A 72,089-nucleotide genomic window follows, 5' to 3' on the forward strand; every position below is an offset into this window, starting at 1 on the left:
ATTATTTTTTATTCACTAATAACAATCTACTACATAAATATTATTGTGTAGCTCCGTGCATATACACAAATACAATTAAAAATAATCACAATTATACAATTCAAATTATATATATATATATTTTAGAAAACATTAAAATTATATACATGATATTAGCTTACACATTTTTTAAATCATAGATTTTTAAAACATGTAATGGTTTCTCATTATATATATACTAGCTTGTAACCCTATGCATATGCATAGATACATTAAAAGATATACGATAAGATATATAGTATAAGTCTTATATATATAATTTAAATATTATTGATTGTCATTTTTATATTTTGTTAACTCTTTAAAAAAATTTGTAAGTATTAGATATAAAATGTAAATTGTCCATTTTTTTAAAATTATTGTGAAACACTTTTTTTTTTTTTCTTATGATTCATTTATTTTAGACTTTTTGAGTTTTGTACTTAATAGCTCACTTGAATGAATATTTATGATGTGGTTCCACATTTAATTCTAAAATTAGAAAATAAAATTATTTAGGAATAAATAATTTAGGACACATGTCGCAAAATTAGAACTTTAATTTTGAATTCTAATTTAAATTTCTCTCAGTTTTACCTATTATTATATATATAGATATATAGATGTGTGTGTGTGTGTGTAATTTAATTGGATTCAGACTTTTCGATTTTTGCACCCAATAATTCATTTGCCATAAAAATTAAAAAATTAGATAGATATGTGGTGCAAAATTAGATTCTAATTAAAACCCAATTTAGAATTTAATTGGATTTGAACTTTTTAATTTTTACACTCAATAATTCACTTGAAACAAAAATTAAAAAATTAATTGAGATTTAATTTAGATTCTAATTTGATTTTCTCTACCCTTTGGCTTATAATATATATATATATATATAGAGAGAGAGAGAGAGAGAGAGAGAGAGAGAGAGAGAGAGAGAGAGAGAGATTTGTTGTAAAAATATTGTGAACACCGATTTTTTCTATTAAAAAAAAAAAACTATCACTGATTCTATTATCTATTTTTTTCTTTTCCTTTTACCAAAACCCACATATTTAAATTGAAAAAAATGCATGACTCGAAGAAGATTAAAACCTCAATCTCAAAGGGTAGATCAATTTTGTTTTCAAGATGAGATTTACCTCTTTTTCTTTTTTTTTTTCCTTTTTTTAAATCTGTGGGGGATCACTCTTTAATTTATGAGAAAAGCAAGCTGCAAGCAGATGGGCTTTATAGTGCGTGGCACTATCCTTTGCCGCAAATATGAGCTGAGTTCACATGAACTCCATCGTGGCAAAACGAGTCATGGAGAAAAAGAAAAAAATGAAAAGGCAAAAGACAAAAGAGAGGTAGGTAAAATTCAAGGTACAATTTACAAAGTCATTTACACCGTGGACGTTTTGTAAGCTGCAACGTGTCGAGTTGCCATGTGCCATCACGTGACAATCATTGGACAGAGTCCCAGGAATCACCGCCATTTTCCAACTGTGTTATTTACTTATTTATGACTTCCGCGCTGACACTTGGATCCAATGGCAACTTTGTTGAAAAAAAAAAAAAAATTACTAAATTAATAGCGCAAATATAGGTGGAATATTCTTTGTCAAATAATGTCACTATCTAGACATAGGAACATAGATGCGTTCACATCATGTGTGTTTTGGGTACAAATTATTTGTTATCATAGGGATTATAAAATTATTATTATAGGTCGAAGCTAAAATTAATGTGTTGGGGAAACAACATTATTTGTATAAAATTATCAAGATGTTTGTCTAGACTCTAGAGGTTTGTATTTTGATTATTGGACTACTTGAATAGTTTCTTTCTCTGCCAGAAAGAACATGGATTTGAATTGTCCATCAATTTACTATTAAGGAAAAAAAATTACAAAAAGTTGAGTTTGAAATAATAGGAAATAATTTTTTATGTTGAAAGCAGTAGATAGCGAAGTATATACTTTTGTACACAAAAAGATCATAAAATTAATATTATATTTTGAATATGAGCCTAGAGTTACACCCTTACTCAATAAAATAAATATTATATTTTGAAAATTTAACCATTGAATTGTATGCTCTTCATGCTTTTAATATACATGTCAAATTTTGTATTAATTGAATTTTATTTACTATATAATTTATAAACTTAGATTTTATGCATAATTTTAAACTACAAAAACTTGCAATTTAAACAATTTATTGATGACATAACTATTTATCTTTAATTTTCTAGTAATTTTGCAAGCGTTAAGGATAGATGCAATCCAATTATAGATTTGTCAAAATTCACCTCCAATAAAAAGATATTGTAGTAAGGTTACAACCAATTTTGTACTTTAAAATTACAACTAATTTTGTAACTAAATTTTGTCTATATATATATATATATATATAAATAAAGAATAAAAATCTTTTATATCACACATTATGTTCTACTTTAAAGACTGACACATCTCACAATCGGCACTAAATCTACAGTACTTTTTTTCCACACTCTCAAAGAGGATAGCTTGATTCAAAGTTTCAAACTCGAGCTCACCTCTACACCTAGGGGTGTTTGCGATGCGGTGCGGTACGGTTTTGGGTCATTTTTAGTACCGCACTTTGCGATGCGGTTTAACTAAAACCATAACTGCACTACACCTTTTTTTGCGGTCACATGTGCGGTGTGGTGCGGTTTAGAGTTTAGCCAAAACCATAACCGCACCTTACCTTATTTTTGCAATCACATATGCGATTATTTTTGCAATCACATATGCGATACTATGTATAAGATGCGGTTTGAAGTCAGTATATTATTCAAATTTTGGGTTTTTCTTACTCAGCCCAAAACTAATTTTTCTCTTTTTTTGGGCTAAGTTTTAAATTATTGAGCGAGTTTTTCTTTATTTTAGGTTGGCTTTTCTAGTTAACATTTGCTAGGGTTATTAAATTTTTTTTTTTTTTTTGGGAAAACTAAGGTTATTAAATTATTAATAATATATTTAATATTAAAAATAAATAAATATATTAATATATAGAGAAGGTGCCGTCTGTTCCGGTTTGTGCGATTTTCTTATTATAAAATCGCAAACTACATTGCACCATGGGTGTGGTGCGGTTAGGTTATGCCATTTTGCAAACGATTTAAGTACATTTTTTACAGTTTGTACGATTTATGTGGTTTGGTAAACACCCTTGGCTACACCACTTGGTCAAAAGACTTTTGAGATGCCACTTGACCGAAAGAGGAGGTGAGAAAATGGGCCCAATCAATTACAAAAAAGATGCCTAGGAGGCTACAGAATGGGCTACCATTAGTTGCAAGTTTTGAACTTTTTGATTACATGAGGGAAAAAAAGAGTTTGCAAGAAGAGTCAATCTCTTGGTTACTATAATGTTTTTTAAATTTACTATCTAGTCTTTTAGTTCTATATTCTAATTGAAGAGTCGTGTCCAACGTTTCAGGAGTCTCACAATTTTATTATTGATTTGAATTTATAATTTAATAAAATGTGTGATTATGTAAAAGACTAAATGCAAAATTAACTGTCTCAGTTTTTTCAAATTTCATTTTAGTTCTTTAACTTTACTTTTGTTCATTTTAATCCTCAAACTTTCAAGTTTATTCAATTAAGAATTTTATATCAACTTTTGTTATATATTGTGATTAATTTTTCAAATTTTTAAATTTTTCTTCAAATTTTTTAAATTAAAAAAAAAACAATTAATGATTAAAAAATACAGATTTTTTTTTTTTTTTTTGCAAAAAAATTTAACAAAAGTTAATAGAAAGACCTTAATTGAATAAATCTGAAAGTTAGATGACTAAATAAAGAAAAGAAAGTTAGAGAATTGAAATAATACCTGAAGAATTTTAAAAAATCAGTTTGCATTTTTAGCTTATATAAAACAAAGCTTATAAATTGAGTGGCTGGGTTTCGTGGTCATGATCTGCTTTTGCACCATTACTTAATCTAACCCAATTAGCACATCTTGAGCCTACAGAGTGGTGGCCGAGAACAATCTCCCCAGGCCCAATGATTGGTACCTAATTCCTACACCTTCATCTAGCATTTTCTGAAGTCTAAACAAACTCAAAATGAGCGTGGAGATCAAATAATAATAATAATAATAATAATAAGAAGGTAAAATTTCCCAAGAACCAAACCAAAATAAATAAAAAATAAAAAAAAATAAAATAAAATAAAAAAGAAAGAGATTTCATACATCTGAATGTATGTATGAAAAGTCTTTATCATCTTTGTAACAAAAACCCATTCTATAGGGCCAGGAATTTTCCCACCCATTCTGCAAATCCCTTGTAACTGCACTTTTGTATGACAACTAAATGCTTCTCTACCTAATCAATGTTTCATCTAACTCTACGCTACTCCCTTCACTCCTCTTCTCCCCCCCCCCCCCCCCACCCCTCAATCCAAACAGGCCCTAAATGATGGCTAGAGACTATATGTGGGGCTAAACCAAAATGTATCTCTTTGCTGAGACTTTGCTTTAGTCCGAATAATCTGTATTTTTTTTTTTTAATCAGAATGATCTGTATTTCAATTGTACTCTTAAGATAAATGACACTATCACTCTGAACTATGTACAAGTATTTTACAATTAGCTCTCTTGCTTAAGGACCGGCTTCTTTCTTGTCTCCCTAAACTGTATGTCCCCATTAAGAACAGAGCCGATAAACCTCTCTACTTCTTCTGTTGTCATTTCACCAACAAACGATGCAAACTTCGTCTTCCGTGGTTTGTAGGCCACTAAGAGCTTATCTACTGATTTAAATCCTGCTTTGCAAATGCATTTAAGAATGCTGACTGCTTGGTGGCATCTAAGAGTGTGTAGGAAATAGAATCCCTAGAGCCGAAGGCTGAACTCTGTCGCCTTGTGAGTGATTTCTGAGAAACCTGAAAGCGCAATTATTCATCAGACCCCAAAAAAAAAATAATAATAACGATCATGGAGAAGGTACTTCAAATATTCAAAACCTTGACTTATTGACTTTGGACGGCTTTCATGTTCACTCTCCAGTTAAGATGTAAAAACTTACTATATGTTCGAATCCCCCCCACCCAATCTGATGAAATAAAAAATATTACGCATTTTTTTAATTGGCAACTTACACACCCAGTGGTCTTTGAATCACAAGCTTACCCAGTTGAGCTATATAGCTTATTGACACAGATTACTGCACAATTTTAACCTACCCACTCAACCAAGAAAAAAAACCCTACGCAAGAAAATTAGACTCACCATGGATAGGATTGATTCCAGCTTCTCCCTTGCTCTGGAAGATCTGAAAGCACCAATAATGCAAACGGGAGTTGATTCTCCACATAGAGCATCAAAATTAGAACCCGTCAGCAGAGGTATCTGCTTCTCCTCTGTACTAGTTTTTGCCTTTCTGGTTCTTCCTTCTTGTTCTTTTTCTCAAAACCATCAAGTAAGATGCTAAGATCATTAACTGCAGATTTGATGTCTTTCACAGAGATCCCTGTTTTTAGGACATGCTTCTCCCCATTTGATAGCCAACCAACTATGGCCGGAAGTGCATCAACTCCTAACCTTCTGACAGTCGGATCAGTAACATCTTGAACCTAGAGCAATGTAATAAATGAATGAATTACTACATCTTTTATTAGATTATCTACTTCGAGTATGCAAACAACCTAGAAGTACCCTCTACCCAAGTGAGATGTTGCAGGTTTAAGTCTGGAAATGACAAAATTTTCCACCAAACTGGTTTGGAGGAATCTCATCCAATCCATTACGTGGCAACTCAAAACCATCTACATGTATTATTTAAAAAATTCTATGACTCCATTATATAGATCATGTCACTAAAAGTACACATGGATAGTTTTATTAATGTCATGTAGTGGCATGGAGGAATTTTCCTCCAAACCAGTTTGTAGGTTAACTTTCCCGTCTGGAAATCAACCTCCCCAAAAATTGTAAGGCTGTCTACCAACCACCACTTTCAAACTCCACAAAAGCAACATATTTTTTTGGTATGTAAACAGCCTAAGTATCTTTTTCATCATAAGAAAAAAAGTTTGATTCAATTTGCTGAGAAAGCTAACCTGGCAAGCCTAATCAATGATTTTAATACAAAAGCATTCCATTTAAGTATATGCAAGTAAAGAAAGTGTCATCATTTTATAAACTCCTTATTCTTTCCACTAGATTCTGCCACTGTACACCCTATCAAACCATTAATGATTTCAGGCCAGACTGAATCAACAGTATCTTCTTTTCACTGAAGAAAGGTCTATAAAGGAAAACAAGTGAATCAAACTAATGGGCAGAGATAACATACCTGTGCATCATATAGAATGAAGCGCTTGTGATACAACCCACTGAGGACACGCCAGATAACAGGTGTATCCTTTCTGGTGGAAAGAAGTATGACCCTAGGTAATTTTTCACTGGTCACAGAAGGAAACTCAAAATGCCTCAGGTCAACTCGTTTTGAAAATCTTGGCAAGTGTTCTTGGCAGAATGATTTCAAATCCTGCACAGCCAACTCACCATTGTACTCCACCAAAGAACCCTTGTCACTTGATATGTATGAATAAATAAATACCCTGGGTGCTCTACGGGGATATATGCCAAGGTCCTTACAGAAAGACACTTCTGTTTCACAGTTTATGCTTCCAACCTGTCAGAGGGAAAAAAAAAATAAGCATACACTGATCAAAGGAATGTCAAATGCTAGAGAACACAAAGAAAAACACAGGAGTACCTGTAAAGCTCCCTGCAGTGTACTGGCTACCTCCTCTAAGATTGACTCAATATGTTGATTCCCCTTCAATGAGGGTGTGTACGAGAACAAAAGCCAAGTCATCCCTTGTTCAGTTATTTCTTTCTGAAAGACCTGTGAATTTATGGTCCTGATGTTCTTTGAGGAACTCCTAGGGCCAGATTGAGACCTGGTTGAACCACCAAAACCACCAAACTGACCCCAACCTTTTGTATCACCGCCAAAAAAGTTGGAAAAAATATCATTCAAGCCAAAACCAAATGAGCCTGGACCACCAGAGCCACCAAAGGAAAACGAAAATGACTTGAAGCCTCCGCTCCCACCCATACTCTGCCATTCACCAGGTCTGAAAGTATTCTGACCGTGTCCTGGTCCACCACCACCACTTGTGAAGTAAGTATATCCATCATTGTCCTGTGAATAGCCAGCATCAAATCTAGGACTAGCCTTCTCATCCCCATACATATCATAATTCTTTCTCTTTTCTTCATCAGATAAAATATCATACGCTGATGAAAACAAGAAGGTAAAGTCAACATTCCAACAAAAATGAATGCCAAAAAGAAATACCCAAAAGCAAAATAAAAAGAACTGAATCATTTTTCATCTAATAATTACAAGAGATGTAGATCAGACCATACAGACTTCACATTGTAGTCACTTGCATTTGATCATTATTTAAACATTAATAATTAATGGAATTGTTCTCATGATGACAACACGGGTACTCATTTCCACATCCAGATATTCTATATGCCAATTGGATATGTAAGTAGACCCTTTTTATATTTATATATATAAAAAATAAATAAATAAATAAAAATATATCATACCATTATTAATTTCAGCAAACTTCTCCTGAGCACCCTTATTTTTGTTCTTGTCTGGGTGATATTGAAGAGAGAGCCTAAAAGAAATATTAGAAACAGCTATGAGTAATTAAATGGAAACAATATAAAATATAGGGAAAAACTTAGGTACTGTTTCTTAGGTTCCCTTTTAAGATTTTGCCATATGGATTTTTCCTCATAGATGGAAGTATATTTTTTTAGTTAAGTAGCAACATAAATGAATCTTAAGAGAACCTAAAGAACAGCACTTAAGATACTATACTTAAATTTTGTCCTAAAATATATATCTGTGCACAATTGCACATACATGCATGCCTCAATGAATGTGTGTTTTTGTGCATTTGCTATAATTTAGTAAACTTATACACAAATGTAATGAAGCTAATGCATTTATACTAAACAGATACATTCTTAGTTACAAACCTTTCCTAACATTGTAATCGAAAGTGGAATAATTGAAGCCAAACACAATTTTCAGGGTTTTAAATAACCCATGCTTTTCCCAAAACTCATAAACCAATAAATCAGGATGATGTGTAGCTCAGTGTTGTTAAAAGTGCGCTTAAGCACAATGCGCAGAGCCCTTGGGGCTTTTTCCCTCTAAAGCAAAGCGCCCTCATAAAAGCGCGCTTTAAGCATGGTTTTTTGAGCTTTTATATTAAGCACAAAGCACACTTTTTTGAGCTTTTTGTAAATTTTTTTTGTTTAAAATCCTGATTTGATTTTTAGCCATTAGATCTAAATATGTTTGATATAAGCCATTGATTTAATATATAAAAACTAATAGTGTGGTATGCTACCATACACCTTAGCGGCTAAGCTTATCTCTTTAGATATTTTTAAACTTTTAACCACAACCACACAAACAAACACTAAATCAAACACTCACAAAGATAATATTACTTAACATTCTAGTACTTTTTAGCCTTTGCCTTCTTGGTTCTATTCTTCTATTTTGATTCAATCATGTTTTGTAATCATGGCCATCAAATATCATGGTTGCATATATTTTGTAAAGCACAATAGAATTATATAAATTATATAAAATGTTTTATTGTAAATTATATGATTAATTGATCACTTGATTGTTGTATTGATCATTAATATTTTTTTTTTAAATGTGCGCTTCACATCAATCAAGCATGCGCTTGCGCTTTGCGCCTAGGCTCCAGGAGGCTGTGCTTAAGTGCACTCAGCGCTTTTAACAACCCTGGTGTAGCTACTTGATAAAAAAAGGAAAAACATAACATATAAAAAATAAAAAAATAAAAATAAAAAAGGGAAAAACATGACAATGCTTATCCTGTTCTATACTGCCTTATCAAAGTAAAAAAAAAAAAAAAAAATTTCTGCAAAATACTGTTCAAGATCTTCAAAAAAACCCTTGTCCACAGAAGCGTTCAAAATGATACTAACACCAAATTTTCACTACCCCACATCACCATTAACTGCTAGGACCACCATTATTGATAAAACTAACACTTAAACCGACTTTATCCATTCAAAGCAAATTACAACTCAAAAAATACCCTTTAGACATATATTTCCATCTATAGCCCAGACTCAGGCTGGATCAAGCCAGGGCCATATTAGTAACAAAAAAGTGAACAATTTAATGTGTTTTTGCAATTCATAATTACATCAAAGAAGACATTTCTCGTTTGGCACAACTTTTTATTTTTTTTCATTTTATTTCAGCTTTTTGAAACTGGGGTTGAATAGGCTGTATTCAGGAGATGGGGGTGGGGGGGAAGAGGGGAAGGAGTGAAGCTGTAAAAAGTTGTGCACTTTGAAACTGAACCTTGTTACCAAACGGGTAATAGTGAACCATGGATCAGGTAGTTTGATGTAGGAAGGACATGAATTTAGAGGTTACACAATAACATAACAGAGATGGAAATTTAAAGAAAACTTACTTGTGGAAAGCTTTCTGAATTTCCCGTTGACTTGCAGTTTTCTCGACCCCAAGAACCTAACAACAATTTTAATCATCCACAAAAAAGAGATAGATAAATACTCGGTAATTAATAAAAAAATGCAAAGAAACGAAGAAGTAGGGACGATACTTAAAAGATTATATTATATAAAGAAAAGGATTATTGATATTTTCTAATTGAGCAAACCAGAACCCACGAAAGGATTAAAGATTCAAATTTGAAATTTCTTTTTTGTTTCTGTGAAATATAAATTACCTAAAGCACACAGAACTCCACAATTATCGAAAGCTACAGTATTTTTCCACCAAAAAATCTCCATATAATATGAAGTATGAGCTATTTCAACCCACATTACAAAATTCATAGCATGAGAATTTCCCATCATCAACCTAATCAAGTAATCAACTTTAAAGCAAATAACCACAAAGAAACAAGTTAAAAATTGACATTATTGTAACAAAAATAATTAGCAATGATGTCAATTAAGATTTCCCATTATCAATTTAATCAAGATATCAATTTGAAATCAGATAATCACCAAAAAAAAAAAAAAAAAAAAAGCAATCTACAAAGAAACAAATAAAAATAAAAATAAAAATAAACTTTTTTGTTTTCTAAAGCCACAATTAGCCAAAAACAAGTTCAAATTGACATTATTGTAAACAAAATTAGACAAAGCAAATTTATCAAGAATGAATTGACATGCTTTGCTTACCTTGTAGAGGTCCTTGGTTTTCGCTTCTAATGTTAAAACGAAAAGCGAAACCAAGAGGAGGGTCAGGAATGGTAATCGGGTCATCGTATTTGGATCCGGGTTTCGCCGGAGAGTTGGAGATTATTTAGGTTTTTTATGAGAGTGAGTTTTGGAAAGCTACAGCTTGAAACACACAAGGGAGATTGAAATTTGGGGCTATTAAATAGGTTTCCGCGGCGTAAAGAGAAATCCAGATCCTTCGGGGTTAAGGTCCGTTAGGTACACGTGGCGGTGAGAGGGAGTTCCACGCGAGTTAGCCAATGAGATTTCGAGTTAGAGGATGTTGTGAGGAAAGAAGAATGGGGGTGGGCCTGGTCCAATCCATGAGGTTGAAATTGTGGCCCAACATTTGAGATAAAACAAAAACGTGTACAGAACTCAAGTAGGGGTGTGTATGGTTGGGTTAATTCGGGAGGTTTTTTCTACCTTAGGTTAAAAAAAAGGTTTAATTCAAACCAATTTATCACAAAGTTCCCATTCAACTCAACCCATGTAAATCGGGTTAGACCCATGAGTTAGACCGTTTGTTTTTTAAAATTAAGTATTAGAACAATACTACCACAAATAAAAGCAAATTTATAATAAAATAATCTCGAAAATAATACCAAACTATATGAGGAGAATTTAGAATTTGGATTTTATTTAAAAAGAGGGTAAAAAATTAAATAACAAAATTGTATCATATATATATTAATGTATTTTTTTAATTTTTAAATATATATTAAATATAGGTGGGTTAAGTCGAATTAGGCGAATTTGTGAATCTTATGACTTGAAATGACCTGAACCCAAAATTGCCCATTATAAAAAAAAATTTCTCCAACCTACCAACTCAAAAACCTATGACCACTGTAAAAAAAAAATAATAATAATAAATAAATAAATAAAATTTTAAAAAAAATCACAATCCAACCCAACCCAACCCAAAAAACTGACCCAACTGGGCAGATTAGGTTGGATTATGGCCAGTTGGTTACACACCCAGAAGAGAGGGATAGAAATGTTTTAAGTGGGCCTATTTTTTGGCCCAAAGAATAAAAGTACGGGCTGATGTTCCAGCCCTGTGTCAAACCCGAACCTTGTACCCGGCCCATACATTCATCTCCACCCATTATTATTCAAAAACAGAGCTCTCTGTGTCACTGTTTTGCTACCGGAGATGGAAAAAACAGAGCATCAACGCAGAGATGCTCAGCACTATTTTGAGCAAATTTTTTTCAAAAAAAAACTGTACCTAATATATGAGCTCACCTCTCTGTTCTCTTTTAACTCTCACGCTTTACTCTTTTTTTTTTCTTTCATTCTATAACACTAGCTAGTCTCTGGTCTTGTTATCAAAAACTAAAATGTCTCTTTTTTTGGGTTTGTGTGAGTGTTTCTAGCTCACAGTTTGAAACTTAGATTTTTCACTGCCCTTTTGAAAAAAAAAAAAAAGAAGAAGAAGAAGACAACACTTTCTATAGTTTGCAAAAGGTATATCTTTCATTTCCTTTCCTTTGTTCCTTTTTATCTTCCGTTTGGATCTTGGTGTGTATAAATTTTTATTTCTTTGTTACCAAAAAGTCTCTTTTTTGGCTTGTGTGAGTGTTTCTAGCCCACAGTTTGAAACTTAGATTTTTCACAACCCTTTTGAAAAAAAGGACAACACTTTCTATAGTTTGCAAAAGGTATATCTTTCATTTCCTTTTCCCTTGTTCCTTTTTATCTTCCGTTTGGATCTTGGTGTATACAACTTTTTATTTCTTAGCTAGGTGTGTAAAAGCCAAAAAGTTCTCTTTTTCTGATTTGTGTGAGTGTTTCTAGCTCAGTTGAAACTTAGGGGGTGTTTGATAAGATATTTTAAACAACGATTTTCAGTATTTAAACAATATGACATGTATTTTTATATACTTTTTCACTTACAAATATTTTCAAAAAATACAAACGACGTTACCGCCCCTAAGTTTTTTCACAAGCTTTTTGGGGAAAAAATTCTAGTTTTTACTTAATAAAAAAGTTTATCTTGCATTTAGATCTGGATCTTTCTTCCTGCATTGCTTGCAAAGATTTCTTTTTTGGCCTAGGAAACTAAATATATCTTTTTCACATCCTTACTTTTACTATATCTTTTCAGATCCTTACTTTTATTATAATAATAATAAAAAAATCAGATATTACTATATATACGAAGTATACTAAATTAATAACTAATAAGTGTCTTTGGAGACTAGAAAAAATGGATGGCAAATTTCTGCATAATGAAGTCACTGTATCTGCATAAACTACAGTAGTTTTGATATTGTGCTATACTGCCTGTCGTGTGTTGTGGTCATCTGATTTTATGTTTGATAGAGCATGTGATATGCACGTGCATTTTTAGTACAGGTGGCTTTGTGTAATTGGTCAAATGTAAGATAACTTAGTTTTTGTTATGATATCTATATAGTAAAATAACTTAGCTTGTTTGTAAGAATCACCGTTCAACAGCTAATGCACAGTGATTGATTCTGTATTCATTTAGTTATTAGTATATAATGCAGAGATCAGGTTTTTTTTTTTTTTTTTTTTTTTTGGGATATATTTTTACTCATCTTACTCCCTTTATTAATTATAAGAGTTTTATACATTTACCCCTCTCCCAAATTGTATACCTTGTTTTAAGTTTTGACAAATAACCTCTGGCTAATACAGTAAAATTTACATATTATTTATCTCTCTCAACAATCCCAATAAATTATTATGTTACACTCTTATATTTTTTAGAATTCAACTCATGGACACTAAAAAAAGAAACCATTTTGCACATCTATTTCTTTTTCCCAATTTTTTTTTTAAAGGTTATACATTTCTCATTTATAGTGGAACATCCGTTCATTTTTAAAAAGAACAAAGTGGTACACTATATGGGTGGGAGAACTATCAATTGTTAAAAGATGTATATCTTAATTTACTTTGTTCTTTAATTTATTTTTTTAGAAATTCTTTTTACAATACTGTAACATCCTTTTTAGTGTTTTCATACACAAATTTGTAATAATTAAAAATAAAAGTTAGGGACATAAGGTATGTTTGGATGGATCCTCTACTCTCCCTCCCACTTCCTAGTATTGAAAAAAGAAAGCTTAAGTATTGTGCAAATTCCAAAATAAATCAAAATGCATATAGAATTTTTTGGAAGGTTATAGGTATATCTCAATTTACTCTTAAGTAGTTAAATTATGTATTTGTTTACATTTTTTTAATTTGAACTGTTTATTTAAGGTATTCTATTGATAAATGCATATTGACTCTTTGTGTTAGTATCTTTTTATTGATACTATGTTTTAGAAATAAATTACATTTTATACCTATATTTTAGGTTAAAATTAAAATGATCTTATTACTTATAATAATTAGCATTTATTAAATCAAATTTATTTTAACTTTTTCTTTCAACCTTGCCCTCAACTTGAATCATAGCTACACCACTGGAGTTGTTGTGTTTGAGCTCCCTTTCCATTGACAATTGAGTTGACTTCGTGCATAGTCTGATTATTTTTGTGAAAATCAAGTTATTTAACTCAATGGCATTTTCATCTTTCATAGAAACTTAGAAAGTCTTTTTTTTTTTTGGGGAAGTAAGCAATGGAGATCAAAACGTTCAACTTCCATTTGTTTCTTTGGAGCAAGCCAATTCAAGTTTATTGTGGGCATGGTTTAGTCAAGGCATGCCCTTTATAAATAAATAAATAAAAGAACCATTTTTTTTCTTTTTTCCTCATCATGATTTTATTCTTTCAGTATCATTGCTTGAATTGCATCACTCTGGTACCATATGTATGCTGTTGATTTTTAAAAACAATAAATGTAAGGATAAAATGAAGTCTCCCAACTTCACTTGGGTTGGAGAGGATTTTATTTGACCCATACATCAAGTCTTTTTGGCCATGCATGCATGCATATAGCCTTACGTAGACATGATACTTTTCCTTTGTAGAATATGTACACTTGATTTTACTGTTTGCCATAGCAGGAAAATCGTTTTCGAGAGTTAGAGGAAAATATTTGATTACGTTAAAATGAAGATTGATTGTTTCTTTTTCTTTTTAACAGGAATGATGAATCATGATCAGCGTTGTGTTCAATGTAACGAAGTTCCTCATCAAGCACTTAACGCTAATATGCAGTAATCCAAATTGTAGGAATCTTGTCTGTGGCACGAATAGTCAACGAAGTCACTGTGCTTATAATGTAGAAGTGGCTGCGGTGCTCAGGCCAATTTATAATGTTCTTGACCGTAAATGCGACCATTATATGCATGGAGCCACATGTTCTTATCGGGGTCACCATCTAGATATAGAAAGTCATGTTCATCGGCGTCATACTTTTTCTGGTATGTTTGACCAGAATCGTGATGGTGGACTTGAGTATCAAACCCCAGATGATGACCGTGATTTTATGGATGTTAGTGGTATGCGTTGTTTTTTCTGTAAGGATATCCCTCACCAACCCTTGAAGCTCAAATGTAATGGTATAGCTAAATGCGCACATTGGATATGTGGCACTAGCAGATTTAGATGAAACTGCATCGATAAATTCCTTCGAGGTGGTGCAGTTGTGAAATGGGATATGATAAATGAATCATTGTTGCTTTCTCGTTGTCCAAGCCGGGATGGTGGTGTAACTTTAATAGAGATGCAATCACCTGAGGTTACTGAATATTACAACGGTAAACAACGAAAATGTGATTGGAAAGGAGAAAATGGTAAGCAATGTGATGATAGAAATTTTGTAGAGGGAAATCATTATGAGATTGAAGAACATATAAGATCATACCATCTTCACATTGAAGCAAATGAGGATGATAATGTCAATGATTATGGTGAAGGCAGAGGAGAAGGGAGTGGTCATGAGTTTGATGATGATGATCCTGATAACAACGAGGATGCTGCTATGGAAAGTGATGATCAAGAACAAAGCACTGTTAGTAGTGTCGCAAGTTGTTCGAGGCACAAGTTTCAGCAAAAATTGGCGTTTTTGTTTGGTATGTCCTATTTGATGAGTCTAGTATAAATGCTATATCTACAACATTTTCGCAACAAATCTTAATTGTTAAGATGTTGCTAGTTCAAATATAAGCTTGATACTTTTTATCAACTACTATTTGCTACTTAAAATACTTAAAATTCATTGTGAATTATGAATGTAGCATTTGTTTTTTGGTAAACTGAATGTAGCATTTCTCTCTCTCTCTCTCTCTCTCTCTCTCTCTCTCTCTCTCTCTCTCTCTCTCTCTTTTATGGTTTCCTCAATTAATTGATCACATTCAACTTTTTAAAGCATTCTTCCATGTTGGAATGTATAGGAAATGCTACTTCAAATATGCATTAATTTTTGTTGTCTTTAAACTGAAGGTATTGCAGATTTTAGTGACTTACTTGCAGGAATTAACAAGCTCGGTGTGTTTGATGTTTCATCTCCCATTTCCTTAATGTCTTTTGGGCATCAACACATGACAGTACCCAAAAAGTTGCAGGTAAGATGTAATTTAGACTTGGTGACCTGTATGGTCAAATTCAAGTACTCAACATGTTCTTGCATCGCACTTGTCCACTTTCCTATTATTTTGATGATTAACAGGTTTAATTTTCTGGCCAGTCAATGGTTAAGTTGTGTTCTCCATATAGATTTATAAAGTCTTGATAATCGTCATGACGATTTATTATTTTGTGTAACATGTTGCACTCTCAATATCCTCTCTCATGCGGTGGGGGATGTGAGACCCACCCTCATGTGATAGGGATATTACATCCAACGGTTACACATAATATATCACCTCTTGTGGCACCTAATGTATTTAGAAGCCAGCTTGATAAATGACTTTTGTTTTGGCTGGGTGATGTTAAACAAATTGGGAAAAGCGTTATACCTTAGGTAGAGACTAAAAGTATTGGAACTTCAGGTTATTAGACTAATTATGATCAGAAGATAGAGAGGGGAGTAGGAGAAAACAAGATGGGAAAAGAACCCACTGTAACTATCGAATTATCCTAAAAAAAGAAAGAAAAAGAAAAAGACGCAGATTCACTTTAGTGTTCTAGGATTCACTCCTAGGGCTTAATGCTTCACACACTAGATAACACTGGTAGAAGAATTCTAGAAACTGTCTCTATTTCTTAAGAGCATCAGCAATGAGCTCACCACTACTCAAAATTTCCAAATTTTGGTGAGTAAATCTCATGTATTTAGTATCTTCTCTCAATTATTTGTTTTTTTATAAGTTTATAAACAAACTAAAGGCTGAGGAAACTACATCAGTTAGCATCTTTACAAAGCCCATACTAGCCTCGTATCCTATGAGATCCTTTGTAGTCTTTGGACAACTAGAAGATGAAATTACTTGGCATGTGAAATTTGTAGAGGTGTTCATCTCATATATTATAGACACGTTCAGACGATTTTTTTTTATGAGGATGCTGCATGTGTACTAATGAAGGAAATCAAACTTCCAGTATTGTTTGGTTTAACTATTTTTAAAATTCATTAAGATTGAATTGAAGTCATAAAAATGATATTTTCGAATCTTTTAATTCTTTCTTGATGCCAGCCAATGATATATTATTGATACATCAATTGAAGTAATGATTCCTTTTTATACATTTCGTCTCCAGTTTTGTGAGATTACACAGCATAATTAAATGTCACTTTTTCTGCTTTGGCACCTGAGAGTGCTCCTATTGTGTCCTAATGGCTAATCCTGACTTTTCTTTTGGTCCCCTTATTTTGATATTTTTATCAAATGTCCTTTGTTAATTGTTAAATATTTTCTTTCTTTCTTTCTCTTTTCATGAAAATGGTCATTGCCTTCATGGGTGATCGAAGAACCTCAGTTGCTCTTTATATATGTGCATATTCTTCAAGAATGAACTTCTTCCTGATTTTATCTCTATGTTTGCTAAGGCATGTATGAACTTACCTATTATGTATCTGTGTTGCACTGACCTCTATGTTGGAAACATGATCAGAAGCTCAATCAAGCTTGTGCTTCTCTTTTTATTAATTAATGTCATTTATGTTGTTCCACATACATGTCCCAGTTTGAGTTGTACGTCCTTTCACAACTATTATTTTTTCGAACTACTTCATCTTAGTGGGTTTTTTTTTTCCCAATAGGTGCTTATAACAAAGATAGCTGGCAACGGTAAAGGGACAGCAAAGAACTTAAAGAAAGCACTGAAGCCCATTGATGACAGGTTTTTTAGTTTTTGTATTCGGTGGTTTCAGATAACTTTGTAAGAGGTTGTTCCTTGATGTGACCATGTTAGTTTCATGGCCATTGCCAAGTTTTTCAGGATAGTTAGTGATATGACACTCGATACTCATTAAATTAAATATATTACATAATGGATGGTGTGTAGTGTATGTAGCAGTTATAGAAGGCCAAGAAAGATACTAACTTACCTAAGAGGCCTCCTAGTGCTTTCTCTGTGTTTCTGTTGCTATTTTCTTTTTAGTTGTTTTTGGTAGTTGAAGTCATTTGATGATTGTACCTTCGAAGCTTTAATTGATTTATGTCCTGTTAATGTAATAGTGTCAGGAAGGATTTTGAAGATTTAACTGTTCGTCGTGTTCTGCAATCGAAGGCTGGGGAAGCTGGACAAGGAAAGTGGAAATCCACATCTAATGCTGTAAGTGTAAGCATTCTAATATTTCCATAAGCATATCAAATAATACTCTTACACAATGCACTTGATAAAGACAATGCAAGGTGTGGAAACTTTAAACTTGCTGCTTTGGCTTAAGTTCTTTGGATCAATTCTGTCTCTAATATTGGTGCACTGCTGCAGGATATAGTGTTTTGAAAAACTATTTGATTTAAAATCTTTACTCAAAAAACAATTTTGGCTTGGTTGAATACTTGTCAACGTAGCCTCGGGTTGCATTTTATGGATGGTTTTCATGTTATTGCATTCTACTGGCTGTAGGCAAAAATAAGTATTTTACTCAGAACACTGATGTTTTGAGGAAGCTGTTTGGTGTTCTTGAACTTGTTAAAAATGGTTCCATGAGTGAAGAGGATAAGTGTGACATTTATTGTTGACATGACAGGGTATCTAGCCATGATGTTGATATCCAATTTGCTTGCACCATTCTATTTTTTGTGAAAGTTTTCTTTTGTAGTTAAGTACCGGAATTCTTATAAGATGTTTATTTCCATGCAGGAGGAACAACAGCCAGAAGATAATGACTGAAATTGAATGCATTTTGACTTCTACGTGGGTCGTTCAATTGGAATGGAATGTGGATTGTCTGTGTCCGTACTCTTACAAGTGGTGTTTTTTGAAACAGCGAAAACATTTGGCTTTGTTGCTGCTATGATATCTTATTACTTTCTTAGTTACTTGAAGACTTCAGTAGAAGCTTCATGTTTAGTTATAGTTTTTTTAGCTATGTTGGTGTGCATGTTAGCATTATCCATCAGAACTTGTTCTTACACTAAAGATCTGAAGACCATCTCATCAATGGTGCTATTGAGGAGAAAGTATTATCACACCTTCCTTTTCTTTCTTTCTTATTCTGCTCATTTACTTCATACAATCAAGGTAGTCCTCTCCATACTGAAACCATTCTCAGTTCTCAGTTATAAACCGTTCTTGCCTAGAATCGAATGCAGGACCAGAACGTTGAAACTCCCCATTGTTTTTCACAAGGGGTGGTGCCAGACTGCCAGTAGATCAAGCAGGTCCTTGGCACATATAGATTCTCTTAATTGACCATTGCAAACTTGATAACCACCTTATGTCAAAAAATTTACTACATTGATAATTGCATGTTTAATCATGCATCATGCTTATCTAATAGAAAAGTCATTTAGTCCATGTTCCAAGACCTAGAGAAGAAGCTTTGTTATTATTATTATTATTTTTTTTCCTTTTTTTGAGTGGGAATTTCAGGATCTTTTTCATCTTTGACCTCGATGACAACCCCAAAGCAAGTTAAAGATTTTACAAAATCAAACCATTGCCATGAGGCACTCATCTTCACTTTGAAGAAAACAACTGATTGAGTTTTCATCTCTTTGGACCATCCACAGATCCACTCCCTATCTTCTTCCCTCAGTCAATCTGCAATCCTATCCTTAACTTGATTTCTTTCATATTATTTTTCCCGCGATGATGACCATAGCATTAAGGCTATATTATCAGTTTTCAGACGCTCAGAGTTTACTAGATCAGTTGTGCTTTCACACGTGTGTACATGCCAGGCTTCAGACAACATATTTTGACAACAGCCTTAAAAAAGGACCTAAAAAGGAAAATGTAAGCACCAGAGTCTGATCCACTACATGTAGGTACCCATAAAAATTAAGTAAAATTTATGAAATACTACAAGTAAAGAATTTTACCATTTAACTTTTGCATCTAAACTGTCTACTGTAAGATCCAGTTTGAGAAAAGCCATGATCTTCCGCAGCAGACCTTGGCTGAAGTTGACGCCTGATTTCTATACATAGTCTTAATTACAGTCCTCATCATAATCAGAAGCTGACTCATCGCTCTTTGGTTCCATTAGTGTATTCTTGTCAAATGATGGCTATGTTTCCGTCTCCTCTATGTCAATAGTATCAGAGAACACTTTTAACCCCTTCTTTGCAACCATCCTATGTCACAGTTTTATTGTAGACTCCAGACCATAAGTAAAGAACGCAGGGAAAAAAAATACAGCCTACGACCATCTTCCTCACTTGTTGCAAGGAGAATCCCCAGTTCTTTAGTAAAATCCAACGCATTATCACAGGTTCTTTACTGAGGCTAATTACCTGTGGCATCTTCTCAACAACTTTGCCGAAACCTGGACCAATATCAATAATTGAACTAAGAAAACTCTCTTGACTGAGAAGCTTTGACTTCAAGTCGAGTCCTATAATCTCAGGATACTGTGCTACTACATATGGAAGTAATGTTTTTCTAAAATTGAGCCCCAAAAGGGATAATGAACATCAGGTTTTACCCTCTCATCTAATCCAAAGCCCAGGATGTGAGGCTACTTCTCTATCAGTCTAGCCACAGCCTATCATGGAATGCTCAAGCTCTCCAGGTACTCCACAAATGGTTTGATCACCCTGCCTACCCGCATGCCTAAAATCTCAGGGTATCTAGTTAAAACCCCCTCCAATTTCTCTTCTTACCACCCCAATTCCAACCAAATATGCCACCGATGTGCTCAAGGTCACCTCAAGCTTGAATCCAAAGGAATATCATTGGGTTTGATATCCAGGAAGATACTTGGCCATTAGAGCAAGGTCAATAACAACACTAGCATGTAGAACTAGTAGATATCTTCTCAAGAACTCAGTGAAAGTGGATTTCCTAACACCCCATTTTCCAAGAAAATCGAGGGGAATCATATTTTTTTTTACACTACAGCCAAGAACAAGCAGATAGTTTTTAAGATCATCAATTGTAAGTGTTCATGTGTGGTGAAAATCCACTCTCCCTCATAGACTCAGTTGTCACAGGAATCTCCAAACCATCAAGCTCATCAGGAACAATGCCAATTCCCCACAAGAACTTATAAAACCTGACACGAGTTGCTGCCTTCTCATTCTTCATTTCCAATAACCTAGGACGACTTTATAGGGATGAGGATTGAGGATTTAGACAATACATAGGGACGACTATATCAATTCTTCATTTCCAGATGCTGTTCGTTTCCAACCCAAACGAACTGCAACTGGCTTGTGCATTGATGAACCCATAGAACCCAATGCAAATGTTCACATTTTGTAATCAATTCTATCCTTCTCTCATGGTCAGTTGGTCACCCAGCTCCTTCAGAATTGATAAGCAAATCAACTTGGGTGCAAGTAAGAATAGGTAACTCTGAATGTACAAGCAAAATACCAGGCTTTAAAATGCCTGCATAGCCTCTGATCATCATATTTTAGTATCAGGGCATCTGAAAGAGACAATACATAAATCAAAGGTTAAAGGTTATGCTCTCCACACACTAAATAAGTTATACAAACCGAGTATGCTTATTACTCTGATCAGAAAAACCACCAAAAAAAAAAAAGGATAGCAAAGTTACCTTTTAAAAAAATGGTAAGCAAATAAACCTTGCAGTATATGATGGTACAAAATAGTATTGAGGGAAGTTGTGTGAAATGCCCGCAATCTTCTAATTTCCTAAACAATGACTTCCAAAGCTCAAAACCACTTTCTATTATACGTGACCATTCTTTGAGTCATTAGACCACAATATCAATCTGGCTTAGCTCCTTACCCAGTTGAGATTCCAGAAGACAAAAGCTCAAAACCAATCCAATTGCTCTTCTTGCTACCCCAAACCTACACACGTTTGACTAAGGCTTCATGCTTCCCTTTTTCATTGGTGTGTGTCTTAAACCAACACCCTCACACTCCACTTTGCTCTTACAAGGGGAGGATGTGCCACTTGAGCAAAAGCTCTATGACACTCTTCCTTAATTCTTGTTTTCTACAATGAAATAAAAACCAAACACACAATAAACATTTGGGTTCAGTTCAGTGGAGCCTTTTTAGTTTTCTCTACGCCTCAGCACATACATTTTCTCCAGAACCAAACAGATCACTGCTACTCACTTCTAAGTTCTAACCCTTCTTTCTTTCTGTTTTAAGCTAAAAACTCTAATTCCAATTAGTTATATGAATCCAAACTTTCATTTAATTCGTTTATAACAGAATATGATATAGACCAAGCAGAAAATCAACCTAAAAGAGTTCACAAACTTCAAAAAAAAAAATACAAAAATCAATCCTTTAAAGTGACAATGTATGCAAAAACATCAATGCAAGAACTTCCAACGGCAGCTAAGATAACTTTTTTTTGTTGTGAAAATTCACTTCCTGCTCCCAATCACATGCGATAATTAAGGCCTTTATGCATTCTAAATTTACCCATACTATATAAACAGATTAACAACCCAAAGATTTGAAAAGTCACCAACAAGGTTTGAACTCATAAGAGGATAAAAGTAAGAAACAAACTTTTATAGTAGGAATTTTAGTAAAACTTTTCATCTTTGTCCACGATAACATTCCCAAATTAGTTGCCGTAAGTAAACTCTTCACGTTATTGTTGTCCACTATTTATCATTCCCACGAGATAACAAGCATGTATCCTTCAATCAAAAAAAAAAAAAATCTATCTTTTTATGCATTCTAAATTTACCCATACTATACAGTTCCAAACAAAGGACACCACAACCAAAAAAAAAAAAATTTAATGGACAGAAATTTACAGAAACCGGCTCATTAGGCACGGAATGTCGATGTGAAGCATATTTTCCAGAAAGCCAACTTTTGTTCTGACCAACTAGCAACTTATGCGAGACATCCTTACAATCGACCAACTTTAAGTCACCCACCTTTGTTGTGTCACGTTCATGCCTTCCGTATTTATCAAAAGAAAAATGTTCATTCTATTTGTGTGAGTTTATGTACCAGATATCCTTACGATCGACCAAGTACAGTAGGTAAATAGAACCCATATTGGATAATACAAGCTTCGTTCTTACAAGGGGGAAAAAAGGATATATATAAAAAGCCGATCAACCAACTACAGTAGGTAAATAGAACCTATATTGGATAATACAAGCTTCGTTCTTACAAGGGGAAAAAGAGGATAAATAAAAAGCCAATAACATTTGGCAATAAGAGACTCTATTTGCTAGGTCCTATACTGCTATGTTTACAAACCAAGCTTCTTTGGTCTCAGATTCGAGAAAGAGCCATGCCGCAAGCCTGGCATCGACACATGTTGTTGCTGCTTGGCCCTCCTTTCTCTGTCTATTTTCTTGCTGTTTCTTTCAGCATCTGCCTGCACTTTCCTCAAATTCTCCATCTCCTCCTCCATTGTTGTTTTCTCCTTCTCCTCTCTCTTCTTATGCTCCAGGAATGACGTATTTGACTCCTTAATTGAAAAATACATTGGCCCCGCTTCCATCAGCCACTGGGGCTCTACACACGTAACACACTGCATGTACTCCTTTTTTGTCAAAAGGAGTTCATGATAAACCACATACTCTGGCGTACAGCCCATACCATACAGAGCACTGCTTGGGTGTAAATGACATGGAATTCCATTCCTGCAATCAACATATTGCCCCACTCCCTTTAACCTTGCTGCATTATTGAAAAATGCAGAGCAGACAGCTTTTCTAACCAGGTCAGAATCAGGCCAGCAAGATGATGATGGAATTTTCAGTTTCCGAAGAATTTTCTGCAGCTGATGTCTTACCTCTCTAGCCTTCTGTAACGCTTTAACATGCAAAAAATGGACATTACACCAGTCTTCCTTGAAGTTGTGTTTTTCCCATTGCTGGTAAATATTATATAATGTTAAGTGATCAGATTCGGGGATAAAGAATTTTTCCCGGGCAGCGTCACTCTCTACTGCTCGATCTTTTGGCCGGAAGAATACCGATGGCACCGAGAGCATTGACACAATTGTCACAACCTCTTCCAGACATCCGAGCTGTTCACCCATCAAGACCATCTTAGCAAGTGGGGGATCCAAAGGGAAATCCGCCATTTTCCGGCCAAGATCAGTTAAGCTCCCAACATTGTTCAGAGCACCCAAGACCCATAACTGGTACATAGAATTGAGTATATTATCCTGCGGAGGAGGGTCCATGAAATCAAAATCTAGCAAGTTCTCAACGTTAAGAGATTTGAGCAACAAGATCACATAGCTAAGATTGGTCCTTTGGATCTCCGGAACGGGACTTGGAAGCATTTCATTTATGTATGCATTTTCTGTATACAATCGATAACATGTGCCAGGCCCAGTTCTCCCTGCACGTCCAGAACGCTGGTCAGCAGAAGCACGACTGACAGGGAATACTTGAAGAGCATCCATTCCCATCCTAGAATTGTACACTTTCATTTTCCCATACCCTGTGTCAATTACATAATAAATTCCATCCACTGTCAAAGATGTCTCCGCAATATTGGTCGCAATAATGCATTTTCGGGTGCCAGCTTCAGCTTTCTGGAATATCAATGCTTGCAACTTTGACGGTAGTTCTGAATATAAAGGGAGTATCAGAAGTTTAGGAACCACTTTCTTTGTGGACGATATTAGCTGTTCCATGCGCTCTGCAAGGGAGAAACAGGCAGCCTCAATCTCTTCTTGGCCGGTCATGAAGATGAGGATGTCCCCTGGAGGGCTAGTGATGTGAATTGTTATTGCCTGCTTCACTGCAGCTTCAACATAATCTTCACATGGAGTTCTATTGTACAATATGTTCACAGGAAATGTTCTTCCAGGGATGTTGAAAACTGGTACACTGAAACAAACTCAAAGAAATTAATTAAGCACAATCAATTAGTACATACAAAATCCTCCACCTGCCCCCCCAAAAAAAAGAGAGAGAGAAAGGCTAGGCTAAGAAAGTAGATGCAGTATGGTCACTAATAAAATGAAAAAGGTTACCTTCCAAAAAAATTTGAAAACTTTTGTGAATTTAGGGTTGCAGATGTCACAATGAGCTTAAAATCACGGCGTCTGGCAACCACTCTTTTGAGTATCCCAAACAACACATCAGTGTTTAGAGACCTTTCATGCGCTTCATCCATCACAATGACACTACCACAGTAACAACAACGAAGGTAAATGATTTTGGTTTTAAATGCGAACAAATTACAGGTAAATGTAGACATGTATGAAATTTCAAACTTTCCATACCGATACTTTTCAAGATCACCATCACTCCGTGTTTCATGCAGAAGTATTCCATCGGTCATGTACTGTAGAGTTGCAAACAAAAAGATTTAGCATGTAACATTATCAAGGTCAAGACACACATCTTAGTTAAATAATAGTCTCCATAAATAACCTTTTGTGCCTGGTGAAAAATTTAAAGGGGACATACAGCATCAAATGGTGATTTCAACCATTATGAACAATAACACATAAAATAATATTAATTCAAATAATAATACTCACATAAAGGAATCATGAATCGTGAATAATAAAGGCATATAAGGAAAGTTTCATAAGTTTAGTTTCCCTTAAAAGATAAAAGAACCACCCACCTTAATTATGGTGTTTGGCCCAATCTCATCCTCAAAACGAATAGCATAGCCAACTTTATCACCTAGCTCAGTCTCCATCTCTTCACTGACTCTATTTGCAACACTCACAGCCGCCACTCGCCTTGGTTGGGTGCAACCAACTATACCATTCACCGTGTACCCATCTTCATGCAGATACTGTCAATAAAATCAGATATCAATTGATGCCTTACAAACAATGCAGTCTAAACTCTAATTTGTGTGGGAAAAAAAAAAACCAAAGCATTAAAGAACCTGTGTCAATTGAGTTGTCTTTCCTGAACCTGTTTCTCCAACAACCACCACCACCTGATTTTCACGAATTACCTATCCAATGTAAAACAGAATAAAAAGAACAGATCAAAAAAAGGTTTAGACATTTCAAAGGATACAGCCATGGCAACAAAATAAAATTGAAGTGCTGTAAAAACCATTTCCATTTCAGGCAATCAGTGGGACATAGAACAGAAGAAGCACTGAAATATCTATTAGGGTTAATTTTGAGATGTTAATCATGTCATTGGTCTGTCAATGTAATTTTTCTGTGCAAAAGAATATGCAGACCACAACACCAAAGAAGTACAAAAATATAGCTTGATATTGAGTCTTTCCAAAATATTCCTTTAAGATGGGTTCTCATGATGAATGTAAATTACTTCCAAAATTTAATTCCAACCTACGAATCATTAAAATCTAGAGACCCAGCCTAAAAAAAATAGGAGTTAATATTGAATGATCCAAATAATCCAGTCAAAATTTACTCGAATATTCAAACAGTTATGAAGTTAGATAAGAAAATTTGATTGTAACGATCAATTTAGTGGTTGATGGTTACAATCGATTCCAAAAGCAGTGCTCTAAGAAGGGACAATTTAGTGGAATGTCAGGGAGCAGTTATTTGATCACTATCACATGTCACTTATAACACAAGTAAACAAACATGTACCAAAGGAGAAAATAAAACCTGCAATAACTCATCTCGCACTGAATATATGGGGAGATACTGCCGTTGCTGTTGTATGGTTTTGGACTTTGCAAAGTCACTCACAGCATCCCCCTTCTTCAAAAGCTCAGAAAACTTGGAATCTTCCTTGAAATCAACTTCACCATGTTCTCCAACTACAGCAGAATCTGCATCAGTCTTGAGTGAAAAATAAAAGGAGTTTAGACATGTTAGCCATATTAGCAGAAAAGTGTAAAAATATCAGTGTTAAATATAATATATAAATAATAGGCACAAGGGAAAATATATATTATATCTTTATTCAAATACCTGTTCTGCAGCTTTCGGAACACCAAGGATATCACCTAGTTTTGAGCCTGCAAGCTCCCAAAAGCGTTCACGTGATCTGTTCATACTTTGTTTTTCACGAATTTCCTTAACCAAAGCAGATCCTATACGTGAAATTTTAGCCATATCTGATGTGGGATCCTTGATTGGCATTATCAGCTCGGCTTGTTTAGTAAAAACAACTCTCCCATCCAGGAAAGGAGGTTTTATATCTGGACAAGAATAATATACAGTAGAATATTTAGTTAGAGCGGTCATGTATGCATGCAAATCCACACATTGCATCTAATTATTGTAAAGGCCTATCACACAATTACTTACCATGTACAAGAAGAGTAACCTTGTGTTCTTCCTCATCATCAAATTCAGTCTTTACCTCAGTGCCTCTCACAGCACCAGATCTCAGAAGTTGACGGTCTTCCCAAAGAACATTATCAGCAATTCGTTGAGCCAACCTTTTGCTCTTAGCAACTGTCATCCTAATCCCATCTTTTTGAACCTGTATTAAAAATAACATCTTTTTGAGAACCTTAAACTTGCTTGTCCAAAATCAGAAACCATATGACTCCATCATATAGAACATCAATAAAGTAAAATATAGTAAACATCAATTATTTATAATATAGTAGCTAGATTAAAGTAACATGGAGAAGAAATCTATATTTTATTTCCTCAATAAATTCAGAAAATTTCAAACTAAATTATTTTGTTCCCCCAGCTGGGCAGTGGGGGTGGAGGGAGGTCTTCAAGAAACCAAGTTCACATATGCATGTTTAGTTAATGGTTGTATGGCCCCATATTATCACCTTCTTTATGTACTTCTAAATATAAGCTTTGTAAAATAGACTTTACAGCATTCATGAAATCCATAGCAAAACATGGTATTCACATTAGGATTTGACAAAAAAAGAAAAAACAACAACAACAACAACTTATAAAAATAATTGAAACCACCCCCCCCCAAAAAAAATATATATATAAGCAACAGAAGTGGCTTTACACGATTGCGCACCACCAGGCTTTCCATAAAAAACAGCAATGGTATAATACTTAAAACACCCAAAACAATATGGTTCAAGCATGTTTTCAACCAAATAAAAAAACACTACAGACGATTACAACATACCATTTTTTTGGCCAGCTCTGCTTCTTTCTTCTGGAAGGAAGCCTCGTCCCCCGAAAATAATGAAGAGGTATCCGCATCAGACATTGTATTACTTTCTTCTCTGTCATACCTACATGACAAAATAATATAGTTAAAAACAATTTTGACAACAAAAAAAGCAAATATAAACTTTATAATAATGATTCTCATTTTTTTTGATAGGTAAGAAAAAGTTTTATTCAAAAATGATAAGCTTGGAAAATACACAAGGTTCACGATAGTGAACAAGTAGAAAAAAGAGGTAAAAAATAAGCAAACACTAAGCTATACTAAGAGACAAAAGAAAATCCATGATAGTAGAACAAGGTTCACAATAGTGGATCATTTTTTTTTTTTTGATAAATAATACTCATGAGTGTATCATATAACCAAGGCAGGATAAACCACCACTTAAAAGCTCTTTCCTTAAAAAAAGCAACTGCCCAGGGATTAAGGACAATATCTAGGAGTATATTCCAGTGTAATAAATACAATTAAAATGTGTTACCCTTAATGCTTAGGAGAAGATCTCCAAAAAATTGTATAGATGAAATGCTAATTGGGCAGAGCGGACACAACCAACTGAAAGTTTAAAAAATTCATGATGTCCACAGATAACAAAGAAAAACATTCATGCAGTCTGGGCTGGTCTTAACCACAGATGATGCACTAAATTCAGCCATTGTACAGAAGGTGAAATTATTCACTCCTACAGGAGGAGTCCTCCCTCCTCTCAAAACAAGTGTGGGCCCCGGTGTGGGACCCATGGTGGGGTCCACATTAGAGGAGGGAGGACTCCTACCATAGAAGTAAATCATTTCTCATACAGAAGATCCCATAGATATCATGAACCTAAAGCTCTCAAAAAAATAATAAATAAAACTAGTCCATTACTAAACTTACCATGCATGATCAAAATTATACTCCATCTTTGCACGCATATCAGTTATCTCGTGGGTGAGTTCTTTGGGCAAAGAATCCTCATCTGCTTCTCCATCCTAGATGAAGTCAACATATGATAAAATTAGCAGTGAGCGGTGACATAGCAGCAAGATTACAAGAAAACTATTTCAATAACAAATGATAACAACGCACAATCGTCACCAACATTAAATGTGAAAAATATACTTCATTTCTCAAAAGCAAAATATGTACATGTGTGTGTGTGTGTGTGTGTGTGCAGGCATGTGTGTTAGTATTAGGTATGCATATGTATTATCTATGTAATTATAAATTTATAATATAGACATATATTCTGTACGTGTAATAATAAAAACAGATACACATTCCTGACCATTCAAAAAGACAAAAATTCCTGCATAGAGAGTGAGAGGGGGTGTGGGAGGAATTCTGTCTCTCAGACATTAACCATATGAATAATATACCTCATGTCTCGATCTTGAGGATTTAATTGAGGAACCAGCAGCACGTATTGGAACTGGAGAGGGAAGAATGTGGTCCCAGGCAGAAATAGAACAACCTGTCCAAACCCAGGCATTAAATTAATTTATGTTTCCAAGAACAGCAGCTACAATAGCCATTTCAGGTATTCAAAAAAAAAAAAAAAACAGATTTGAAATTCACAAAACAGAAAATACACTATGATTAGCATACCAGCAGAACGAGGTGTATAGCCATCCAACCATGGAGAAACTAATTGTTTATCAGGTGATGCCTCGGCTAACATCAGGGGCGGTGAAGGCTGATGGTACCTACTGGTAGTGGAGCGATTATTCTGGTTTGGCATATCTTCCCATTCCCATCTCCCATGATCCCAGTCAGACCAGCCTGCAAGATCAATGGAATGTTCAATATTGTTGCAATTTCTTTTATAAAATATAAATGCAGCTTGTTGTAAAAATATTGAGAATACAAGTGGTATCAAAAATTGCAACAAAATAATCAATAACATGTTTATTAGGAACTTGTTATTTAATATTTTGATAGATCTTGTTATGTTATATTAGTCCATGTTTGATACTAAAATGGGGAAGATAAAAGGAGGAACAAATCTGCAGCAATCACGAAAATGTGTCATATTATATTTTTTAAAAAGATTAAAAAATGAATATTATGAACGTAACCAGCTTCAATCACATTCCATTAATTTCTTTTAATGGTAATGAGAAAATTTTAATTATAAAAAGACAAACCTAAGTATACAAGTTGAACGCAACGGAATCCCCAATTACAATTAAATATTATCAGCAAAACTTGTCCAATTAATTTTTTCTTTTCTTTGAAACTATGAGTATTTTTTTTTCCTAGAAACAAAGGAAATACACTATAATGGAAAGAAAATAAAAAATTACATACCAACTTTCCTGCTTGAACCTTCATTTCTACTTCGCTTTCTTCCAAATTCTCCACTGTACTCATCTCTACTTCGCTTTCCTCCATAATCTCCAGTATACTCATGTCGATATGGACCACATGCATCACTTCCCTTAAAGTAGTGTTTAGTCTCCTTGACACAGTCTCTCAACCTCCTGCTTTCATCTCTAGTATCCACCTTCAACTTTCTTCGTTCATCCTTGTAATACCCAGGACTCCTAGACCAATCATGCCCAGAACTTTGGGGTCGACTAGCAGTAGCAGGAACCTTCAATTCAAAAGGTGAAATTTGGAACATGTTAAATAATTAATTGAATAAATTTTACATTAGCACTATCAAAGGCCTTCTTGCATACATAAATACTGAGAACAAATTGAACAACAATCAACAGTGGAAAGCAACAAAATGATCAAAGCATCAAAATAAAATAAGAGTGACCAAACACAAACATCAGGTAAAGGTTGGTCAATTCAAAGTGAGCCAATCAAGTCATAAATCAAAACATGTTAGCCACTTCTTGAAAACCCACCAAACCATCAGAATTGTAGTCATGAACCACATAGGCACCCACATTTGTCATGCCAGCCAGAATAAAAATGTACCAGCATTCCCAGAAACTCATTTCAATCATGCACCAAAAGTTGACCAACAAACAAGACCAACCAAATTGAATTGCAGAAGTTTCCAAACTACAAGAAATAATACCGCACATGTACATGCTAAGCTAGTGTGAGAGAGAAGTGTGTATGTACTATGTAGTACACCAAGTATTATGAATAATTTCACACAAACCACAAACGCTTGTTTAATGCAAAACCAAAAAGGCAAAGACCATGTGAGTTATATTTGCTGTGGATTAAAGTTTGAGTGGTTAATATAATGGGATTTGGCCAAAGTAGAATCATATGTTACATGTACACAAATATGTATGCATAACAATAACATTCATCTAGCTAATCTTAAATAGCACTACAACTTGGTACCCAAGATGAAAACAATATAAATAAATAAAAATAAACACTAACCTCCATATCAATACGATGAGCTCCAATGCCGAAAGACTCGAGACCTCACAACAATAACACTGTACCTGCATATATCAACGATATAAGTAATAATTTTCCAATTGTAAAATACATTAAAGAGGGGGGCTTCGAACGTAAGGTTTGTTTGGAAGTTCGGAAAATTCTTAAGAACCCAAACCCTAAGGAAAAAAAAAAAAGAAAAGAAAATCCAATTTGTGCAACATAATCCATGTTTGGCAGTCGAGAAAAAACAATTTATAGGAAAGATTAAAACATCTACATGCCCTAAGTAAGCATTTAGGCTAAAAACTTCTATAAACCCTAACTAAAGTAGCTATACATATGACAGTATTTGGATGGAGAGAAAAGATGAATAATGCGGTGAGATTTGAGGGTTGTAGTTGAAAATCGCGAAGGAAAATAAAAAAGGAGAGTGTGAAAGGCTTCGTCTCTAACCTTTGGTCTGTGGTTGATGAGTTCTTCACGATTTCCTAGCCTCGTTCGGATTTTCTTACTGAACAAGCAAGGTCAACTTTGTAAGAGTATTGTTGGAGGGAGAGTGGTCCGAAAATATAAATATAGAAAATCCAGAACCCACGCCCTTTTATACTTGTTGATATGTCGGTTTGCGACTTCGCATGGTAGAGCAGTATTAAATATGGGCCTGTCAAAATAATAATCTCACAAGGCCCAAGTTTAAAATCCACTGTGGCAAGCCATGATTCAAACAAGAGCTACCCCACAACACTAATCAACTTGGGCCCACAAAAACAAACAGCAAAAAGGTAAAATAATGGTTGGGTAGGGTTATTACTGCACACTCGTGACACGATTGTTACTCTACAAGTATTAAGTGTTTGTGAGGTGTGGGGATAAGAGTCAGGATTCAAGTTTTCATGAGAGAACTTCACACTTAAATTAAGCTAAACTAGAATTTCTAACTATTTTAAAAATAAAAAAAACATGGGTAAGATTTATTGGAGGGCAAAAGAGTTATTTTACATCGATATCTGCTGATTAAAGTGTTTCCAAATGGGCTTGGAACACCAATGAGACCATTGAGCCCAGGATGCAATGTGCAATTAATGGTTGCTCATGAGTTCCATTCCAATCTCTAGAGTCTAGACTAACAACAAAAGTGAAAGTTCAATCCATTAGGTACTTCGATTTGTGATATCAAAGTGAGATATTGATTACGTGTTGGCTTGGTCTTTGCCTCTCATTATTCATTCGTTTCAAGGTTGCTAATTACACTATACCAAAATAACTACAAACCCATACAAACTTGCCTAAGCACTCACACTAAAGATGCTAAAATAACTTAAAACTTATTTTAGCAACCAAAACACAAAAAAGCAAGCTACATCAAGGTTGCTAAATTTTTGTAACCAAGCTACAGTAAAGTGTCATATTTGACACTACTGTAGCTCCAAAGCTATTAAAAAAAAGTATAAAATTTCATTCTCTCTCCTTTTTATTTTATTGTGATGGTTTATTGTATTGGAAATATTATTTTATTATATTGTTTATATTATTAAAATCTTTGATGTTTGATGCATTATAAAGTGGAGTGCTAAAATAAATAAAATAGTGCTTTAAGTTACTAAAAGCTATATTTTTTAGCAACTTTACTGTGAAGATAGAAGATATATAGTCTTGTGACTTGATTTTACAAACACTTCTACAAAGGTTTATGGACTCTCTATTTCCAAGGTAGTACTGGTATTGTGGACACTTTTATTTTTACAATAATTATGGGCTTAGGGTCTGCTGATGCCCAAAATTTAGTAACATAACCCGCTTTTATTTTTAGAATAAACGGTTTTATTTTTATTTTTTGGTAAAAGTTTTAAGGAAAAAATGTTAAAAATAAAAATAAAAATAAAAAATCACGAGTTTCTGTTGAAATGATTTTTTTTTTTTTTTTTTTGAAGAGTACATTATTGTTACCCTTAAAGTGATAAAAATTATATGAAATTCCTAATGCAACAATTAATTGTACACAATGAAAATTTGTGTATAAGACTACAAGTGCATTCATTAAAAATATTACAAGTTTATCATTTAAGGAGTGTGTGTTAACTAAAATATCAGTATTCACGAAAATTGTATTTGAATTTTGTCTAGCTACTAAAATTTTCTTCGCAAGAATCACAAATGGAATTTTAAAGTAAAGAATACAAAATTCCTTATTCTATTGTAACAAAACCGTAACAGATAAACACAATATAACAAAATTTTTTTTTTTTTTTTTTAATTCTTGTATTAAAATATCCCTCAGTATTCGCATGAACAAATTTTTACCATTCAAATTGGTCCCAAGTACTTTTATGCACATGTGTGCATGTGTAGTTCACTAATAACTTTTACTCCCCTTAAAATCAAATCTTGGCTCCACTTCTAAACTTAATATATTAGATATTGATAATGCTGAAGAATGATATCAATTTATTTATTTATTTTTATGATAAATATGATAGAAATTTCAATCTATAGCGTTCACTTTATGATGATTACTCTTTATTATTAAACTAAAACACCAATCAATTTTTGGTGTTGATAGAGTTTGAACACCAAAAATGGCATCAACTTAACTCATGGGCAAATCTCAATTATTTATCTCTTTGCCATTAAGTTGGAAGTTTTTATTTTTGAGAACGTTCTTTGCCATTAAGTTGGAACTTGGAATAACGAATAACAAAATTGAAAACAATAAACACAATTTGCGTTTAAAAGATATGCATAATGGCCAAGTATGGAGAGACTATAAAATGGCCTAAAACATTAGTGCCAGCCAGCAATAGAATGACATCAATTAATTGTTAATACTAACTTATGTAATGTATTTGTCCATGATTTGACGTAATGCAAAAAATCCAGTGGTCAAGAACTTTGTAGTTCAATTAGTTGACACATCCTAGTGTTTTAGGATCTAGTTCAACTTTCTACAAAATTGAACCATTGCCATGTAGCATTCATCTTCACTTTGAAGAAAACAACTTACTGCGTTTTCAACTTTGGACCATCCACAGACCCTCCTCTGTCAATCTGCAAGCCTATCCTTAACTTGATTTCATTTTTATTTATTTTACAGCAATGTTGACCAAAGCATTAAGGCTATATTATCAGTTTTCAAGCACTGAGAGTTAACTAAATCAGTTATGCTTTACCAAGTGTCTATATGCCAGGCCTCAGACAGCATATTTAGACAACAGCCTTAAAAAAGGACCTAAGAAGAAAATGTAAGCACCAGACTGATCCATTACATCTAAGTACACAGATAAAATTTAAAAAAACTTTCTGAAATACTATAAGTAAAGAATTTTACCATTTAACTATTGCATCTAAACTGTCTACCCGAAGATCCAGAATGAGAAAAGCCAAGATATTCCACTGCAGACCATTGGCTGAAGCTGACTCCTGATTTTTATACATAATCATCATCACTGTCATCATCATAATCAGAAGCTGACTCATTGTTCCTTGGTTCCATTAGTGTATTCATGTCAAATGATGGCTCCGTTTCCATCTCCTCCATGTCAATAGTATCATAGCTCAACCGCTCCTCAAACTTGTTATCAGAGCAATTAAGAAGCCATGCAAGAGAACACTTTAAGCCCTTCTTGGCAATTATCCTATGCCTTGGTTTTATGGTAGACTCCAGGCCATAAGTAAAGAATGCAGGGAAAATAACCAAGTCATCCAAAGGCCTTTTCATCACCATTTGGAAGTAATCAAAGTTAAGTTTCATAATGTCAAGATTCAAAGCAAGCAATTGGGGACACCCCACGACCATCTTCCTAACTTGTTGCAAGGAGAATCCACAATTCTTTAGAAAATCCACATGCTTTATCACAGGTGCTTTACTGAGGCTAATAACCTGTGGCATCTTCTCAACAACTCTGCCAAAATCCTCAGGACCAATATCAATAATTGAATTGAGCAAACTCTGTTGACTGAGAAGCTTTGGCTTCAAGTCAAGTCCTATAATCTCAGGATACTGTGCTACTACAGAAGGAAGTAATGTTTTTCTAACATGAAACTCCAAAAGAAATTCAACATTGGGTTTTACCCTCTCCTTCAATCCAAAGCCCAGGATGTGAGGCCGCTTCTCTATCAGTCTAGCCACAGCCAATCTTGGAATGCCCAAGCTCTCCAGGTACTCCACAAAAGGTTTGATCACCCTGCCTACACGCATGCCTAAAATCTCAGGGTATCTAGTTAATACCCCTCCAATTTCTCTTCTTGCCACCCCAATTCCAACCAAATATGCCACTGATGTACTCATGGTCCCCTCAAGCTTGAATCCCAACACTTCTGGATATCTCTCAAGAACCCGAGGAATATCAGTGGGCTTGATATCCATTCCTTGAAGATACTTGACCACTGGAGCAAGGTCAACAACAACACTAGCATGGAGAACTTGTGGATATCTTCTCAAGAACTCAGTGAAAGTGGATTTCCTAACTCCCAATTTTCCAAGATAATCAAGAACAGGAATCATATTTTTCTTTACACTACAGCCAAGAACAAGTGGATAGTTGTTAATGTCTTCAATTGTAAGCCCTAATGTGTGAAGAAAATCCACACGCTCCCTCATAACCTCAGCTGTCACAGGAAGCTCCAAACCATCAAGCTCATCAGGAACGATGCCAATTTCCCTCAAGAACTCATAAACCCTGGCACGATTTGCTGCTTTCTCATTCCTCATTTCTGATAAACTAGGACGACTATATAGGGATGAGGAACCTCCTTGTTTCCGACCCAAACGAACAGCATCTGGCTTGGACTTTGATGAACCCACAGAACCCGATGCAAATGTTCTATCAGCTACAGAGTACTGACATTTTGTAATTAACCCTATTCCTCTCTTGTGGTCACCCAGTACCTTTAGAATTGATAAGGAAGTCAACTTGGGTTTAAGGAGAGTAAGAACAGGTAACTCTGAATGTACAAGCCAAAAACCAGGTTTTGTGATGCCAGCATAGCTTCTAACCGTCATACTTCAAAAGTTTGAAGTATCAGTGCATCTGAAAAGAGACAATACATAAATCAATGGTTAAAGCTGATGCTCTTGACACACTAAATAAGTTATTTTAACAAACCAAGTATGCTAATTACTATGATCAGAAAAACCACACACTCACACACACACACACACACACACAAAAAGGCAAGGGAATAAAATCTTGCAGTATAACGGTACAAACAATATTAGGGAAGTTGTGTGAAATGCTCGCGATATGCTAATTTCCTAAACGATGGCATCAGAATAAACAATAAAGCTCAAAACCACTTTCTATCATAAGTTCCATTCCCTGTGTCATTAAACCAAAAAATCAATCTGGCTTAGCTCCTTACCCAGTTGAGGTTCAAGAAGACAAAACCTACACATGTTTGACTAAAGCTTCATGCTTCATTTTTTTTTTTATTGGTGTGTGAGTCTTAAAAGTCAAAGCCAACAACCTCACCCTCAACTTTGCTCTTACAAGGGGAGAAGGTGCCACTTGAGCTAAAGCTTGATGGAACTATTCCTTAATTTCTGATTTCTACAATGGAATCAAAGCCAAACACACAACAAGCAAAAGTCTAAAAAACAAAACCAATATATGAACCAAAACTGTCATTTTATAACATGAACATAATATAGACCAAGTACACAATCAATTCACAAACTTTTACAAAGAATACAAAAATCAATCATTTAGAGAGGCAATGTATGCAAAAAAAACATTGATGAGAGAACTTCCCACGGCAGCTAAGGTCACATTTAAAAAAAAAAAAAAAAAATTCACTGCCGGCTCCCAATCACAACATAATTAATGGCTGTTATGCAATTTAAATTTACCCATATCATATTAAATTTACCAATAAGGTTTGAACTCATAAGAGGATGCAACAATTGATAACTAGGGAGGGCTAATGGCATGTATCGAATGCATATTTTACATGTATGCTTTAAAACAACTAACGGTATCTTAGGATATTGGGTACTATAGGTGGGTATTTTATAGAGTACCGTTTATGAAAGACTCAGCATCTATTAAAGTAACCAAACATGTGCAAATTTCCTCCACTTTCAAACAGCAAGATCCAAATTTCTTCCATGTTTGTACTTCAAATTTAAATTGTATACACTTAACCCCCCAAAAAAAATTCTATATAATTTATTATTCCAATTCATTGAATCCAGTTAATTATTACTTAGAAGTTAGTCATCGTCCTTCAAAACAATTTTAGCTACAGCAGAATGCTATGAAGTTAAAACATGATCATTCTAGACAACAGAAATATGAGAAAAGAGACAGTGTGTTGTTATTGTTCCACAGATAAATTCCATTCAACCAATTTAAACCCCAAGAGTCAGAGAAAAAATTTTTGTATATTTATTGACAAGAATCTATTCAAGACCCAAGAAAGCATTTCAACGAACAGATTGTAGGCAATAACAAAACTCCACAATAGCATACAACTGGGGTTTTGCATAGCTCAAAAGCAAGGGCAACACTCAATTACCAGCCAAACTACAAATACCCAGTTGAGAAAAGTCGGTAAGAATTCAGATAATGTTCAAAATTTTACAAAGCAAAAGTGATAAGTGAGAGATAGTGACAAAAATTAAGCAAAGTAAAATACTGACCTGTGACTCTGTGAATGCTTGGAACAGAGAAGAGAAGGCCGAGAAAGCTGAAGATGACGCAGAGGAAGCCACAATCTCAAGCTCTGATATACATGTTACACACAGTAAGAACTAAGAAGGCACCATATAAGCCTAGGAAATGACAGCTTTCCAAAAAAACCAATGCCTTACTTTTTGGTGAGAGAGAGGCTGTTGAATGAGGTTGTTTTTGCGCGAAGGTAGACTTACTAGTCACTAGTTAGCTTTATCCATTCCTTTTGAAACGAATGACACCCCAACTCATTGGATTCCACCAAGTAATAATTTGGTGCGCGTTGGAACTAACTTCACATATTTAAAGGAATAGTCAGATACTAAAAAATGTCTGAATATTTTTGTTCATCAACATAGAATTACATATATTTTGCAAGTCATCAAATGATAAATGCTTTCTTAAATATTCGGCTTGGTAAAATTTAATACACAGGTTTCAAAATGAATCCAAGTATAATTATCTTAATAATTCTAAATAGGGATGACAATTAGGTAAGATGAGGTCACATGTCTTAGAGCATCCGCAGTAGATTTGTTAAATGTGCCAAATACTAAATATTTGGCACACCAAACACCAAAAACTCACTTTTATTAGATGTTCCAAATCTTATAAAATTTGCAACATTCTACAGTATCCTCACAAATTTGCCACAGTACGGACATATGCGGCATATGCTTTTATTATTTTTTTTATTCCTCTTTCTCTCTCATCCATGCCAACGCCAACGCTGATGATCACTTCCACACCGATCTCTCTCGAGCAATGGTTTTTTTTTTTTTTTTTTAAACGCCAACGCTGATGATCACTTCCACACCGATCTCTCTCGAGCAATGGTTTTTTTTTTTTTTTTTTTGGCTGTGGTTTGATGGATAGGTTGGGCAATGGGTGGGTTTAGATGGTGATGTGTGGGTTCAAATTGTGTTGGCTGGGTTCAGTTTCGATGGAAGTGGGTGGGTTCGGAGGGGCTAGGCTATGGGTTTGGATGGATGGGTCGGCAGTGGGTGGGTATGGGTCTGTTGTGTTGGTCGTTGAAGCTTTTGTGGTTGGAAGTAATGTTGGTGTCGATGACGGCGATGACGAGGTCAGAGTCTAGGTTAATGGCGATGAAGATGGTGGGTTTGGAGTCTGGGTTGACTTGGATTATGAAGGTTTTGGGTTTGGAAGTGGGTGTGGGTGAGGGTGTGGAGGCGGTGGGTTTGTCAAGGTTTGTGGTTGAGGAGGTGGTGGTGGTGGGGCTTCCGATTTGGTGTTGGTGGGCTATGGGTTTGTTTTGAATTGTGTTTTGGGTTGTGGATGAAAATGGTGGTTGTGTGGTGGTGGCTGTTGGTTGTTGGCAGCAGTGTGGTGGCTGTTGATTGTGTTTGATGAGTTGTAAATATTATTTTAATGTATATAATTAAATGATAAAATATCTAATAAATGAGATGTTGTAAAATGATGTGGTAAAATAATAAAGTAGGCCTTTGATGTGGCAAAATTGCATAAATTATGCCACAGCTGCTGTGGATGCTCTTATCTTTGTTTTGGCCTTATGGGTAAGTGAAAGGCAGGTCAAGTTTGGTGCAAGTTAAAAATGTGCTGTTAATCCTAATGAGAATGATGAGATAAAGAAAAACTAGTATTTTAAAAATGATAATAAAAGATGTAAAGAAAACTATATATTATAACTAGGATATTTATTTCATATTTATAAATAATTAAATACATACTCAAGGCAAGCCGGGGTGAATAAAACCCATCCTATCCCATCACCTCTTTGGGTTGAGAAAATTCAAATAACGTAGGGTGGGTTAAACAAAGTGGGAGGTTTTGCCATTTCCAAATTTAAAGGAGCTTAATCCGTTTTTGCAAGTCATTTTTATTAAGGGTAAAACTTTGTTAAAGTAATTTTGGTATTTCTAATTAAATTCAAACATGTGACTACATTGAAATTAATTGTCTTTGGGAAAAAAAAAAAAAAAAACATTGTATGCATTTCATTAGTTTTTTATATATTTGGTATGCATTTCGTTTGTTATTAATGCTTAATAGTTAATACAACTATGTGTTTGAATTTAATTAGGAAATCTTATACACTATCTTTTTCTTTTCCTTTCTTTATTGAGGAAAATGCCAACTCAACAAACTTAGTTAATACTTAAAAAATCAGAAACATAACAATTATAAAGATCTAGTGGAACAGACTCCATCCAAACTTGTAACAAAAAAGAAAACCCCAAATAGAATCCTGGGGAAATAGTTTTGATAACCTCCCTAATGAGATAGTTTTGAACATTTTGGCACAATAAGATACGTGCGAGGGATAAAAAGTGAAAGGCAGTGATGAGAATGTTGAGGGTAGGAGGAGTTTATGAGTTTATTCGAAGTGGACTAAAATGAACAGAATTGATTAAGGTGGAGACAAATGGACCAAATGGATTGACTAAGACCAAAATGGACTGAATATAACCAAAGTGGATAGAATGGACCGAATACGACTGAAGTGGTCCTAATGGATCGAATAAGACCAAAGTGGTATAGAACTAAAATCGAATATGACCAAATTGGATCGAAGTGGATAGAATGGACCAATGTGGACCGAATATGATCGAGTTGGACCGAATAGAACTAGAGTAGACTGAATAGGACATGTGAACTAAAGAGAAGCGAAGTGGACTAAATAGGACCAATTAAGACTGAAATGGCTCGAATAGACCAAAATGCTAGGTTGGTGTGACTTAAAAGGAGTTTAGCAACAATAAATGCTACACTTAAGCTTTTTTTTAAGAGATAATTTTAACCTATAACGTTTACTTTTGATAATTACTTATTAAGTCCCAAATCTCTTATTCAATGACAATAGATTTTATTAGTTAAGTTAACTGGAATCTACTACACTTAAGTTTCTAGATATACTAGTTTTTGTCCCATGCAAATTTCTTCTTATTTTACAATTCATAATTATTAGTCTTTAGACACCAAAGTTTTTTTTATTTTTTATTTATATGTATTTCGTAAGAAAAATAAAAAAGTATTATCAAAGAGTTTGAATTTTATTGCATTTTTTTACTTATGCTACTCCCTTTATATTTTTATTTTTTACATATATGTTACGTGTATGATTCCATTTCAATACGCTAGATTTTTATTAATAAGTAAATTAGACCATATAATAAAATATAAAGTTGTAGGGACTCAATTTGCGTTTGACCCTGAGTACAAATGGGTTTTCAGCCCAATCAAGCCCAAACAATAAATTTGTAAAGAGTAGGTTAAAGGTTTAGGCGCTGACCGTCGTTCACCAAGCATGAACTCTCTTTTATAAAGGAAAATACTTAGAGTTTATTTACAACTGGGGGGATGCTCCTCGGCCCGTGGAGCCCCTTTTCTTCTCTTTTCCACCCCCCCCTCTTTTACTTTACTTGCTTTTCTTATATAGTTTTCATCTTCCTATCTCATTCTTCCATCTGTTGATCATCCATTCGCCTCTCTTCTGGCCGTCCGTCTCATCAAAGGCCTTATCAGTACTCAAGTGGTTCACTCTGATCAACGTTGCCCTGCTAAGGGGTTATATCCCCATTAATACGGCCAGAAGGGTTAGGTGAATGCATTAAGTGTGAGGGTGACAGCTTACTTTGGGCCTAGTCTTTCCCAAAAATCATCCTTGTCATGCCAAGGATGAGGAGGTCCTCGGCGTGGATTGGAAAAAGAGGCTTTCCCCAATTTAGCCTGGAATGGTCAGCATTCCTCGGCGTGGGCCTTGGGCCTGCTACACGATGGGCCGAGGCTATTAGGCCCACGGGCCCCACAATAGCCTTTCAAAACCCTGCTGCACGTTCCCTCGGACGGGGAGGAGGGTTTTGATACCTGCGGGCCCTCTAGACGAGTCGCCCCACTTTGGTTCGTGTCAATGCTGGCGACTTTTCGACTACCCGATGCGCGTTTTTGGCGTTTCAAGACTTAATATGTGCCCACATTAAATTTTGGCGGCACCACGTTTCCCACTTTCAACGGTATGATGGTAATTGTTCGGTGGGGATCTCCTGCTTTTATGGGCAAGCGGTTACATTTGGGGAACCTAAGGGAGAGTATAAGTACCTCTTTGAACCGCCTGGTTTCCTCATTTTCGCGCTTACAATTATTGATGCGTATGATTTGAATCTGGTTCAACTTGCACACTACCTGAAGAGCATCGTTATACTTCTGTAAGTCTTCTTCTTCCAGTGACTCCCAAATTTTCCTTGGTTCTATCCCTTCTTTTCTTCTTCTGGAATTTTTAGTTGTCCTTGGGGGGATGGGTAAGTTTAAGAAGTTGGTTGAGTCCGATGAGATGATGAACAAATTCATCGTAGACTATGGGATACCCAATAATGTGAGTCTGAAGTACTGTGAAGAAGGGGAGTGGTACATTAGGAGGAGAGAGGGTGAAGTCGTGATCCCGATAGTCGCTTTCGTAGAGGGAGGGATGAGAATCCCTATGAGGCCAGTGACTCTCAATTACCTTAGGCATTTCCGCCTGGCTCCTACTCGGTGTGCCGTGAATGTATTTAGGATATTAGGGTGTGTAAATACCCTGAATGAGAAAATGTGGCTGAGACTGACTCACCACGATGTGAACTGGTGCTACAACCTTCATCACCTGAGGGGTAAGACGTACTATATGAAGACAAGGGACGATAGGGTTCGTCTCATCCAGTGTCTTCCTGATTCCAATAAGGGGTTGACCCAAGATTTCCTCATAGTGTCGGGGGAGTGGCACAATGGTTTTCATTGCCCAACAGTAGAGGGGGAGCCAGGTAGGGTATCCGAAGTAAGAGACAATCTAGGTTTCAGTATTTTCAAGTTTTATAACTGTATATCCGATTTGGTTGATTAACCATAGGAGTTTCACTTTTCTTTTCGCAGATCCGCACGCCTTTGCACGTCATTTCCACCTGGTTAACAAAGCGGATTTGGAAACCGTTCTTAGGTCGGACCTTTTCCTGAACGAAACTGATAACCAGGTCAGAGCTGCTCATCAAATCCTCGGATGCGACCCAGCTCAGAAATCATTCCCAGTCCCGAAGCACGTAATTAGAGCTCGTGACCCTCGGCTTACGCAGATTACCGTGGTGGAGGACGGTTTTGCATTTTCCGAGGGGTCTTATATACCTGAAGGCATTCCGCTAGCAGGTCCCTCCTCATCCCAACAAGTAACGGTGGCCGAGGAAGGACTATCTAAGAAGGCAAGGGAGGTGGTTGAACTGAGTTCTTCTGAGGACGAATATAGTGTGTTCAACCTAGCTGATCAGTCCGAGGATCCCTCTGGTGATCTAGGAGACCCTCATTTGTCCGAAGCCGATCTCCAGTCCCTAAGAGTTGGTACTCAGGCTGAGATGGGTTTAAAAAGACAACCCCAAACCAATCTTCTTGACCTGCTCGAAGGCGGTTCCAAGAAGGGTGTACCGGAAGAGTCGCAGCCCCAGCCCCCAGCACCTCCGCCCCAGATTTTAACTGTACAAACCAGGTCATCCTCTGTCCCCATAGTATCAGACCCCCAGACCGAGTCTCATGACCCGAAAAGGAAGAGACTTTCCAAGGGTAAGGAGCCAATGGATGGGAGCAAATCCCATTCCCCGCCCGAGGAGGGTAGGTTTCGCAGGCCTCCGAAGCAACTGAAGCTCGGTGATCAACGGAAGAGTAAGAAGGCCATCCAGCAGTCCGAGGCTCAAGCCTGGCTGCCCGCTGCCATGCTCCATGATCAGCCCCTGATGGATAACGCGTCGATGCGGGAATCTCAAGGAGCCGAGGGGGCTCTTGTAGCCGAGGCCCTGGAGAAATCTCTTCTTCTTCCCACTGACATGGCCGAGCTAAGAAATATGAGTGGGGTAGAGGTTGTCCTCGACCTTAAGAAGTATCTAGGAATGGTGGGTCCTTTGGCACCTATTCACTTTATTCAAAGTTTGTCACTTAATACCTTCCTTTCTCTTTACGGAGTTACTTGTTTTTATTGGCAGGCTATCCAGGCCCTTTTCAGGTTAGGCGAGGAGGTCGATGACCATAGCAATGCCTTAGCGCAAGAGCGTGACAAGTTCTTGGAGGCTGCCAATACTCTCAAGAGATCTGAGGCCGACCTAAAAAAGGCGACCGAGGATCTGGAAGAGATGACGAAGGCCAGGGATACTGCTGTCTCCGACCTAGCCGTGGCCAGGAAGCAAGCTGAGGATCAAACTAATCGCTTGCAAGACGTTGAGGGTCAATTACAGACTGCCAAAGAGAACATTACCTATATGAAGGGAAAGTTGACCGCGGCAATCCATGAGAAAGGTGTTGCCGAGTATGCCAGGGACGAGGCTGTGAGAGCCAAAGACGAGGCGATATTTGCAAAAATAGACGCTGAGCGCTCTGTAGAACAGGCAGAGGAGGATGCTTTCGCAGATGGGGTGGCTAAGACTGAAGCCACCCTTCGGGCTCAAGTTCCTGCAGTGTGCAGGCATTACTGTTCTCAGACCTGGCATGAAGCCCTCAACCAAGCAGGGGTTGATGTCTCATCTGATCTTAGGAGGGAGGACAGGGTATATTACCCTATTGCCATTCGCGAGGTTGCACCTGCTGCTCCCGAGGAGGGATCCTCATTACCAGCGGTTGAGAGTCACGATAAGACCGCCGAGGATACACCGTTAACTGACCAACCATCCGAGGAGGTTGAGCCCCAGAGAGCGTTGGGGGAAGTTATACCCGAGGGTCAGGGAATACCACAAGACGTGGCAAGTCCTCCGGCGGACCTTTCGAGACCAAGCCCTTAGGCCTTGGCCAAAGCCTTTTGATTTACTTATTGACTTAATTTGCCTACTGAGTCAAGGAGACTAGTATACGACATAGGATAAATTTGTTTATTTTCTCTTTTATCTCATTTTGTTTCTTGCCTCAGTGGCGTTGTAAGGGAGTTGTATACTTTCCGTTTGAACTGAATACTTAATACTTCGCTTCCAACTAATGATATTTTCTTTTGTTTGCTTTACTATTGTATTCTGCTTAATATTCGTATTCTATTCTGGAGTTAGCCTCATGAAACCATCTGTTATCCTTCAAATATAAATCTAAAGACCGTATTATAGCTTGACTCTAAGTAACGCTTTGGTTTTTCTTCAGATAGTTATTTTCTCCATGGGTTCGAGTCCGAGGACCATGCAATACCCTGGTTATGCCTAGTACTTCTATTTTTCTATAAGTATCTAGTTTTCCATAGGTTTGGGTCCGAGGACCATGCAATACCTTGGTTCTGTCTAGTACTTCCATTTTTCTATAAGTATCTAGTTTTCCATAGGTTTGGGTCCGAGGACCATGCAATACCTTGGTTCTGTCTAGTACTTCTATTTTTCTATAAGTATCTAGTTTTCCATAGGTTTGGGTCCGAGGACCATGCAATACCTTGGTTCTGTCTAGTACTTCTATTTTTCTATAAGTATCTAGTTTTCCATAGGTTTGGGTCCGAGGACCATGCAATACCTTGGTTCTGTCTAGTACTTCTATTTTTCTATAAGTATCTAGTTTTCCATAGGTTTGGGTCCGAGGACCATGCAATACCTTGGTTCTGTCTAGTACTTCTATTTTTCTATAAGTATCTAGTTTTCCATAGGTTTGGGTCCGAGGACCATGCAATACCTTGGTTCTGTCTAGTACTTCTATTTTTCTATAAGTATCTAGTTTTCCATAGGTTTGGGTCCGAGGACCATGCAATACCTTGGTTCTGTCTACCACTTCTATTTTTCTGTAAGTATCTAGTTTCCCCATAGGTTTGAGTCCGAGGACCATGCAATACCTTGGTTCTGTCTAGTACCCAGGTATAATGGTGTGAATATTTTTACCATAGGCTTGGGTCCGAGGACCATGCAATACCTTAGTTCTGTTTACCACTTCTATTTTTCTGTAAGTATCTAATTTCCCCATAGGTTTGAGTCCGAGGACCATGCAATACCTTGGTTTTGTCTAGTACTTCTATTTTTCTGTAAGTATCTAGTTTCCCCATAGGTTTGAGTCTGAGGACAATGCAATACCTTGGTTCTGTCTAGCACCCAAGTATAATGGTGTGAATAGTTTTACCATAGGCTTGGGTCCGAGGACCATGCAATACCTTGGTTCTGTCTACCACTTCTATTTTTCTGTAAGCATCTAGTTTCCCCATAGGTTTGAGTCCGAGTACCATGCAATACCTTGATTTTGTCTACCCAGGTATAATTGTGTGAATAGTTTTATCATAGGCTTGGGTCCGAGGACCATACAATACCTTGGTTCTGTCTACCACTTCTATTTTTCTGTAAATAGAGGTTTGTCCTCGGACCGCTTTACTGGAGATGATTCCTCCTTGGGTCAGATTATGATCTTTACACGTGGCGTTGATCTCGCCTCCAGCTCGAGACCCCATCTTTTTCATTTATGAAGCGCCCATTGTCCGTTCGTGTTCTGCGCTTGACGCTTCGGTGCGCGAAACGCGCCTTCATTAATGTCCTCGTGAATTAACACGAGTCCAACGATCTACGGTCTCCTTGGAAATTGGTAGCTTCATTATTAGCCCAGCTGATAATTCTCTTTTCGAACTCTGCATGAATGAATTCTCACCAACCCCCATCCCCTATATAAGGTGAGGAGATAGTTTCTCCATAATCCATGAACTTCCCAACACAAACAGAAAAGACACATCCTTTCAGCTTCCCAATCCCTTTTAATAACCCCGCCGGAATTGTGACTGGAGTTGGCAAATATGAGGCGGCTTTGGGCGGGTGTGAGGACATCCGTGCCAAGAGCCATTATAGCCGCAGCCCCCACTGGGCTTCCGGTGCGGCAGAATCTTGGCGTAACCCCGATGGCGCCATATAATGTGGCCCGGAGGGATGTTGTTAGAGTACCTAACGTCTCTCCTCGGAGCGCACCCCCGACGAAGAAGACGTGCGAGTTCACCTCATGGGCGGTGCTCGAGTGTTGCCGTCTCCAACAGCCAACACTCGTGAGGATTGGAGAGAATCAAGGGAACATCATGGGGGAAGGTATCTCGGAGCCCCTGCATCTGCTCCTCTCTTTGTTCCAGCTCCGCCGCGCCGAGAAGGGAGTCGTCTGTGGCCTGGAAACATGATGGCCCTCCCCTTTCCCTGCCTTTTGTGTCAAGCTCTCCCATTCTCTTTATACCAATAAAGGGACGGCTTGACACTTCCCACCGGCTAGCTTTTTTAGGGCGGCTCCACCTGGGCCTCTGATTGTAGAAATAGCTGGTAGGATTAGCTTGTAAATTTGTTCGTGAAACACACCTGCCTGAGCCTCTGATTGTAATTTGTACTGTTTCTATTTATGAAATAATAATATCAAGATTTCTCTTTTCGCTGTCGAATCTTTTATTTTTTTTTTCTTCAACCTACTGTAAAACGACCACTCAGAACAATCGCCTGGTGCGCCGGCCAGCACCCTAATCCTTCCCACAGACGGCGCCAATTGTAGGGACTCAATTTGCGTTTGACCCTGAGTACAAATGGGTTTTCAGCCCAATCAAGCCCAAACAATAAATTTGTAGAGAGTGGGTTAAAGGTTTAGGCGCTGGCCGTCGTTCACCAAGCATGAACTCTCTTTTATAAAGGAAAATACTTAGAGTTTATTTACAACTAGGGGGATGCTCCTCGGCCCGTGGCCAAGGAGCCCCTTTTCTTCTCTTTTCCCCCCCTCTTTTACTTTACTTGCTTTTCTTATATAGTCTTCATCTTCCTATCTCCTTCTTCCATCTGTTGATCATCCATTCGCCTCTCTTCTGGCCGTCCGTCCCATCAGAGGCCTTATCAGTACTCAAGTGGTTCACTCTGATCAACGTTGCCCTGCTAAGGGGTTATATCCCCATTAATGCGGCCAGAGGGGTTAGGTGAATGCATTAAGTGTGAGGGTGACAGCTTACTTTGGGTCTGGTCTTTCCCAAAAATCATCCTTGTCATGCCGAGGATGAGGAGGTCCTCGGCGTGGACTGGGAAAAGAGGCTTTCCCCAATTTAGCCTGGAATGGTCAGTATTCCTCGGCGTGGGCCTTAGGCCTGCTACACGATGGGCCGAGGCTATCAGGCCCACGTGCCCTACAAAAGTTAATCTATTTTTTATTAATAAGTAAATTGGACCATATAATAAAAATATTAAGTTAATCTATAGTCTACTTATTCAATATTTTAAAACCAAATGGGTTGAAAAAAGAACTACTCAACTTTGCCAATGGTCTTTTGTATTAAATTTTAGTTTTATAATATTTAAAAAAAAAAAAAAACATTTTTGTCAACATAATTTTGTGAATTTCACAACTTCCAAATGACAAAATAAATAAAATTTCATAATTTGATAATAAAAAAATGATATTTCTCCAAATAAAATTTTCTTAATTGTATATAGGGCTCTTCAAATCAATCGCCCACCTGCCCGAACCCAACCTAGAACCAATCGATCCCGCAGTCGGACTCGGGTCTTGACATCAAAAACCTAATGTCGATAGGTCGGTTTCGAATCTCTTCCTCTAAAACCCGTGAAACCCGACCCGTATGAAGACCATTAACTCTAGCTATTTTTTTCCCAAATTTTCGGCCACTTTTTCACTTAAATCTATCGATTTCTAGAACAATAAACATTGGATCTGGCTAAGCCAATGATTTCTCCTCACGATTTGGCAGAAATCTCACCGGATTCGACGAAATCTCACCAAATCTTAGATAGATCTGGCAAGATCTTTGCTAGATCTCTGCAGATTCTAATGATTATCGGTTTCACCTGAAACTGACAGTTATTTACCAGCAACTTGAACCAACGAACCCGTTACTATTACAGGTCAATTGTGGGTTGGAAAACCACTCACTCGATCTTGTGCGGGTCAGTTGCGGGTTGGGCAAAAACTTAACCCACCCGACCAATAGACAACTCTAATTGTATATATATTTTTTAAGAAAAATTTTATTTATTTAATTATGATACAATTGATGGATCCGATCCGACCCATTACCAGGACCAGGCAAACAACATCCGTGAGGTTCTACTTTTTATTAAACGGATGCTTAATTATTACTAAACCCCACGTTCTCTAGTTTCCTCTTTCACCTTGGACTCGGAATCGAGTCTACAATAAATCTTTGTTTTTGTTTTCGTTTTCAACATAAATTTTCGCATATTTTGACCAAGTTCTCTCTCTGCGTCTTTCTCTATTTCTAAGCCCATCGAAGGATTAGGGTTTTGCTGCACAAAATTTCGAATTTCCACCCAAAAAAAAAAACAATTCTTTCGAATTTCTCGGCATCTTCTCAGGTGTTTCATCAACTTTCATCTCAGCTTTTTGAATTCCGATTATTTCGATTTCTCTTATTTTTCATATAAACGAGCAGAGATTTGTACTGTAAAGTGTAAACTCTACATCGTTGACAAATCCTTGTAAGCCAATCAATTTTGTTGTATTGATCATATGAGATTGATAGAGTTTATGAATTTATTCAAATTTTTTTGGAAGTATTATTCCTGTTTGCTTGCTTAGAAATTGTGGGCTTTGACTGGAATTTTTTTTTTACCTATATGCTTATTTTGATTGCCATAGACTCATAGGTATATTATGAATTGGGTTTGTGTTATGGGTATGTATTAATGTCTATCCTGATATAGTTTGCAATCAGAATATGTTGTTTGTGTGATTATCAGCTAGAATACCCAGTGTGTACTTGTTGATTTGTGAATAAAATTTATTACTTATATATATATATAAAAGCAATTAGAATTTGTTGCTGGGATTGCTGCTGCGGTATGATTAAGTGTATTACATATGGGTCTTCCATTTATATGTGTGGTTGTTGCCCTCTTTCGGTTTTTTCATTACGTAGTAAAGTCCATGAAGTTGATTGGTTTTAATTACATAGTACTATGTCCATACTGCGGAACACGTCATAGACATGTATGCAGCCTTGTCCATGTCCAACACAGACACACACAGGTTTTTCTTTGCTTTTTAAGGACCTAATTAAATACTGTGATACCAATTTTTGGATCAAAAAAGCTTCTTGGTTATAAGTTGATAATTCCTCAGTTAATGGTTATGCTGAAAAAGTATTTTAAGTCATTTCTGCCAAGTTGATGATAGTGTATTATTGTTAACAGCTATGTGGAATTCATTTTTAATTATTTTTCTAATGTTTACATCTCTTTGTATGTAGAATCACTCTTTGCAAGATCGTAACTATTTTTCTTTTGAGAAAGTGACAACAAGATGGAGGACTGGGGTAATTCTTTCTTTTCTGACTTCTAATTATGCCTGCCATTTATAACTTATAAGTAACTGAAGAAATCAATTGATGAGAGAAAAAGTTAGTGTCCCCCATATATGCAGGAATTGTACCAGAGAAACTACAAAGATAATCTAAAGTTACATACATCTAGAAATTCCTCCAAACTTGAAAAAGAGGACCGCTTAGCAGCTATAGTCTGTAACGAAAGTCTAGTGAATGTGACTTCCTATTACATAGTGCTGTTATTCTGCTACATATAGTCCACTACAATAGTTTCTTATCTCAGGCCCAAGCATTAAAATCTCAATGAATTCAAACATTCCAGCTCTGTGTATCCCCTTCTATCTGACTAACCAAAACCTGACTAACCAAAACTGAATACATTGATGCACTAAGAAGCATGGACACGATAAGGGTCACAAGACATGGTGACTTAGCAGTTATCAAATCTAAATCATTTAGGTCATGGTACAGTGAGATGGCAATCAAATAATTAAGAAATACATGTATTTAGATATATTCTATATATTTTGAAGCATATTTTAGGTTTTAAAAATAATAGTATCCATCAAAATAATTAAAGAAGGGATGTAAAGAATTTGCATGCATTAACTGCAACAATAGTCAGTGTTGTTTTCTAGCAATTGTGGGCATAATATTGGTGAAGTTATTTCTAATTTTTCCTTTATAATATCTTTAGGTTTATTTTATGTTTTCTTTTCTTTTCTGTTGGAGTCTGCTATATAAATTTACAAAGGCATATGCTCTATCTTTTTTTGCCCCTCCAGAGGATGAGCAGATTCCACCTATCCCTACAAAGGAGCAGCCTAAAAATAACTGGGATGATGAAGATGTGGACGATGATGGTGTGAAGGAATCATGGGAGGATGAAGATGAACCTACGCCGGTATGGTTGATGATTTAAATGCAATCTCTTAGACCCTTAGTATTTTCTTTCTTACCACACTTGTTGATTGGAATAGAGGGCCACATATTAATTGGTTGATTCATTAGTTAAATAATGAGGCATTTGTTGCATTTGTATTATTTGTTCTGAATTGAACAATTTCTAGAACCACTGAGAATATTATTTGTATTCAGATCCTGTTTATTGACCTTTCTATTTGATCAGTTCAATTAAAAAAAAAAAAATACAAAATTTCTTGAAAATTGTTTTGCTATTTTTGAGTTTGGTTTTTGGAGGTAGTAGATGGTTGTCCCTAGTGGTCTGGCCCATCTGGGGCAAACCAATAAGTCCAACTAACATGGACCTTAACAAAAAGATGTAAATGTTTTCTTTCAGTGGTCCATTGTGGTGATTGCATAATTTCTCCCCTGCACATGTTGTTAATTGTTCTTTTTGTACTAAAAGTTGTTTTAGTTTGGTGATTTTCCAGAGTATTATTTATTTCACTGTCAACTTGTTGGATACATATGTTTTAATGGAACATGGATTAGAGTTTGCTATTATGCAGTTGTGGTCTTAAGAACTCTGTTATATGGAATGACATACCTCATGTTTATGGTGGTCGCTTTGTTTATATAATGCAAAATCTATTGTCTATATGTGATTACCAGCCACCTGAAACTAAACCTCCAGTTGAAAAAGCTCCAAAGAAAGTGAAAGCTGCTGAAAAGAAAGGAAAAACTGTTGAAGTAGTAAAAGAAGAGCCACTAGATCCTGTAGCTGAGAAACTTCGCCAACAACGGTAAAAGTTTAATTACTTCTTACTGCTAACAGTGGATTTATTTTCTTCTTTTGCATAATAAATTAGTTGTAGGCATGTCTATGTCTTATCTGATGAATGGTAAATGATTTCCAGATAACCCTTGAAATTATGGGGCAGCAATAAATATGATTTTTTACACTATCTGTCTTGAGCAGCATAATGTGTTATAGTTACATTTCTTTTTTGAGCTGAAAAGAAAGGAAAAACTGTTGAAGTAGTAAAAGAAGAGCCACTAGATCCTGTAGCTGAGAAACTTCGCCAACAACGGTAAAAGTTTAATTACTTCTTACTGCTAACAGTGGATTTATTTTCTTCTTTTGCATAATAAATTAGTTGTAGGCATGTCTATGTCTTATCTGATGAATGGTAAATGATTTCCAGATAACCCTTGAAATTATGGGGCAGCAATAAATATGATTTTTTACACTATCTGTCTTGAGCAGCATAATGTGTTATAGTTACATTTCTTTTTTGCAATGCTAGTCTCAGATTGTTGGTAACTGGTGATGCAAGTTGGTTTCTCTCATTACACTGCAACCTGCAAGTCTTATGAACCAACAGCTTCAAGTTGGATTCTCCTGTGCACGATAAAATTGATAATATCTAGAAAACAATTAACTGAAACTGCATCAATTGAGGTTTTGTTAAGTTTGAAGCTAAGTTTACAGCTGAACTGACCCTTATTTGAGCTGATTTCCCTAGCTCGATTGATGATTTTGTAGATATTCATGTGTGAGCATTGAAGGCAATGTTGATGGTTTGACATGTCTATGTGTTAGGGCCTTGGGTTTGGTGGTGTGCTCCCTCCAAGACTAAGGTTTGAATCCCCTTGGGTGCAAACAATTTCTAGGGGCCATGTTGCCCCATTGGCGAAGCCAATGACTTACCTGATCCATGTGATGTGGGTGCATTACATTGGGCCGGTCGCCTGGGGTTTAAGGGGTAAAAAGGCAAGATGCTCTGCATGGTCTCCAGGTTTCCTTGTCATCAAAATAAAATTTCCTGCTAGGTTAGCTTAAATTTTATGAACTAAGAGGCTCGAAGAGAAAATAATAATTGTCCAATGCTGACGTATATATACTGATTTGAATTTTTCTTCACTTGTCAATAATACAAATGGACTTTGACTGAATTTTTTTCTCCAAATTACTTGGTATATGAGCTAAAATACTCCTTACCATCAATGTACTTGTTCCTGCTTTAGACCATAATTAAAACCTAAACCCAGTTCTTTGTCAATGCCTAAAGAATAACTTTAAAAAACCTTAAGCAAAATGAGATCACTATGCTGCTTAGCAAATAAAAATAAAAATTAGACCACTAAACTGGACAAAGAACAAAGTTGATAGCCCAGATCTTAAGTGCTTTTGTCTGTGTTTGGCATCCAGACGTGTTCCCCAACGACCTTGTTTGTTATTCTGATCATAGCGCGTAGTTGATGGTGGATGTTGCCCATAGTTTTGAACAGTTTGCTTGGTAAGTTTTTGCATCATGCTGTAGGATGCACATTGTTCTGTTTTAAATTATGGGTTTGCCTGCATTTGTTTTTCTACAAAAGTTTGTTCGGGAGCAAAATCATTGAAAAACAAATGCAAATTATGATTTATTAAAATGGAATGATCCCTGCAAATTTGGAAGTTGTGTATTTGTCTTAATAGACAATTTGTGTGGAGGCTTGTAAAAACTTAATAATAGGCACATTTTATTTGTTTTTGGTATACTGAGAGGATGTTTACTGCAACTATATAGTCCATGACAGGCTGGTGGAAGAAGCAGATTATAAATCTACTAAAGAACTATTTGGTGAGAGAGGAGATGAGAAGACTCTTGATAATTTTATTCCCAAATCAGAAAGTGATTTCTTGGAATATGCTGAGCTCGTATCAAATAAGCTGAGACCATTTGAGGTGTGTTATATTGTCTTCCTCTGTTTTGACCACAGGTCAAGTGAATTTCTAACTTTGTTAATATATATGTGCTTCTCTGATACAGAAAAGTTACCATTATATTACCTTACTCAAGGCTGTAATGAGACTGTCAATGACTACTTTGAAAGCAGCAGATGCAAAAGATGTTGCATCTTCTGTCTCGGCAATTGCAAATGAAAAGCTAAAAGCAGAAAAGGAAGCAAATGCTGGTAAAAAGAAAGGTATCTTTTTGTATACTTTGACTTCCTGTATACTTAAAAGAGGATCCCACACGGGTCTGTAAATCCGTTGTGATGGATGGTCATTGACATATGTATCTTATGAAATTATCTCTCCATTGTTTCAGTTGGTGTCCTCAATTGTTCTGAAATGAGGAATTTATCAATAACTTATCAATTGGTGTTTCTCAATTGTTTTTCCTTGCCTTGCAGGCTCTAAGAAAAAGCAGCTCCTTGTTGACAAGCCAGATGATGATATTGCCGTTACTTCCTATGATGCTCTTGATGACTATGATTTCATGTGAGTGTTTTGTTCCGGTCAGAAATGGGATTTTGCTTTTAAAACATTGAAGAAGGGATAAGTTCCTCCGGCGTCCCCGTCAAATATTCACGAGTGTTATTGCTGTATTTGTTGAATAAGAGATTGTGGCAGATTGCCTTCCTATATTTTATGTTCAATTTTGCTAGTTTTGGATACTAGTAGATCAACATTTGTCTGCTTATATTATATGTTGTGTTTGCCTGAGTCATTGAAAAATTTGTGACCTTGTCGAAAGTAAAATTACTAGTTATTGAGATTTTTTTATTTAAGTCCTTCTACATTGCATTATCAAATATTTTAGATTGGATAAATGTGATGCACGTTTGAAGGGTCGCAAATAATAATGAATGGAAAAATTAGAAAAATAAAATGCCAACAGGATCTTTATTGACATGCCTGGTAAATAGCCACTGGTTAAACCCTATGCAAAATATCATAGTTGCTTTTATAATCAAAGGATAGATAGTTATACTTATAATAATAATAATAATAATAATAAAATTTATCAAAAAGCAGACACCATGAGTTTGAATCTATTAAAAAAATAAATAATTTTTTTTTCTTAAAAAAATTGCTATTTAATTATATTTTCTTCTTATATCCTTTATGCTGGCAAGATTTGATGATGATCATAAATGAAAACAATTTTTATATATAAAAATTTTAAAATTTAAAGATGAATATAAATCCACCATTTGCTTACATTTCCTTCTTATATTTTTATACTTGCAAAATTTTAATACGATCTCTTCTCTGTATAGATTCTCATTGTTGACAACCTTGCCACAACGTTGTCGAGCTATAAGAGCTAAGGTTACATGTATTGTGCTTCAAAATTAATTATATTTCTCATTCTTTTTATAGGATTTGTTTATTTGCTTGTTTTTATTCTCATTTTGTTGTTACTTGTTTCATGAAGGAATTTGAGTGGTTTTCATTTTTGAATTTAGAAATAACTGATAGGAAATTGGGAATTATTTATGCATGTTTCATTGTTGTCAGTTTGTTTATTGTTGTGGGAATCAATTTCTTTACATTGTCGTTTGTTTCATCAAGGAACAAAGTGGATTCAAAGGGTGTTTTAGATCGAGAAGTTACAAAAAATTATGGGTTAAAGACTTCAAAATTAATCCGATTACCAATTTGAGCATGATTGTCTACCTAAAAATGAACAACAAACAGTTTCACTTGATTTGTGAGTTGGTATTGGATGCGAGTGTTTGCCACCTGAATGGACCAGGTTAAGTGCTGGTTTGATCCTTAGTTTGAGCTTAATCGACTTGTGATTACACATACATTTGATGTTTCTCATATTGCAATTCATGTTCATATATATATATATATAGAGAGAGAGAGAGAGAGAGAGAGAGAGAGACTTGAGTTAGGGCAAATCGACAATAAAATCCATTCCCACACTTCCCCTCTTTAAAGCGGGGAAAACCTATGTGAGACTTTTTCACATCCATAATCCAAGAGAGATATATATATATTATGGTTCAAATTTTCTAGACACATCCTATACACTTAGTTATAAAATTATGATACCATCCCAAACACACACACATCTCTCACTCTCTCCCCTTGTCACTCACTTATGCCTCCACCTCATCTCCTATGGTTTCCATACCTAATTTTTATCATATACATTTGTATAGTTGAGTTGCTCCAAATCAATAGATCCATTTGAAGCATGAGCATCACATCTAAACCGATACCTTTTCTATTAGTTCTTACGTATTAATTAATATTAATAAATATAATAACAAAAGTCTTATAATTTATTTGTCCAAAACCTATGCTTATGTCATATTGTAATTGGTACACAGTAAAATTTTTATCCATAATATATTTATTTAATAATAATATCGCCTCCCATACAAGCTATGAAAAGAATCTTCTCAAAAAAAAAAAAAAGTGAAAAAAAAATATTATTCAAAAAAACAAAGAAGTAAAATTCATTGAATATTGTATCAAAAAAAAAAAAAAAAATCATTGAATATTATATGAATGCAGGTAAACCCAAATTGAAGACAAACACCGTACTACTGTTCTAGACTATAGTCTTTGGTCTCTCTCTCTCTCTATCTCTGTTGCCAGCTTTGGAGCACCACTATATAAGGATCGCCCAAACGACGACGACCAGTGTCTCAATCATTTCATTCACTCTTTCATTTCTTTTAAACACTTCCCAAATTCCAAATCTTCCATCACCATTTCCGTCCCAAAAATTTTCACACAAATTTCCAAGATTCAAAATACACCTTTTTATTTTCTATTTTTTTTTTTAATATTCAAAATTCTTAAATACACACAGACCACAAAACCTTTTTTTTTTTTTTTTTTTTTTTTATCCCTAACCACGGGTTGTGACCGTGGTGTAAACATGGGCTGTTTACCTTTGTTGGCAATGGAACTAGAGGACTCCGAACTGCGGTTGGAAAACTTCGAACCTGTCCTGAGATGCTGAAATTCTATTTTCTTGGATAAGGTTACAGCCTCATTCAAAGTATATAGGGTTTGTAAGGATACCTGATCTCGAATGGAAACTCGTAACCCGTGTACAAATCTGGATATCCGTTGATCTTCAGTTTCCTCTAAATCATTGCGATTCGCCAACCTGTCAAACTCCTCCATGTACTCATTAACTGTCCGAGTACCCTGCCTGCAATCCTGGTACTGTCTGAACAACTCCTGCTGGTAATCGGGTGGTAAGAACCGATTTGCCATTAACCTTTTCATCCTCCTCCATGACCGTATTGGAAGCTTTCGTTCCCGAGTACGGTTTAATTGAACACGATCCCACCAGGCAGATGCTCCTCCCTTCAATTTGTAGGCCACCAAACACACCTGTTTGTCTTCTGCTGTACCCATATAGTCGAAAAACTTTTCAACCTCACTGACCCAATCTAGATACTCTTCAATGGAGACATTACCATTAAAAGATGGTAACTCTATTTTCATCCGATAGTCCCTCTGCTCCTGATAATCTCGACCATTATCCCTTACGGGACCACGATGATTTCCAAGGACTCTCTCTGCATACTCCTCATCTTCACTATCTTCTTCGTTGTAGTCTTGCTGCCTGTTCCGGTTTGGACCACGATAGGGAGGGCCACGCACTCGGTTATCACGTTGCTCTTCATCAACGTGATTAGGGTTTCGGTTAAGCAAAGTGGCAAGTGCTGCTTGAATCTGGTCCAGAGTCTGTTGGGTAGAATCACGAAATTGTTGATTTTCATCACGAAAATCAAGGAACTCAGCCCTAGTGAGGACTGGGTTATTGACGTCGTCACCTCCGTCATTGTTATGGTGGTCACCGTCTCGCCGGTTAGCCATCAGACCAGGGTAAATCAAGGCTCTGATACCAACTGATGTCGTAGAAGCCTGAAGAAGAGCACACATAATGCTCTCTTGATGGAACAGAAACTAAACTGTTAGTTCCTGGTAGTAAACCTCGAATCCATGAGGGGTTTCCCTGAATCCACAAGGAGATAAAAAAACTGGAATCCACCAGAAGAGAAAATTGACAAAATGTCTGTGTTTATTGATAATAGTCTATTTTGCCTCTGACGGCTACAAAACATATAAATACTGAGCAAAAACGTTTAAAACCCTAATTCGCACTAATTAAGCGATTAGGTGACAAAATTACCGAATTTTACCAAAAATGGCAAAATTGAGTTAAACGCAGAATCATAAACTACTGACCTTAAGGGTCGTTCCAAAACAAACGGGACCTTATTCTGACTTTTAAACTAAAAGTTATTAAGGAAAAACAAATAATACTATAAATAGCAAAAACACTGTTTTCGGGGCCTTAACGAAGGAATTTGCCTAAAATTTGGCGACGTTCATGGCATTTGCATGAATCTGGATCAGAACGCCATTTCCCTTCAACCTGCCAAATTTCATGCAATTCCGACACTGTTACCTCTGATGGCCACTACTGGCACCCCCCACTGGCACCCCCCTTTGATCTTGCGTTGTGACTTCCTGCGCCCTTGTTGCTCTAAGAAGGCATGTGCTGTCTGTTCTACATCAGATGATGATGATTATTTTGACATAATTCGCATGCATTTTTTTTTAAAAAATATTTGGCCGTAGTTTTAGTGCTATTGAGTATTGATTGGATAATTGAGATCAGATGGTGGCTGATAAGCTGCAGTAAATTATCAGTTTTTCACTTTTAACTACTGCAAGTCAGGGAAGAGAAATGGCAACATCCCTGCTTCACTGGAGGAGATTGTTGGAATTCATGCACATACACAGCTTCAAAAATGGAGGAATCAAATATTAAAGCATGAAGAAAGAGAGAAAGAGAGTTTGTATGTGAATAATTCTGTATATTGATAATTAACATGCTCTGGTTCTTATATAAGAAGAACAGAGACGCGGGAAACTCTAACAAACTAACTAGCAAAAGTCTAAACCAATAGAAAACTAACACGTGTCCACCAATAACTAACTCAGTAAGCTTTATACAAAACGACATGTAGCTTTAGACTATGTACAGAAAGCTGTTTCTTCTTGAACCACATATGCTCTAACAGAGAGATTGGGAAAAAATATTAATCCTTTTCTATGAAGGTAATGTTGGATGATGATGAAGATGAGGTCTAACCAGTGCTCAATTAGTCAATTACATCCAAGTGTGAGAGCATTAGGTTTCGACATGCTGGCTGTTGCTCATTTTTTAGAATTCTTTCATTTACAATTCCACCTCATTTTGTAATTAGTGCCATGAGTTACTGTTTTTTTATTATAAGAAAAATAGGCATTATACATTAAGCATTCAACCTAAATATAGGTTTTAATGAATTATTTAATTTATTATTATTTATATATATTAAAAAATAATTAATTTTATTTGCCTAGTATTTAAATATTAATATTTTTTGTGAAATTACTCGATATATATATATATATTTCTTTTAGAGCCAAAAAAAAAATATATATATCTCACTTTGAAGATTTTCTATTTTTCTTTTTTTTCGTTTTCAGTCGGTAAGTTAAATTACGCAAGAAACAATTACGAATTTGCAAGTCTATAGACGTGTGCGTCCCAAAATTCCACTCCTATCGACGTAAACGGAAAAAAAAGGAAAAAAAAAAAAAGGAAAAAAAAAATTTGTGGTTTGCATTCAAGGAATGAATGCGGCCAAGAAAATGGAGAAAACAGAGAGCTATCAATTCACACTAGACAAGACTTGTATCGTACACGACAAGAAATAATGGCCAAGTTTTTGTGAAAGAGACAAAAAAGAAGAACAGTTGTTTTCACTTTGTGAATTGGAGGTGATCATGTGATGACAAAGAAGAACATCTATTTTCCTTAGTGTTAAACTAATTGAAGTAGCACGATTAGCATCCACATTAGTCGATGTAAATGTTTGCAAAAAATACAAAATACAAAAGGTAACAAATTTTACACATTTTACTTCAAAAATCTTTCATATCAGTCTTTCTAAAATTGTATATATTTACACATCTATCTATATCTATATATTACTAAAATCTGAAGCGTAGCATTTAATGTTGCTACGCTCAGGTTGAGCCACATCAGCTGCCATGTTATTATAATTCTTTTTCCTGAATTTGTCCTACAATTTAAAATAAGTTTTCTTAAATTTAAAAATACTAATAAAAAGAAAATAATTCCCAACGCTTCGTCTTCCATGGTTACAATTCTAGATGACAACCTTTTGTCTTCCACGGTTACAATTTTAAATAGCAACTCTTTGTGTTCAACGGTTACAATCTCAAACGGCAACCCTTCAACTTCCTAACACTTGACTTTGGCTTTCTAACTCCTTCATCTCTTCTTCTGCTCGCACTATATTAATACTGAAAAGCTGGATGATTTAGTTTAGGTATCTCTAAATCTCAGTTGCTCTTGTAGTTGCCTGCATAATAGTTTAATGTAAGAATTAGATTAATAGTGTTTTTTCTTTTTTATTGATTTTTTTTCTTTTTTAATTTTGTTACTACCTCTTTTGTGTTGTGGGTCATATGTATTTAGGTTGGGTATTTGTATTGATAGATGATTATTTGTTTCTATGTTTAAAATTGATTTGGTTTTTTTTTTTTTTTTAAATGTTTGAGACAGTAACATTATTGGTTTATATTGTGTAATCTGTGTGATAGAGTTTTAGTAGTTAGAAAATTGAATGATAGAGTTTTAGTACTATCGTGCCTGCAGAAATTCAATTAAATGATGTAATCCGTGCCTAAAGAAATTCAATTTGCTAACTGTAGGGACTCAGTTTGGATTTGACCCTGAGTATGAATGAGTTTTCAGCCCAACAAGCCCAAACAATAAATTTATAGAGAGTGGGTTAAAGGATTAGGCGATGGCCGTCGTTCATCAAGCATGAACCTTTTTTTTATAAAAGAAAATACTTAGAGTTTATTTACAACTGGGGGGATGCTCCTCGGCCCATGGCCGAGGAGCCCCTTTTCTTCTCCTTTTTCCCCCCCTTCTTACTTTACTTCCTTTTCTTATATAGTCTTCATCTTCCTATCTCCTTATTCCATCTGTTGATCATCTATTTGCTTCTCTTCTGGCCGTCCGTCCCATCAGAGGCCTTATCAGTACTCAAGTGGTTCACTCCGATTAACGTTGCCCTGCTAAGGGGTTACATCCCCATTAATGCGGCCAGAGGGGTTAGGTGAATGCATTAAATGTGAAGGTGACAGCTTACTTTGGGTCTGGTCTTTCCCAAAAATCATCCTTGTCAGGCCGAGGACGAAGAGGTCCTTGGCGTGGATTCGGGAAAGAGGTTTTCCCTAATTTAACCTTGAATGGTCAGTATTCCTCGGCGTGGGCCTTGGGCCTGCTACACGATGGGCCGAGGCTATCAGGCCCATGGGCCCCACAATAGCCCTTCAAAACCCTGCTGCACGTTCTCTCGGACGGGGAGGAGGGTTTTGATACCTGCGGGCCCTCTAGACGAGTCGCCCCACTTCGGTTCGTGTTAATGCTGGCGACTTTTCGACTGCCCGATGCTCGTTTTTGGCGTTTCAAGACTTAATGTGTTACTACATTAAATTTTGGCGGCACCACGTTTCCCACTTTCAACGGTATGATGGTAATTGTTCGGTGGGGATCTCCTACTTTTATGGGCAAGCGGTTACATTTGGGGAACCTAAGGGGGAGTATAAGTACCTGTTTAAACCGCCTGGTTTCCTCATTTTCGCGCTTACAATTATTGATGCGTATAATTTGAATCTGGTTCAACTTGCACACTACCTGAAGAGCATTGTCATACTTCTGTAAGTCTTCTTCTTCCAGTGACCCCAAATTTTCCTTGGTTCTATCCCTTCTTTTCTTCTTCTGAAATTTTTAGTTGTCCTTGGGGGGATGGGTAAGTTTAAGAAGTTGGTTGAGTCCGACGAGATGATGAACAAATTCATCGTAGACTATAGGATACCCAATAATGTGAGTCTGAAGTACTGTGAAGAAGGGGAGTGGTACATTAGGAGGAGAGAGGGTGAAGTCGTAATCCCGATAGTCGCTTTCGTAGAGGGAGGGATGAGAATCCCTATGAGGCCAGTGACTCTCAATTACCTTAGGCATTTCCGCCTGACTCCTACTCAGTGTGCCGTGAATGTATTTAGGATATTAGGGTGTGTAGATACCCTAAATGAGAAAATGGGGCTGAGACTGACTCACCACGATGTGAACTGGTGCTACAACCTTCATCACCTGAAGGATAAGACGTACTATATGAAGACAAGGGACGATAGGGTTCGTCTCATCCAGTGTCTTCCTGATTCCAATAAGGGGTTGACCTAAGATTTCCTCATAGTGTCGGGGGAGTGGCACAACGGTTTTTATTGCCCAACAGTAGAGGGGGAGCCAGGTAGGGTATCCGAAGTAAAAGACAATCTAGGTTTCAGTATTTTCAAGTTTTATAACTGTATATCCGATTTGGTTGATTAACCATAGGAGTTTCACTTTTCTTTTCGCAGATGCACACGCCTTTGCACGTCATTTCCATCTGGTTAACAAAGCGGATTTGGAAACCGTTCTTAGGTCGGACCTTTTCCTGAACGAAACTGATAACCAGGTCAGAGCTGCTCATCAAATCCTCGGATGCGACCCAGCTCAAAAATCATTCCCAGTCCCGAAGCACGTAATTAGAGCTTACGCAGATTACCGTGGTGGAAGACGGTTTTGCATTTTCTGAGGGGTCTTATATACCCGAAGACATTCCGCTAGCAGGTCCCTCCTCATCCCAACAAGTAACGGTGGCCGAGGAAGGACTATCTAAGAAGGCAAGGGAGGTGGTTGAACTGAGTTCTTCTGAGGATGAATATAGCGTGTTCAACCTAGCTGATCAGTCCGAGGATCCCTCTGGTGATCTAGGAGACCCTCATTTGTCCGAAGCCGATCTTCGGTCCCTAAAAGTTGGTACTCAGGCTGAGATGGGTTTAAAAAGACAGCCCCAAACCAATCTTCTTGACCTGCTCGAAGGCGGTTCCAAGAAGGGTGTACCGGAAGAGTCGCAGCCCCAGCCCCCAGCACCTCCGCCCCAGATTTGAACCGTGCAAACCAGGTCGTCCTCTGGCCCCACAGTATCAGACCCTCAGACCGAGTCTCATGACTCGAAAAGGAAGAGACTTTCCAAGGGTAAGGAGCCAATGGATGGGAGAAAATCCTATTCCCCGCCCGAGGAGGGTAGGTTTCGCAGGCCTCCGAAGCAACTGAAGCTCGATGGTCAACGGAAAGGTAAGAAGGCCATCCAGCAGTCCGAGGCTCAAGCCTGGCTACCCGCTGCCATGCTCCATGATCAGCCCCTGATGGATAACGCGTCGATGCGGGAATCCCAGGGAGTCGAGGGGGCTCTCATAGCCGAGGCCCTGGAGAAATCTCTTATTCTTCCTACTGACATGGCCGAGCTAAGAAATATGAGTAGGTTAGAGGTTGTCCTTGACCTTAAGAAATATCTAGGCATGGTGGGTCCTTTGGCACCTATTTACTTTATTCAAATTTTGTCGCTTAGTACCTTCCTTTCTCTTTACGGAGTTACTTGTTTTTATTGGCAGGCTATCCAAGCTCTTTTCAGATTAGACGAGGAGGTCGATGGCCAGAACAATGCCTTAGCGCAAGAGCGTGACAAGTTCTTGGAAGCTGCCAATACCCTCAAGAGATCTGAGGCCGACCTAAAAAAGGCGACCGAGGATCTGGAGGAGATGACGAAGGCCAGGGATACTGTTGTCTCCGACCTAGCCATGGCCAGGAAGCAAGCTGAGGATCAAACTAATCGCTTACAAGACGTTGAGGGTCAACTACAGACTGCCAAAGGGGACATTGCCGATATAAAGGAAAAGTTGACCGTGGCAATCCATGAGAAAGGTGTTGCCGAGTATGCCAGGGACGAGGCTGTGAGAGCCAAAGACGAGGCGGTATTTGCAAAAATAGACACTGAGTGCTCTGTAGAACAGGCAGAGGAGGAGGCTTTCGCAGATGGGGTGGCTAAGATTGAAGCCACCCTTCGGGCTCAAGTTCCTGCAGTGTGCAGGCATTACTGTTCTTAGACCTGGCATGAAGCCCTCAACCAAGCAGGGGTTGATGCCTCATCTGACCTTAGGAGGGAGGACAGAGTATATTACCCTATTGCAATTCGCGAGACTACACTTGCTGCTCCCGAGGAGGGGTCCTCATTACCAGCGGTTGAGAGTCACGATAAGACCGCCGAGGATATATCTTTAACTGACCAACCACCCGAGGAGGTTGAGCCCCAGAGAACATTGGGAGAAGTTATAACCGAGGGTCAGGAAATACCACAAGACGTGGCGAGGCCTCCGGCGGACCCTTCGAGACTAAGCCCTTAGGCCTTGGCTAAAGCCTTTTGATTTGCTCATCGAATTAATTTGCCTACTGAGTTGGGGAGACTAGTATACGACATAGGATAGTTTTGTTTATTTTCTCTTTTATCTTCTCTTTTGTCTCATTTTGTTTCTTGCCTCAGTGGCGTTGTAAGGAAGTTGTATACTTTCCGTTTGAACTGAATACTTAATACTTTGCTTCCAACTAATGATATTTTCTTTTATTTTCTTTACTATAATATTCTGCTCGATATTCGTATTCTATTCTGGGGTTAGCCTCATGAAACCATCTGTTATCCTTCAAATATAAATCTAAAGACCGTATTCTAGCTTGACTCTAGGTAACGCTTTGTTTTTTCTCCAGACAGTTATTTTCTCCATGGGTTCGAGTCCGAGGACCATGCAATACCCTGGTTATGTCTAGTACTTCTACTTTTCTATAAGTATCTAGTTTTCCATAGGCTTGGGTCCGAGGACCATGCAATACTTTAGTTCTGTCTAGTACTTCTATTTTTCTATAAGTATCTAGTTTTCCATAGGCTTGGGTCCGAGAACCATGTAATACCTTGGTTCTGTCTAGTACCCAGGTATAATGGTGTGAATAGTTTTACCATAGGCTTGGGTCCGAGGACCATGCAATACCTTGGTTCTGTCTACCACTTCTATTTTTCTGTAAGTATCTAGTTTCCCCATAAGTTTGAGTCCGAGGACCATGCAATACCTTGGTTCTGTCTACCACTTCTATTTTTCTGTAAGTATCTAATTTCCCCATAGGTTTGAGTCCGAGGACCATGCAATACCTTGGTTCTGTCTAGTACTCAGGTATAATGGTGTAAATAGTTTTACCATAGGCTTGGATCCGAGGACCATGCAATACCTTGGTTCTGTCTACCACTTCTATTTTTCTGTAAGTATCTAGTTTCCTCATAGGCTTGGGTCCGAAGACCATGCAATACCTTGGTTCTGTCTACCACTTCTATTTTTCTGTAAGTATCTAGTTTCCCCATAGGTTTGAGTCCGAGGACCATGCAATACCTTGGTTCTGTCTAGTACCCAGGTATAATAATGTGAATAGTTTTACCATAGGCTTGGGTCCGAGGATCATGCAATACCTTGGTTCTGTCTACCACTTCTATTTTTCTGTAAGTATAGGTTTGTCCTCGGACCGCTTTACTGGAGATGATTCCTCCTTGGGCCGGACTATGATCTTTACACGTGGCGTTAATCTCGCCTCCAGCTCAAGGCCCCATCTTTTTCATTTATGAAGCGCCCTTTGTCCGTTCGTGTTCCGCGCTTAACGTTTCGGTGCGCGAAACGCGCCTTTATTAATGTCTTCGTGAATTAACACGAGTCCAACGGTCTATGGCCCCCTTGGAAATTGGTAGCTTCATTATTAGCTCAGCTGATAATTCTCTTTTCGAACTCTGCATGAATTAATTATCACGAACCCTCATCCCCTATATAAGGTGGGGAGATGGTTTCTCCACAATCCATGAACCTCCCAACACAAACAAAAATAAAAACACATCCTTTCAGCTCGCCAATCCATTTTAATAACCCCGCCGGAAGTGTGACTGGAGTTGGCAAATATGAGGCGGCTTTGGGCGAGTGTGAGGACATCCGTGCCAAGAGCCATTATGGCCGCAGCCCCCACTGGGCTTCCGGTGTGGCAGAATCTAGGCGTAACCCCGATGGTGCCATACAAGGTGGCCCGGAGGGATGTTGTTAGAGTACCTAACGTTTCTCCTCGAAGCACACCCCCGACGAAGAAGACGTGCGAATTCATCTCATGGGTGGTGCTCGAGTGTTGCCGTCTCCAACGACCAGCACTCGTGAGGATTGGAGAGAATCAAGGGAACATCATGGGGGAAGGTATCCCGGAGCCCCTGCATCTGCTCATCTCTTTGTTCCAGCTCCGCCGCGCCGAGAAGGGAGTTGTCAGTGGCCTGGAAACATGATGGCCCTCCCCCTTCCCTGCTTTTTGTGTCAAGCTCTCCCATTCTCTTTATACCAATAAAAGGACAGCTTGACACTTCCCTCCAGCTAGCTTTTTTAGGGTGGGTCCACCTGGGCCTCTGATTATATAACTAGCTGGTTGGATTAGCTTGTAAATTTGTTTGTGAAACACGCCTGCCTGAGCCTCTGATTGTAATCTGTACTGTATCTACTTATGAAATAATAATATCAAGATTTCTCTTTTCGCTGTCAAATCTTCTATTTTTTTTTTTTTAACTTTGCCAACCTACTATAAAACGACCACTTAGAACAATCGCCTAGTGCGCCGGCCAGCACCCTAATCCTTCCCACAGACGGCGCCAATTGTAGGGACTTAGTTTGGATTTAACCTTGAGTATGAATGAGTTTTCAGTCCAACAAGCCCAAACAATAAATTTATAGAGAGTGGGTTAAAGGATTAGGCGCTGGCCGTCGTTCATCAAGCATGAACCTTTTTTTTATAAAAGAAAATACTTAGAGTTTATTTACAACTGGGGGGATGCTCCTCGGCCATGGGCCGAAGAGCCCTTTTTCTTCTCCTTTTTCCCCCCCTTCTTACTTTAATTCCTTTTCTTATATAGTCTTCATCTTCCTATCTCCTTATTCCATCTGTTGATCATCTATTTGCTTCTCTTCTGGCCGTCTGTCCCATCAGAGGCCTTATCAGTACTCAAGTGGTTCACTCTGATCAACGTTGCCCTGCTAAGGGGTTACATCCCCATTAATACGGCCAGAGGGGTTAGGTGAATGTATTAAATGCGAGGGTGACAGCTTACTTTAGGCCTGGTCTTTCCCAAAAATCATCCTTGTCAGGCCGAGGACGAGGAGGTCCTCGGCGTGGATCCGGGAAAGAGGTTTTCCCTAATTTAGCCTTGAATGGTCAGTATTCCTCAGCGTGGGCCTTGGGCCTGCTACACGATGGGCCGAGGCTATCAGGCCCATGGGCCCCACACTAACTACTCAAATACCTTAGCAAATTGAATTATAGAGTTTAAAATTCAATACTATACTCAGAACACGATACTTCTCCTTTTTTCTTGGTCTCCTCATTTAAGTGAATCCCTCCTTCATCATTGAAATCGATTTAAAATTCATTCTATTAGCTTTGATTGTACTCTTGGCTATATCATAAAACACTATTTTTTTAGATAATCTGTTTATGGTAATTATCGTCATTTTTGTTGTAGTTGAATCAAATTATCAAAATAAGATAAGCTAGATCTACATAATTAGTAGTTGTTGCATCTTCATCATTATCACAAGTTTAAGATAGAGATTACCCTCATCAATAGCTATTACGTCTTCTTCATTGCCAAACTTGATCATCTTGACAAACCTTTTATTTATCTGATTGTACCACATGTATTTATTTACTTTTGGATTCTATTTGATTGTAAGATTTTTATGTCTTTTGATATAAATTAACTAGCTAGTATGCTAGCCAAACCGCTTGCTTCTTCAGTTTTTTTTTTTTTTTAATCGTCATTTTTGTTGTAGTTGAATCAAATTATCAAAATAAGATTAAGCTAGATCTACATAATTAGTAGTTGTTGCATCTTCATCATTATCACAAGTTTAAGATAGAGATTACCCTCATCAATAGCTATTACGTCTTCTTCATTGCCAAACTTGATCATCTTGACAAACCTTTTATTTATCTGATTGTACCACATGTATTTATTTACTTTTGGATTCTATTTGATTGTAAGATTTTTATGTCTTTTGATATAAATTAACTAGCTAGTATGCTAGCCAAACCGCTTGCTTCTTCAGTTTTTTTTTTTTTTAATCTTTTTTTTGCCTCCAACACTATCGTAATTGGTTGTCTCTTTAAAAGCATTTTCTGTTTCCATCGCTATATATATATATATATTGTTTTGTAGGATCCAAGCAAGAAAGAGTTTAAGATGCTTGCTATGTTATTCTCTCAAATTTTTACAGCATGAACAACATGCAGTATTGAAGTAATTACAGAATATTTTATATCAATAGTTGTTTGACAACTTTAGAATATGAAAAGTTTTAGGTTGAGTGGGTAACAACTTTAATTTTGTTAATTTTTGCTTTCTAAATTACTAATAGTAATTTATCATGTTAAATTGGTAGTTTATTTGTATATCAATCAGCTACAATGTTGTAATGTTTTTTATTTTTTTTTTCTTCTAATTTGTGAGGTTTAATTCAAATAATTTTGAATAAGTCCTTTGAAATCAAATTCAATGTACAAAAGAAATTTTGTTAGGGACTTTGTAAGGTTAAGGGGAGCTTGAAGTTAATATAAGTTTTGGCCTTATATAATATACTTATATTGTGAGCTTTAGTGGCTGCAAGTAGTATTGTAGTAACTTAGATATGAAACTCTAGATACAACACAAACAGCTAAGGATAATGACATTTACTAATATTTTTCTTTTAATTTAAATGGTATTTTGCATAACTGCTTTGCATTCATTAGATTTCATTTTCAGTAATTTTCCCGTGCATCGCACGGGTTAGCAACTAGTTGAGATTAAAACCCAGCCCAAGCAATTACAAAGGTAAAGAAAGAATGTAGACCTCGCAAATCCAAGCACAGAAGCTTCCATATAACCTGGACGAACAGATATATCACCTGTTAGATGCTAGCAAATAACACATATAAGCACATCCGTACATTTAAAACATAAAGCAATCTGGGCATATTGGAAAGAGAAGTTAAAGAGCACATGCATTCAACATCAACCTTTTAATAGGAGAATACCTGCTGGAGGAAATTACAGAAATTAAAACAAGTGAGAGGCATTATACCTAATCAGTAGAAAATTTGCAGGTGGTTGAAAAACTGACCCCATAATTCTCAATCTATGGAACAGTGGAAAATTTGAAGGGTCCTGGACACGAGAGCACCAACTGATAAGAGATACCAAGTGTTGCAGCGGCTACGGCATCTTCAATGCCTTCTTCAATTGTTCTAATGCTGCTGGATGCATGTTACCAATGGCTGAATTAAAAGATTCTCCATGAAGGGCAGCACATGTTTGAAGGTTCTCTCTGACTGAGGTCTCTAGTGACAACTGGTTGATTGGGTCGGAATACTTGATCTGACAGAGCAAATAACAAATCCATCACCAAATTATTCATAAATCATCATCATCATCTAAATCCAAAATTCATGTTTATTCATCTGAATTCAGCACTTTCAGGCATGTCCCCAAAATGTTCACCTGTCTTTTTCTTAACTCCTTACTCGGAATGGTGCCCTCCCCATGGCACCTGCTGGAGCTCATATTTTCACCACTGCCATCACAAAAGAGAGAAATAAGAACAAAGAATAGAAGCTGATTCTAAAATGACAACTGAGAATTTGGATAACAAGTTCAATTAAGTTTTAGAGACCCAACCTGGACTCTTCCTCGGATAAGTCATTGTTTTCACTCAATATTTTTGAGGTTTTTGTACAATGTGTTGTTATGACTTATGATTAAATGTAGGTAGAAAAATTCGTGGCAGCTCTTTTACTGGTGGGGCGTGGCTCTTTTTTATTGCCACTTGCTATGGTTGTATGTGGGATGAGCAACAGAGCTAGTGTCAAAGATTCTTTCTTGTGTCATAAAAAATTAGTTTTGATTATTTTGGCTTGAATAAATTATTACATTTTCCAGAAATTGTTAAAATATAGTTCTATATGTGGCTCTATGTAATGCTGGAAACTATATTCATCTTTGGAGCTTATATTTTTTGGTCACTAGACGACACCTTCATGCGATAAACTACTCTCTACAGATCTATGATTCAGTGAGATTTTTTTTTTTTAATCTTTTAATCAAAATTGGAGATATGGGGAGTGGGGTATAGCACATTGTTGCTCTGGCATGCAAAGAAGTACTCTATAGCTACATCCTTAAATGAAGGAGGATTTCTTGCAAATAGCTGCTTCTCTGTTTTTCTAGATATTTTTTCCCAATCTCCCCGCCCGTGAGGCAGGGATGTTGCCATTGCTCTTCCCTGACTTGCAGCAGTTAAAAAGTGAAAAACTGATAATTTGCTGCAACTTTTCAGCAATCATCTGATCTCAATTATCCAATTAATAGCACCAAAACTAGTGACATATACAAAAAAATGCAGGCAAATCATGTCAAAATCATCATCATCATTTTTTTTTCTTTCTTGGAAGTATTATTATTTTAAGTTATTTTTACTCATCGAATTTTTTTTTAATTAAAAAAAAAAAAAAAAAAAAATTTCTTACTACTATTTTGCTTTTTTTTTTTAATAAAAAGTTTTTAAAAGCATTTCTTAAAAAAAGGTATTTATTAATTAATTATTTTTAACAAATTTCATAGTACTATTTTTTTTTTTAATAAAAAGTTTTTAAAAGCATTTCCTAAAAAAAACCAATTCCGTTTAAACAAAATACTTGTACCATAAACGACAAGGAATAAATGGCTAAGTAATTGTTTCATCTTTAAAATAAATAAATAAAACCACTTTGGATGCTTGACTATAGTCACATTCAACTTTTTTTATTATGAAAAAACACAGATAATATATATATATATATACACATTTATACACACACAATTATTTACACAATTTTTTTTTAAAATGGGATACTTCTAGGCTACAACAACATGACTAGGAGTAAATGCCAAAATAGAGAGCTAGCAATAGCAACAGTAGTGACTAGAAATGACTTGTACAGTATATGTGAGGAAAAAATGGCCAATTAATTGTGCAAGGGAGGTGATGGTAGAGAACAATTTACTGGCATCAAGCAATTATTATACAGTCCAAAATTCCAAGACTTCAGCTTTCCAAAGTTTTTGGGATTTCCGAACAATGACCAAAGACTTGTGAAGCGTTAACAGTAAGTCTACTAATCTAAACCACACGTTTTCAAGGTTAATTGAATCTTTTAGTAAGAATAGTCGTATTTTGTTTTCTCTCATACAAATTGATGGCAAATATCTTTCATTCAACCACCGTGTGTTTCATCAAGTGTTTTGGTCTTTGCTCGGAACTTCCACAAGACTTGGGAAGTTATAGTCTTGTCTATTAACCAGTGTGCGTTTTCAAGGTTGATGAATGACTGAGTCGAAAGCAATGAACAAGAAAGTGAAAAGAGAAATAAGAGAGTTTGGGAAGCGAAGAGAAAAGGAAACTAAGAAGCAAGAGTCATTTAGATTAAAAAAAATAGAGAATCAATTGAATTAATTCATTTTAGTACAAATATATTATTTATATATAAGAGCTAGGCTTAACTACTTGCTTCTTAGTTTGAATCCAAAGTAAATTAAAAAAAATTAATTTACTTTGGAATATGAGGAAACACTTGATTGAGAAGCAAGCCTATATCAAGTGTTTCCTCATAAACCCCTTTTTCTACATTCTGAGCGGTTTTGACTTTTGGGTCCACCAAGACTTTGAGCCACAGGTCAATAAGGCCATGTTCATAGATCTTCGACCTAACCTTTGTAAAATTTGCAATGAGTTAATGAGAAGATGAGTCAATGGCAACTATATATTGTCGACGCTAGGGACAGTGGGCTGAGTGCGACGTTTACCTCCCAATTCTACATTCTGAGTGGTTTTGTCCTTTTGGGTCCGCCAAGACCTTGAGTCCAGGTCAATAAGGCCATGTTCACATATTTTTGTCCTCCTGGACGAGAAATAATAAGATCTATATAGTGGACAAGTGACGTGGTTTATTATTCCACTAAAAAATTTCCATATGTTTAAAATTGTTAGTTATAATTTTTTTTTAAACAGAAATTAATTAATGACTTAGCAATTTTAAACAAGTGAAAATTTTCTAGTAGAATAGTAAACCACATCATTTGTCCACAAGAAAACTCTATAATTTCTCTGAACGAACTAACCATTAATTTCATCACATCTTCGATTCTTGATTGTATTAGCGTTTCTTATTACAGCACCCAATGAAAATTCCCTACTTTTCATGGCTCTTCATGATACCAATATGCTCACTTTTCGTCAGCTTTGGTA

The 72,089-nt window shown here is 36.4% G+C and overlaps 5 protein-coding genes, 1 long non-coding RNA gene and 1 pseudogene across 6 annotated transcripts; 2 read left to right on the forward strand and 5 right to left on the reverse strand.

The window, feature by feature from the left end:
- Window positions 1-4,115: 4,115 nt before the first annotated feature.
- On the reverse strand, window positions 4,116-10,501 carry LOC112017908 (dnaJ protein ERDJ3A). The gene is given in 9 exon segments (XM_024050362.2): window positions 4,116-4,811; window positions 4,814-4,922; window positions 5,269-5,411; window positions 5,414-5,612; window positions 6,335-6,676; window positions 6,761-7,287; window positions 7,612-7,685; window positions 9,546-9,601; window positions 10,282-10,501. Coding segments are annotated over 9 exon segments (1,719 nt in total). The 5' UTR covers window positions 10,366-10,501; the 3' UTR covers window positions 4,116-4,626.
- Window positions 10,502-19,794: 9,293 nt separating this feature from the next.
- On the reverse strand, window positions 19,795-21,219 carry LOC112017895 (transcription termination factor MTERF4, chloroplastic-like; annotated as a pseudogene).
- A 1,573-nt stretch (window positions 21,220-22,792) lies between these two features.
- LOC112017905 (pre-mRNA-splicing factor ATP-dependent RNA helicase DEAH7) lies at window positions 22,793-31,739 on the reverse strand. Its single transcript, XM_024050358.2, has 15 exons — window positions 31,628-31,739; window positions 31,172-31,236; window positions 30,128-30,413; window positions 29,426-29,599; window positions 29,197-29,291; window positions 28,715-28,809; window positions 27,794-27,902; window positions 26,989-27,166; window positions 26,650-26,879; window positions 26,341-26,517; window positions 25,632-25,703; window positions 25,359-25,535; window positions 25,009-25,070; window positions 24,757-24,909; window positions 22,793-24,610 (listed from the first exon to the last, which is right to left on the reverse strand). The coding sequence occupies exons 2-15, from the start codon at window positions 31,175-31,177 to the stop codon at window positions 23,011-23,013; spliced, it is 3,414 nt and encodes a 1,137-aa protein (XP_023906126.1). The 5' UTR covers window positions 31,178-31,236; window positions 31,628-31,739; the 3' UTR covers window positions 22,793-23,010.
- A 2,531-nt stretch (window positions 31,740-34,270) lies between these two features.
- Window positions 34,271-38,119, reverse strand: LOC112017913 (transcription termination factor MTERF4, chloroplastic). Its single transcript, XM_024050367.2, has 3 exons — window positions 37,983-38,119; window positions 37,812-37,894; window positions 34,271-36,201 (listed from the first exon to the last, which is right to left on the reverse strand). The coding sequence occupies exon 3, from the start codon at window positions 36,171-36,173 to the stop codon at window positions 34,599-34,601; it is 1,575 nt and encodes a 524-aa protein (XP_023906135.1). The 5' UTR covers window positions 36,174-36,201; window positions 37,812-37,894; window positions 37,983-38,119; the 3' UTR covers window positions 34,271-34,598.
- A 5,286-nt stretch (window positions 38,120-43,405) lies between these two features.
- LOC136067165 (uncharacterized) lies at window positions 43,406-45,006 on the forward strand. The gene is made up of 2 exons (XM_065772656.1): window positions 43,406-43,730; window positions 43,821-45,006. Exons 1-2 carry the CDS (start codon window positions 43,416-43,418, stop codon window positions 44,607-44,609), a joined length of 1,104 nt encoding a protein of 367 aa, XP_065628728.1. The 5' UTR covers window positions 43,406-43,415; the 3' UTR covers window positions 44,610-45,006.
- A 3,849-nt stretch (window positions 45,007-48,855) lies between these two features.
- Window positions 48,856-54,547, forward strand: LOC112017901 (uncharacterized). The gene is made up of 8 exons (XM_065771993.1): window positions 48,856-49,115; window positions 50,009-50,074; window positions 50,869-50,987; window positions 51,659-51,763; window positions 52,040-52,077; window positions 53,570-53,717; window positions 53,803-53,959; window positions 54,170-54,547. The coding sequence occupies exons 2-8, from the start codon at window positions 50,062-50,064 to the stop codon at window positions 54,259-54,261; spliced, it is 672 nt and encodes a 223-aa protein (XP_065628065.1). The 5' UTR covers window positions 48,856-49,115; window positions 50,009-50,061; the 3' UTR covers window positions 54,262-54,547.
- Window positions 54,548-68,597: 14,050 nt separating this feature from the next.
- On the reverse strand, window positions 68,598-69,526 carry LOC136067166 (uncharacterized). The gene is made up of 4 exons (XR_010628690.1): window positions 69,485-69,526; window positions 69,308-69,380; window positions 68,892-69,184; window positions 68,598-68,694 (listed from the first exon to the last, which is right to left on the reverse strand). It is a non-coding gene; the product is annotated as an uncharacterized LOC136067166 (long non-coding RNA).
- Window positions 69,527-72,089: the final 2,563 nt, after the last annotated feature.

Source organism: Quercus suber, unplaced genomic scaffold (genome assembly GCF_002906115.3).
Source record: "Quercus suber isolate HL8 unplaced genomic scaffold, Cork oak 2.0 scaffold_5, whole genome shotgun sequence".
Classification (NCBI taxonomy): domain Eukaryota; kingdom Viridiplantae; phylum Streptophyta; class Magnoliopsida; order Fagales; family Fagaceae; genus Quercus; species Quercus suber.

Bases quoted from the DNA above. Each gene is read 5' to 3' on its own strand.
- LOC112017901 (XM_065771993.1), top strand. The intron at 50,988-51,658 runs GTATGGTTGATG...TGTGATTACCAG, and splicing joins ATGAAGATGAACCTACGCCG to CCACCTGAAACTAAACCTCC. The intron at 53,718-53,802 runs GTGTGTTATATT...TCTCTGATACAG, and splicing joins ATAAGCTGAGACCATTTGAG to AAAAGTTACCATTATATTAC.
- LOC112017913 (XM_024050367.2), bottom strand. From the start codon at position 36,173: ATGACGGTTAGAAGCTATGCTGGCATCACAAAACCTGGTTTTTGGCTT.
- LOC112017905 (XM_024050358.2), bottom strand. The intron at 25,536-25,631 runs GTTCTTTAATGC...TTTTATTGACAG, and splicing joins AGACAACTCAATTGACACAG to TATCTGCATGAAGATGGGTA. The intron at 24,611-24,756 runs GTAACCTTTTTC...AGTTTGTTTCAG, and splicing joins TTTTCAAATTTTTTTGGAAG to TGTACCAGTTTTCAACATCC.
- LOC136067165 (XM_065772656.1), top strand. From the start codon at position 43,416: ATGGATGGGAGCAAATCCCATTCCCCGCCCGAGGAGGGTAGGTTTCGC. The intron at 43,731-43,820 runs GTGGGTCCTTTG...TTTTATTGGCAG, and splicing joins TTAAGAAGTATCTAGGAATG to GCTATCCAGGCCCTTTTCAG.